The sequence below is a fragment of the Squalius cephalus genome (assembly GCF_949319135.1).
Source record: "Squalius cephalus genome assembly, chromosome: 4".
NCBI classification, from domain to species: Eukaryota; Metazoa; Chordata; class Actinopteri; order Cypriniformes; family Leuciscidae; genus Squalius; species Squalius cephalus.
The window spans coordinates 36,197,028-36,269,116 of record NC_137125.1 but is presented as its reverse complement, the minus strand read 5'-3'; the positions used below and the strand labels follow the sequence as shown (position 1 = coordinate 36,269,116).

Sequence of the window (72,089 nt, the reverse complement as noted above, 5' to 3'; positions counted from 1 at the left end):
ATTCAGCTCTGGGCTCCTCATCCTCAGTGCTCACACCAGTCTGCAGAGATTTCAGATCCTACAAAAATGCACAATGTAATTTAATTTCTGTATTAAAAGTAACATACTGTAAATGACCTTACTTTATATTTTAGTAAAATCCCTAAAACCTTTTTTTCCCAACAAATGCCGCCATCATCTTTCCTTGCAGGTCCTGCTGCACCACAAAATATCTGCAGCAAATGCACAGAAATTAAGAATAAGAAAAGTGTTGTAATATTTCTGTTTGAAATTACAATAATTAAAATAAACTACAACTTAATATTTAATAGATTTTGTTATCCATTTCTGTAGTATACTCACTCAAAGCCTTTGATGTCAGCATTCAGCTTCATGAGCCACTCTCCACTGGATAAACACACACGTGTTCATCTGTCCCTGTAACATCCAGACAAAATTCACGTTACCTCGGTGATTTATGTGCTCAATACTACATTTACATGTTGAGGTTGTCACTTTTTATCCAATTTAAATGTTCCTCAATTTATCAACAGTACTAAGGGACAAATACAATAGATAACTTATGTTTAGTTACTTTATAGATTTGTTTATTTACTTACAGCACATTTGTCTTATTACATAATAGCATAATAGCACACATTCACCACTCAGATATCTATTTCATGTTGTGATGTGCTCATCTGCAATACTTATAGAAGATTTTCCTTTCAGATGTAAATAGACATTTCAAATAAGCGTCTTTAAAATGTAACGTTATATGGTTATGTAAATCCACTTTAGAGACGTACGTGTGTTTACTGGAGCTCCCCTGTTAGCTATCTACATATTAAAACATGTTTTTACAGCAAAATCATAACTATACTATCCAGTCTAACCCCTTTACACCTTCAGCAGTTAAAAAGTTTAGGCTACTCTCAGCATATGCAATTTTAACACAAGGAACCGTGTGTTTACTCACATTTGTAAACACGCGTGTCGCTGATCTCCGCGATGTTCGATTATGACGTATCCTCTCCCGTGGCCTCCTGGGATAGAAAAGTATCCATCGGACGAGCATTCGAAAATCTGTCTGGAAGCAGTAAAATCTTCCAGGAACTTCTCGCCTACTCTTTTATGAATACTGATGTTTCGAACATACTACTCCTTTCACGTACTGTTTTCTCCTACTATATAGTAGGAAAGTATATTCGAACACACTAAGTATACGTATGTCCGAATCTCGCGAGAATTAGTACGTCACCCAGGTAATTCTCGCCTACTCTTTTATGAGTACTAAGGATTTGTACATATGAAACAAATCCTGAACAATGAAACAAGTTGTTAAGCTCCAGTTTTCAAGGCTGAGCTGACCAGCAATGCGTCGCATGGGTAACCCTGAAGCTGACGCTTAAATGGCATTGATTATTTAAATGGCGTGACTCGCTGCTTTTTGATTCCCGCGGCTTCCTCGCGCTGTGGAATGCTGACCAGTGCTGTCGCTGATGCCATTCATGGCAAATCCCCTTAAACGTTAAGAGGATGACACGACAAATATTTCGCTTTCCTTGGACACGGAAAGCTTTTCACGCATATGACTTGACCTCAAAGACAGACGCAGGTAATCGCACGCGCTCAGTCGATCTCTCGCATTCACTGTCTGTTAAGTCTTAAGTGCAAATCAATGAAGCCTCTGTACAAATCACGATGATAAAAACAGTCTTGTTATCATTATTAACTTATTTAACATTCAATACACATGCACAAAGTTCAAAACAAGAAGGGTATAGCCTTATGAAAAAAGAAAACATGGGAATATTGCGGTTGCTGCGGTTAATTGCATTCCTCTGCGGTTGACTTCTCAGTAGCGCGGTTTTACAATTTTGCGGTTATCGCGACAGCCCTACAAAAAAGCACAAGATCCTTCCCTTGCTTTACTGTCATACAGGTCAACTCCTCTTCACAATGGGTACAGCCCACCCCAGCTGCTCATGGGCCGCCGTCTTCATACTACGGTGCCAACCCTCCCTAGACTACTGGACAATTTGTTACTTGATAGTGCCACCATAAGTGTTCGGGAAAGAGAGGAAAGAAGTGCAGACATGAGATATTTCAACAAACGTCATCGAGTGCATGACCTGAACACGCTCTCACTTGGCGATCAGGTGTGGGTCACGGATCAAAAGGTGCCGGGAACTGTGGTGGAGGAACATCCAATGCCAGGTTCTTACCAGGTCCAGGTGGATGTGTCTCATGGAACTGTTCATAGGAACCGCCATTTTCTCATTCCTATGGATGTAAACAGGGTGGTTGTGACACCCAGGCTGGTTCCCATTTGCTTGAGAACATTACAGAGACACAAAATGCACCTCAAACATATTCTGTCAGTCCAAAAGGAGCAGTAACTAGAACCAGATATGCGAGGCCAGTCATGAAGCCTACTGGATTTATAATCACTCTACTGTAACCTTTTCACAGTAGTCAGGCAGTTTATCCCTGGTTGAAAAAAAGGGGAAATGTTGCTGTGATATTGAACAAAATATATACAACTGTGGGTAGACATGTGCCGGTATTCGGTAACGCGATAAATCGTGATAATGAATATGCACGATATTGTTATCATGGGCACTTCTTCAAAATACCGTGAAAAATAATAGATCCAAATTTAGATTTTTAGAACACGTTTAGCTTATTTTCCATAAACCGCTTGAAAAAAAAACTGCGTGTATGCTGCGCAAAACACGCGCGCACTCTGAGGTAAACAATCCCCACATGTATTAGCACTGTGTGCATGCGGCCCAGTGGCACTCTAGTCTATGTAAACAATCCTCACATGGAGAAGCATGGCGGAAGGAGGAATGCTGCCGACGATTTATCCCCCTTCTAAAAGCAGGGTTGCCAACTCTATGCATTCAGCTTGAGACTCATGCAATTGACACTTTTCACACGCTCTCATGCCACACATTCATTTTCTCACACAGAGAAAAATCGCGGAGCAAAGAGGACACTGACACCGACAGACTAGAACAGAGCAGGCTACTTATGATATGAAAAAAATTCTCACCTCTCAGGTTCTGTCCATTTTATTACGAAATTCAGACAATAAATACCGTTTTGGCACTTGTAAATGTGACGTGACAGATCGCTGCCCAGATAGCACACGACTATTTGATGTGAAACTTACATCTGGAAGACGTATTTTAAAGAGTGTTTGCTCATCTGCAATACGTCTATAGGACGTTTCCTGTCAGATGTCAAATAGACGTTTAGAAGATGTCAGTTTAACATACATTCTAAATCATTCTAAATCATTACATCTTCTAAATCAAGACATCTTCTAAACGTCTATTTGACATCTGACAGGAAACGTCCTATAGACGTATTGCAGATGAGCAAACACTCTTTAAAATACGTCTTCCAGATGTAAGTTTCACATCAAATAGTAGTGTGCTATCTGGGTGTACAGCGCCTCAGTTCAAGTAAACGATCATCTGTTACCTCTTATTTAAAGATACAGTACAACTTACCGAAAGTTATATATGCCTCATAAATAATATCGATCAATCAGTGTTTTTCAGCCACGGAAAGAGGTCAATAAAACTGCAGGATAACAATTATGTCACAGAATGTTACATTTACCTCAGGAAAGCCATTTAAAGCTACACTGTGTGATATTTTCCCCCATCTAGCGGTGAAATTGTATATGACTACCCAGTGAATATTAGTTTCTGTTCCTTTCAATTTCGAGGGCATTTTAACTCCTACGGTGGTTGTATTATTCCAAGATTAACATGGCTTCCAGTTCGACTTCGTCCAATTGCGCCTTTAAAACTATCACCTGTGATCCGTCGCAGCACAGATTTATGTTACAAGGTAAACAATACTTTTTCACCATTGACGTGAATAAAAGTAATGCAAGTTATACTAGAAGTCGTTCTGGCGTTATGCACAACCATGCTGTGGTTAGACAAGCAACTATAAAATTTCGAATTTACACAAATAGGCTGAATTACCTGTCGAGAAGAAAGCAGGCAACTTCGGCGTCCGTTTTAAAATCTTTCCTCCTCATGAGCTCTTTCCATCTGGGAAAAGTTACTCCAGTATTAATTATACATTTTATTTCTAACGCGCTTTTCTTAGACTCAAAGCGCTACAATATACAAAGAGTATAGTTAGTTACAGTAAGCAACTCTAAAGTTACATTTAGTTACAGTAAGCAACTCTAAAAAGGTGTGTCTTTAAAGAATTCTTAAAACAATCCAATGTTGGAGAGTCTCTAATTTCCGGTGGTAGAGCATTCCATAGACGTGGTGCTGAGACAGAGAATGCTCGACCACCCATAGACTTTAATTTATATCGAGGCTGCTGGAGGATGCATGACCTGAAAGAGTGCAGAGAGCGAGTTGGAGTATGAGCGGTGACTAAACTGCAGAGATAAGCAGGGGCCGTCCCATGAATAGCTTTATACGTTAAAATCAAAGTTTTAAATTCGATACGTGCTTGTATCGGCAGCCAATGCAAATCAAAGAGTACCGGGGAAATATGTTGACGAGTAGTTGTATGTGTCAATAACCGGGCGGCTGAATTTTGGATATATTGTAATTTTTTTATGGATTTATTTGGGAGACCAGAATAGAGCGCATTGCAGTAATCAAGGCTCGATGTAATAAAGGCGTGAATAAGCCTTTCTGCATCTGGCAGCGATAGAAATGGTCGTAGTCTAGCGATATTTCTAAGATGGAAAAATGCAGTTTTTGAAACCTTTATGTGTGCTGTCGTGGATTTTTCCCCTAAACCTAATTACCTGGCTCTATCTTTTGGGTCTCGTTCCTGACGTCCCCACTTTATAGATCACCTGTAACTGACTACCTGGCTCTATCTTTTGGGTCTCGTTCCTGACGTCCCCACTTTATAGATCACCTGTAACTGACTACCTGGCTCTATCTTTTGGGTCTCGTTCCTGACGTCCCGACTTTATAGATCACCTGCTATTCTGACTCGGTTTCCCTAAAGTAGTTTTCTTCCCTAAACTAGCTTCCTGCGCAGGAATAAATTGACAAACAGACCTGCAAATGTCCCTTAAATGCTTTAATCACGGCCAGGAGATCTTCCCGAGCAGTTCTCAGGGAATCTCTCCCAAGAAGCAAGGCCGGAGGATCTCAGACAAATTCCATTGAGAATCCCACCGAAAAACACATATTCAACAGTTTTTATAGAATCAAGAAAACAAATAAGACTAACATGTCACCTTCAATATGATTGGTTCAATTGGTTCAAAAGCCCAACCTTTTCCCTCTGTCACTGGCATAAGCAAACTCTGATTACTTATCACAAGGTTTTTGCGAACTAGTCATGTCTAGTTTCAGTTCCCCTTTCTGTATTAATACCCATAGACACATACACTCAAAGTCACAAGTTTTTCCCCAAAGAGTTTGGAAACATTAAAAGCATATGAATGTTGTTCCTGCAAGAAAAACAAATGTTAGTTGATTAATTAACGTTGATTAATTAAAATCCACCACAATTCCCCTCTCTGGTCGTAATCATACTCTACGACCAAATAAAATATGAATCTGGATTTTAAATTACTCTAATGAATTATTCCATACCCGCCTGATTTACCTGCAATCTAATTTACCTTTACCATTATAAGTCAGTGACTATAATACCACCTGATATCTCTAATCATACCATGTTCCATCTTCTACTTTATAATACCTGTCAAATATTCCTTCAATCAGCATCCTAAGCTGTAATTAAAATACCACCTGTTTCCAACGTTACTACATACACATACCATCTTCTCCATCTCCGTTATCTTCTTCCCAACATTCTATCTTCAAGCTTCTACCTTGAGCCAAGTTTAAGTATCATCTTTCTCTGAATTTTGAATCTCATTGATCTATTAGGCCTTTAACAGGCTGATACTGCTGATTAACCATTTTTTTTAACCTTATTTTGTTAGCTTTTAATTCAAGCAGGCGATTGTTTTACTTAGTAAGATCTATTTAAGCATCTGTGTAATAAAATCTAACCAAAAAAAGAAATTCTTCTAGAATTTTTCATTTTTATCCTTAACACAAATATCAATAATTGTATTATTTTGTTTCAAACAATGTCATTACTTTAAAATTAACTCTGTTTCACCCAGCTCTTGCCATGATAATAGCCTTAGCTACTGATATGCTATTTAATCATTAATTACCTATCTTCCTACCATCCTATTTTTCCAGAATTAACTGATGGACATAACATGTCCTGCCTCTATTTGTTGGCATTGCGGAATAGCTCATAATGGATCCATTGATCCAGATCATTAAATCTGTAACTTCATTCTGAATTAAGAAAGCTTTTTTTAGAATTTTGCTTTATGAGCAAATATTCTATTTCACTGAAATGTCTTAACTGTTTAGATTCATTTTAGTTTAAATTTAACATGTTTGAGTTACATTGTTCTTGGTCTTGGTTTTAACCTTTCTCAACAAAACAAATCCATATTTCATCTCTGGAAGCCGGGCTAAATAAGCAAGCACTGTTACTGTATTCCTAGATAGACTAGACCCGCAGTCACCTCTCAGATATCAAATACAGACATTAGACAATACATGAAAGGAACATTTCAATAATCACACTGGTAACTTCTCTAACTAATAATAATTCAGAAATTAAATATGTTTCCCAAAATCAATCTCCTTTTGAAAGTTTTTCTTTTGCTATTTTAGCAAATGGAAACACCTAAAACATATTTAATGTAGTCATTAATCGCTATAGAAGTTTACCCAATTATCTATTCGGACCTAGTCCGGCAAAGTAACTTATCCTCTCTTATTAGAGAACAACTATTGCCACTATTAATTCTTTTTAGCATCTATGATATCTGAATTAGGGTTCTAAAACCTTAAAGTTTCTTCAAAAATAGTCCCTAGATTATTTTTATCTTTACAGTAATGTACCTAGTTAGAGTCCCTATACTCTACAGAATTAAGAGATTTTCCTCTTTCCAATTTACGTGTACCTGAAATATTTTCAAATTAATCAGTAATTGTTCAAATCATGAGATCTAAATACTCAGTCCTACAGTTTGATTGAACCAAATACAACATCAATAAACATCACACAAAATTAACTATTATGCTAAGCTTAAACCATTAGTTGGTCCACATCTTCCTCCAGATGTGTTGATCATCTTGTTGCCCCATGAACGTTCCATCTTCACCAGGGTGATTCTTTGCGAACCGTTGTAATGGGCGTTCCCACGTCGGCAAGGGAGGTACGTTAAACTAGCACGTCCTTGATCCCCCACTTGACGCTGTGCGTTGTCGTTGGTGTGTGGGGCTGCTGAGGGCTGGTTGGTGTAGTTTAAGTCGATATGCTTGGACGGAGGTGTCACTGCACCCCAGATGGGACCTTGTTTGTGGAGTGAACCATTTCCTGGCTGCTTTCACCTGTGAATGGAGACCTTAAGTATTTTTGTTAATTACAACATCATGTATCATGTCGCCGGACTCATCTGCTTATCCGGCCGGTCGTCCTTTTTTGATGAGACCTGTAAAATTTCATGTTAAACAGTAACAAGATAATATTTTTATACATTTGGAACAGAATCAGTTCTGTTCGATGAGATCCATCATGACATCCTGTAAAAAGTAAAAAGTTAAATATGGGGTGGACAGGGCAAGCTTGCTTGCTCTCTGCCTTCCAAAAGTTATACGCTGCACAGGTGTGGCATTGTTTATTTCTGCCATAACAATAAACCCAGACCAGGATAGTTAGTCAAAATCATCCATGGTCGTTGTTTTATTGGTCATATTTTCTTCCCTCGGTGGGGATATTTTAACCTGTGTGTCATATTTTATAAATTTAGATACAGCTGTTTTGATTGACAATTTATTTGTCTTTGAACACCATATTTCACACACTCACTTTCACACACTTTCACACACCCCTCTCTGGCCAGAGATTCATACATTCATTCATTCTTGTCTGCCATAGCAGTTTATGAACTGAATGGGGAACATATAGGAGTGGAATACCACCAAATCTGAACGGTAACAAAGTTCGACGACGACAGAAACTACTGAACGTAGACACACTGTGGCATTCCCCTTGCAACAGTGTCTGAACGTTAGGATATCAATTTTCAATTGTCCGATGCAGTCGCCATGTGATTGAGTTTACACAGTGGACGTAAACCTTTGTCAAAATCAAACAGATTAAACACTTTAAAATAATAATCGAATAGACCTTCAGTTGCAGTTGAGAGAGAGTCAGTTTTGATTTCTCAAATGCAATTTGTTATTCATTGCACAATTTCAATTTTTCAAACTTTTTGTTGTTGCTCATAAGCTATTTAAAAGAAGATTTAGAAATCTTCACACAATCTTTGATCCATGGACAAAAAGAAAATAACATTTCCATCTCGTATCCCTGGTGATGACAGCATGTGATTTCAAAAGTTTAGAATTAGAAACATTGTTTCTATTGAATCTAGAAAATTACCTTTAAATAAAATGGAGTGACCAATATTTTTACTTTTCTAGTCATAATTTCTCTTTAGACTCCTTGTGGCCTATATTGTATTTTTCTTTTCCATAGAATTCTGCATAGTCAATAACCTATTAATGCTTTTACATAACTCTTACTGCCATATCCAGCCTCAAATGTTAACTTCCGCTATTGAACTTCCTGCAGAAGGGCTGTTACTGACTGGTACCTATTGGAAGCAGATTCAAAGAGTTAGTTTAAACAGAGAAGAATATGAAGAAATATGAAGAATTGCTGAAACCAGTGGATAATCAAAAACAATCAAGTTAATAATAACTAAATTTGAAACGGTCTCTGTAGTGATCATTGAAAATGCAGCACCTAGCCCACAAGGCTGATTGTCTTTCTGTGTGGATTGTCATTCAGTTGAACTTCAGGCTGATACATTGGATCGTCAGGCTGTGATGGCTCTCTCATCGGTCTGGCTTTTGATCCATCCTGCCACAAAATTTCATAATGCATGGCAAAATTGTCTTTAGGAAAAGTCTCAAGTGAACTGTCACCTTTGCAGGCTGAATCAGTCTCCCCATGCTGACCCCTCTCAGAAGTGTCAACTTCCTCTTTCAGGAGGGCGGCTGCAGGCCCCACTTCCTCTTTTATTTTTTTCTGCAGTCATCACACTTTTCAAGGCAGCTGTCTGAAATTCTTGAACACTCAGAGAACCGCAAAAATTAAACAGCTTAACTTCCAAAAGTCTCTTCTGGTTTACAACACAGCAATTCTTCAATTTATTAAAAAGCTTAGTCCTTCATTGCGGAAAAAAGCAAGCACTTCTTCTTTGCAAAGACGCAGGAAAAAGCAGGAAAACTCCTCTAATTATAATACAAAAGAATTCTTTGTCTTCTCTTTTACCAGAAACTAAAATAAAATGGCTCTAAGATGTCAGTTATGTGCTTGTTCAAATCACAAATTATATTTAAAGCTGGTCACCCAATCTCATTCTCATACTATGCATAATGCACAAAAATTATCTTAGTTAAACATAAACCATTGACTCTCAGAATCTCTGCAATGGATCAGTTTTTTTTTCACACTGTCTCCCACAAGGGATAACGGGATACAAATTCTAAACGCCTTCATATAGAAAGTATAATATTTAGACACGTGCATTTAATATCTTATTATTTATTCACTCACTTTAAGAGCACCTATTGCTCGGTTTTATATATCTTATCTACTTTAATAAATCAAAGTCTAACTCATAAAAGTTCCTTCATGACTCAAAATTTCCTAATTATCACAGAATGCATATTCCTATTATTATGATTGATAATTTTAACAATTTCTTCATTTTAATTATCTATTGATCTTATTTCAACATTTCAACATTTCTCTCTTTATCTTTCTTTATTAACCTTTCTTTAATTCAATCAAAATCAAAGTCTTTTCAAACTAAATTTCAAACAAAAAGCAAGTTTCATTACTACAGCATCTCAGGGTATTTTCCCCTCCTGGATCTGGTTTCCAGCATGACAAGTTGCTATTTGCAGAACAAAATTTCATTAAGAGCTTTCTAGGCGCACTCTCAAAAACAACAAATAAAATACTCAACATATACTAATTTGGTTGAATTTAACCATAATCATTCATTGCCCTTAATAGACAAGGTAAAAACATATCTTTTTTAATCACTTAAATCTTTTAGATGTGATTACCAGTTTTCTTCAAAATTTTACTTAACAGAAAAGCCAAAATTTAATTAAACCTTTTAATTAATTTAGAAACATTTTAAAGGAAAAATGTCAAGTCTGTTTGTCCTACCTTAATACTTTAGGTCCTTTTAGCCCGACTGGAATGGTCCCTCTGTCGAACAGGGTTCTGCAGTCTGGCAGAGTGAAGACAACGTGGTTCCTCGCTCCCATCGATCCAACAGAGGGAGATTCCGAGGACTCCTGGATTTCTGGCTCGCCAAAATGTCGTGGATTTTTTCCCTAAACCTAATTACCTGGCTCTATCTTTTGGGTCTCGTTCCTGACGTCCCCACTTTATAGATCACCTGTAACTGACTACCTGGCTCTATCTTTTGGGTCTCGTTCCTGACGTCCCCACTTTATAGATCACCTGCTATTCTGACTCGGTTTCCCTAAAGTAGTTTTCTTCCCTAAACTAGCTTCCTGCGCAGGAATAAATTGACAAACAGACCTGCAAATGTCCCTTAAATGCTTTAATCACGGCCAGGAGATCTTCCCGAGCAGTTCTCAGGGAATCTCTCCCAAGAAGCAAGGCCGGAGGATCTCAGACAAATTCCATTGAGAATCCCACCGAAAAACACATATACAACAGTTTTTATAGAATCAAGAAAACAAATAAGACTAACATGTCACCTTCAATATGATTGGTTCAATTGGTTCAAAAGCCCAACCTTTTCCCTCTGTCACTGGCATAAGCAAACTCTGATTACTTATCACAAGGTTTTTGCGAACTAGTCATGTCTAGTTTCAGTTCCCCTTTCTGTATTAATACCCATAGACACATACACTCAAAGTCACAAGTTTTTCCCCAAAGAGTTTGGAAACATTAAAAGCATATGAATGTTGTTCCTGCAAGAAAAACAAATGTTAGTTGATTAATTAACGTTGATTAATTAAAATCCACCACAGTGCATCGAACATAAGTTCAGGGTCGAAAATAACGCCAAGATTGCGCACTTGAGGGGACGGAGTAACAAGGTCATTGACAGTAATCAGCTCTGAAATGTTAAGTTTAAGTAAAGATGTTGGTGTACCGACGAAAAGAAGTTCTGTTTTTGCCTGATTAAGCTTAAGAAAATTGTCATGCATCCAGGCTTTTATCTCATCCAAACAGGTGCTAAGGGCTGTAACCGGAAGGTTAGGATTAGGGTGCATGCTGATATAGATCTGCGTATCATCAGCGTAACAATGAAAACCTAACCCAAACTTACGAATGATGCTAAAGATGGGACCAAGTACAGAGCCTTGTGGGACACCCTGCTGAACTAATGTTGGTAAAGATTTGTTTTCCCCCAAAGACACAAACTGGAAACGATTAGTGAGATAAGATGTAAACCATTCAAAAGCAGTACCAGATATTCCTAGCCATACAGACAATCTTTCAAGAAGGACAGCATGAGATATTGTATCAAAAGCATGTCTAACAATACTAAAATACTACAGGCGCCCATATCAGCAGAAATGAGAAGATCATTTGTGACCCGGACGAGAGCAGTCTCAGTACTATGGCCTGATCTAAATCCGGACTGAAATGGTTCTAGGAGATTGTTGATAGACAGGTATTGCTGTAGCTGGCCAACTACAACTCGTTCCAAGACCTTAGCTAGAAAAGGTAGATGGGCAATAGACCTATAGTTAGACAAATCCTCTACATCACAACCAGTCTTTTTAGGGACTGGTGTGATGGCAGCTAACTTAAGGGCCGAAGGGACCTGACCAGTTAATAAAGAGTGATTAATAATACCAGTAATAGAGGGGCACAATAGTGTTAGACACTTTTTTTAAATTTCAGTGGGTATGGGATCAAGAGAGCATGTAGATGAATTCATAGATATGACCAGTTTTGAAATATCATCTGTGGTAACAGTGACAAAATGTATGAAAGTAGAAGATAAATGTATAGGATGGGGCTTGTTAGATAGACGAGAGGGACCAGTACCCATGGAGCTGTAGATATCTTGAACTTTTTCTATAAAGTATTTATGAAATTTGTTACACATCCCAACAGAGGAACAAATGTTTTGGTTATGAGGTTTGAGAAGTTTGTTAATTGTTTTAAACATCAATCTTGGATTACCTTCATTAATCATATGCGAGTAGTATTCCTCTCTGGTGGATTTAAGGGCAAGATGATATTTCAATTGCTGTTCTTCAAACATTAATTTGTGTACAGTAAGACCAGTTTTTCTATACAAGCGCTCAATCTTTCTTTGCATGGTTTTAAGTGCCCGTAACTCATCAGTAAACCAGGGAGATGATCTAGTGAAAGAAACGACTCGCTGTTTCAGTGGTGCTACAATATCGAGAATAGACGATAGCGCAGAGTTGTAACTGTCCACAGAATCAGTCACAGGAAGCTCAGCAGTAGAGCTATTGACTTTGGTCTTGCTGATTTGCCTGTCGCGTTGACGTTTTAATTCTCTCTTTCGCTTCCTTGGCGACTCTGCTACATGTCCTCGAAAATAGGCGTGATCCTCCATCAGCAATCTTTCAAATCTGCCGGCAGTCGCGAGTACTCTCCCCCTCGCATTCGTCTCTGTTTCACTAAGTGTAAAGCACAAAAGGCGAAGCTTGAATTTACAGGTATGTCCCTCTTTGGCTAATGTAGTTTCAAGATGGAGGGGCAAAATGGCGACCGGCATTCGAACCCCTCACCCGTATGTACTTTCAATGGCAGATTATAAACTTACGAGAATACTTTATTACTTGAAAGAAGTAAATATACATTATGAGCACATATATTTTTGAAAGAACTAAGTGTTTTTTGCTAAGAATCAGCTAAAAAAATTACACAGTGTAGCTTTAATGACCATAGCACGTTAGTTGACTAGAAAAATAGCTATAGAGAGGAGTATTTTGCTAAATATGTGCACTATATTACATATTTATTATATTTTTACATAATTGTTATTATAATGAAAACCGCATTATATTTAGGCCTAATTTAATTTGTTATTTTTAACCTTTAATAATACCAGCTGATAGGGCTCTCTGTATGTTTACAGCATTATGTGAGATATTTTTTTCTTGAGAAAAATTAACATGTAGTGTAGCCTACCTAATATTTATCCAAAGAGTCAATATTGAATCAAGATTGAAATCAAATCCCAAGAACTGAATTGAAATCGTGAAAATTGTGTTAAGCAATAATACAAAGAGTAGCCTACCAGTCATTGTACCATGTAAACATTGTAACATGTTGTCACTAAACTTAATACAATTCTACAATTACACCTATTGTGATGCAAGTTTTTTTTTTTTACATCCCCCCCCCCCCAATCCATCCGTTTCTCTTGTGCAATTAAAATATCGTGATAATACCGTATACCATGATAAAAGCTCAAACAATTAATCGCAACATGACAATTTGATACCGGCACATGCCTAAGTGGGTAATGTGCTTTTCATAACTTTTTGCAGTCTGAAGTGAACAGTTTTCAGGTAATGTTCATCGGTACAAAAGATATTGTTTATTGCTCATTGTTGTTTTGCTCAAATTTTGTTTATTGCTCAAATTTGTGTTCTATTAAGTACATTTACCAATGTCTATTAAGAATAAGATTTCAATGACGCTATGTTTTTCATTGTTTTCTCTTTGTTAAAAGGGGAGATGTGGGATAATCTTTGTGATAAAACTACATAATGATTTACATGGTTTGAACCCTGAATACTGTTTCTGCCCATGAGGGGGCGTTGTTGGGGTGTGGAATAAATGAAAGGCTAGATTAAGAGTCCAAAGGTGTGTGTGTGTGTGTGTGTGTGTGTGTGTGCTATTTACTCAAGTAATACACTAGAGAATACGACAGTTGTGATATATGTCAAGCGCTGAGCACATCCGTCTCTGGCTCTGCGCCAGCCAAACCTCAAACCCACATGAATTTAGCAGTTGATCATGTGATGCACTGAACATTCTAATAATACTGGTGTGATCGCACGCGTCAAATCTGGTTAATCTAATACATGTAGCCGGGCATTCAGTTACTTTTAAAAAAGCTATAAAAACCTTGCATTTCCTCACGTTTTACCCCTGATTTTATAATGAGAGTCGGCATGGGCCACTGACAGATGACAGTATCTCGCTCCCCTCTTCCTCTCCTGCCTTGCCCTACCACACCCTTCTTCACACAGCCATCCACACCCATATTTTTGAGGTAGACTTGAGCTGAAAACTTCAACATTGTCAAAAGCTACAGAATTAGAACTGAAAATTAAAGCTAAATTAAATAAATCTATTACATTTATTGTCGAATCAATTTAAGGACTCCTTAAAGGGATAGTTCACCCCCAAAAAAAAAAAGAAAAAAAAAGAAAAGAAAAATCAGCCCATAATTGACTCACCCTGACGCCATCCTAGGTGTATATGACATTATTCTTTTAGAGGAATACAATCAGAATTATATAAAAAAAATGTCCTGGCTCTTCCAAGCTTTATAATGGGAGTGAATGGGTGTATGTCTTTGGAAGTCCATCAAAGCGCATCCATTCATGATTAAAGTGATCTATGCGTCTCCGGGGGGTTAATAAAGGCATTCTGAAGTGAAGCATTGTTTTTGTGTAAGAAAAATATCCATATTTAAAACTTTATCGACTACAATAATTAGCTTCCGGCAGACGGCCGTACACATCGATTTACGCCAATGGGGTAACCCTTGAACTTGACGCATAACATAATGATGAACACGGTTGCCCAGCCCTGTTTGTTTGAACCGCGAGAGGCGTCAAAGCGTACAAAGCTACACCTGCATCATACATCGTCAAGTGTTACTCTTATAAGATTGATAATATCAGGGACAAAATTATAACTATGCAACCGTCTACTACAGTATCGCATCAGGCAGTGCATTGTAGTGTCCCCGAGGAAAAATTTGATTCATTCGTTGCTATAGGAGAGGAAGAATTTACTAAACTCGTTAAATCATCTAAATCTACAACATGTATGTTAGACCCTATACCGACTAAGCTACTGAAAAAGATGCTTCCAGAGGTCATAGATCCTCTTCTTACTATCATTAATTCGTCTTTGTCTCTAGGATACGTACCAAAAAATCTTTAAGCTGGCTATGATTAAACCGCTTGTTAAAAAAACGCAACTTGATCCTACAGAATTAGCCAATTACAGGCCGAGCTCATACAGTATGACCATATTAGCCCAGTTCTGTCAAAACTGCATTGGCTCCCTATTAAACATCGCATCAATTTTAAAATATTGCTGATTACTTACAAAGCACTGACTTGAGCGAGCTCTTAACGCATTATAGTCCTTCACGTCTATTGCGATCTCAAAATTCTGGCCAGTTGATAATACTTAGAATATCAAAATCGACTGCTGGCGGTAGATCCTTTTCCTATTTAGCACCAAAACTCTGGAACAATCTTCCTACCATTGTCCGGGAAGCAGACACACTCTGTCAGTTCAAAGCCAGATTAAAGACACATCTCTTTGACCTAGCATTCACATAATACATTATAGACTTCTATAATTCAATGTTAGGCTGCATAGATTAGATCAGCTGGAACTGGGAACACTTCCCATAAATCCTGATGTACTCGTTACATCATGAGAAGAATGGCATCTACGCTAATTTTAGTGTCTTTGTTTATCCCGAGTTTTTCCCGCAGCCTGCCGGATCCAGGCCGTATCCGGACCTTCGCCTGGACCCGATGTCAATGCAGTGCTGAAGTGCCAACTAGTCTCTCCCTATGGAGGATCCCTTTGCCATTCTACAGATAAAGCATCGTCGGGAAAACTCAATTTGCGTATCTACCCCGAATTGATAAAATAAAATAAAATTCTGTATCAAAACTATAAGGAAACACCAGTAATTTGTTTAGGCTTGGTTTGTAGGGAATTCCAAACCTGCGCACATATATTCAAACGCACATAACTATAGAACCAATTCTTAATGCGCACGTGAACGCCATCAGTGTTTCTCACAGGTTCGCGTTTAAAGTTTGTGTAGAGAATGGTGTCGTCTTAGCGGCCCCAAATTTAATAACAAATGATCGTTGCGATGGAAGCTAATCAATCAAAACTAACTTTAAAATAACTTTATTAAAGAACCGCTATAAAGCCAAAACAATCTTACCTTAAATTATACGTTTATCTCTGTAAAGCTGCTTTGAAACAATCTACATTGTTAAAAGCGCTATATAAATGAAGATGACTTGACTTGACTCTTTTGGCGTAAGCCGACTTGCGTAGGTCATCTACTAGTTATTTTCTACATGATTCATTTAAATGCTTGCCTCCCATCAATTTTGCGTCTGAAAGCGAAACTCCAAATGCATATGCAAAGTCAGTCGCAAAAATACTCAGCGCTATTTTTCACTGTGTGTATTTAGTAAACCCTGACAGCAGCTTTTTAACGCCAAAAGAAGGTTTACGCTGGGGCAAGGTGTTAGAAAATCTGGTCCTTATATATTGATCTATATACTGCAGGGAAACCCAATGTTCTATTCAATGAATATTACAGGTTAAATAAGTCAAGCTGATCTCTATTGAAAGTTACTGTTAACAGCATCAATTCAAACAAACAAACAAACAAGCAAAAAAAAAAAAAAAAAAAAAAAAAACCCAAAAAAACTATAGTGACAGAAATGCAGCTATAATGGGGTTTAAATATGTATCTGTCAATGTGTTTTCTTAGGCATAAAATAACTTGTGGGATAGATTTCACACCCATATGATTTTATATACACTGACATTATAAACTTATATATATACCTATATAATACATGATTTTTATGTTTTTATTTTGGTTATTTCCCAAGTGAAATCCTAATATTTAAAGGAGTGAACCTCCTCGGGTAAACATATGCATCTTTGTCATTAGTAGCACATCACAGTGCATTGGAATCACTGGTCTAGACAAGAAAGAAAATAAATAAATAAATAAACAGATATAATTGCACATGAATCAAATTAAAAATTATCTGAAATACATTTGGAATTTTTTTTTATAAATATGAATATTGGATATTCCTTTTATACAACAGTTCTATAAATAAGTAATGAACCTGGATTTCTTTGAGAAGAAGAAAAAACAATTTAATTTAGCATAGAAGATTTTATTTTTTCATTTTAAATTACCATATCCAAAACTGCTTGAATAGCCATAAATCCTTCAAATATTTGTGTGAGAGGTGTTTAAAGGCAGTGATGCATTGAGCCATCACTGGTTGCTGAGACGGATACTATAATAATGGTGGTGAGCAAGTTCTCCATAACTGTGTTGGGATCATGTTTCAGAATAAATAGCTAAGGCACCTGCTCTGGAACAATAGCTGCATGTCAGCAAGGTCATTAGTTTGCTTCTCATTGTTTTCCTTCCTTTGTGCTATTGCCATTGCGAACTAGTGTGTTTGAAATGTCACAATAAAGCTTACAGAGCTTTCCAGTCTCATAAATGGTTCTCTATAATGGTTTCTCGCATTCACTGTGAAGAACAGTCATGTGTTTGTTGGTAGAGAAGACGGAATTCTTGCTTATTACAAATGCAGACATCTGACCTCTAAGTTGATCACTTCCTGCACAGGCAACTTTAGAAACATGCAATCCGTGCATATAGAGTGCCGCTGGGTCTGATAATTTAGCAAGTGAAAACAGACAAAAGGTCACCTTTCTTTAATTCTGAATACATTTTATGTACTGTTGTTTTGATTGACATTAGTCCGGAATTTAATGAAACATCAACTATTCACTGCACGTAAATACCATTATGGCATGTTCTATTTATTTTAATCAAAATTATGACAATGTTTACCTCAGCACCACCTCTTTAATAACTCAGTATGTCATTATGATTCAAATATAGGTAACACTTCATTTCTATAGTCCACTTTAGACATTCTACTAACTATAAAGTAACTTTTCAACTCTGTCAACTACCAGTCATTAAAGCATTAGTAGACTGTCATCTTAATGTCTGTTAACACTAACTGTCTACTAATACTCTAAGGCGAGTTAGTTGACACGTAGTTGCAAATAAAGTGTAAACCACTTTATTATGTCCTGACTGACATAAGTATTAATATTAATTAGTATTTCTTATAATTGTAAAAAAAAAAAAAAAATTATTATATTCCTTTATAATATAATCCTAAATTTCCATTTGCTAGCAGCACCAGAAAAACTAAAATAGCGACCGCATGTAATAGCAATAATAATAGTCACCATTGTGTTCAATTTTCATAGACTTGGTACGTTTACACAACAACGATATGCTTAAAACGGAGAAGTTTTTCCTTTGAGTTTTCCACATACAGACGACACCATTGTCAAAATGATCTCCATTCACATGGATCCGCGAAAACGTCTAAAAACTTTGTATTCTGCTGCCAGGCCAGAAGATGGCGATGAAACACTATAGACTGAATACTGACTGTAGACTGAACATCGCATTTTTGCTGTTTACACCATAGACGGGGTTTACACGGAGACCGTTTTCAAAAACTTGCACTTGCGTTTTCAGGCACCCAAAACAGATGTTGTGTAAATGAACAGCCAAAATGCATAAAAAGTCTTACGAGTTCTTTTGTTTTAGCTGTGTTAGATTAATTACCAAGTTTGAGTCACTATTTAAGCTGCAACCTTGTCCGGTCTCAATTACATTCATTCAGTTTAGTGTGTTTTGCTTCTGCCTGTTAGCCTGCCTAGTAGTATATTATTATTCAATTTTGTGTTTTGGAATTTAATTCATCTTCCTCTGCCTTCCTGCAAACACCAGAGACAATAATTCAGTAGATGGTACCGACCATAAGAAACCATTTTCAGTTTATTCATTCACTGATTTTCAATAAGAATTTGCAACTTGACCTCATGAGAACTTGTAAGTATTCATAAGTATTGTACTCATGTTTTAACTACTAACCTATGATTATCCATCTCTGTCCTCATGTGGAGATGAGGGAATCACAGACCAAGGCGGACGGAGGAACCACTGGACAAGCCGAGGGGTTCAAGGTAGACAGCAGAGGCGAGGGAGGCTTTGCAGGAGACGAATGAAGGAGACTTAGAGTTGGGTTTGACCAGTGACAACTTTCTAGAGCACACATGCTAGTTTCCTTTTTGCACTCAGTACTCAAGAACCAACATGAGTTGCTATGAGGTTATTTTGGAAACCAAAGAATTTGATTACTGCCATCAAAAATTTCCATAGTGCCGTAGGACATGGAACATACAAAGTAGTGGAACATACAAAGTCTTTAATTCATCCACGAGGAAATACGCCAAAGCACACACTCATTGATGTGAACTGACAAACTAACAGACAGAAACTCAATGATAAACACCTGAACTAAATTAATCAAACAATGTGTAACCATGGTTACGGAACAGACCGAACAGAACCAATTAGCAATGACAATCAAACCAGAACAAGAAGACAAAACCAAAAACATGAATACTAAATAAGAGAAAACCAACTAAGGCACCGTTTACACTTACATGGTTATTTTGAAAAACGGAGACATTGCCCCTCGTTTACACGCAAACGGAGAATTCGCCTCTGAAAACGATTCTTTCTAAAAACTCCGGCCAGAGTGGAGATTTTGGAAAACTCTGTTTGCACATTTGCATGTAAACTAAGAAAAACAGAGTTTTAGGCAGTCGACGTCACAGTATGCGACAGAACTTGCACTGCGTCAAAGGTGCGACCTATATTTTCGGGATTCTGATTGGCTAACATGGGCTAACATTACACTGCCACCTACAAGTTTGGCATGCTCTTGACGGCATATACACAGGTTTGTGTAAATTAACACTTTTCTGGAAACGGAGAGGGTGAAATGTCCGTTTATGACAATAACCGGCCACGTGTAAACGTAGCCTTAGAATGTGACATTCACACGGTATCAAAACTGCTCTATTATTTTACAAAAGGAAAATATTACCATAAATGCATAGGCAATAACAATTTTCAACACAAAAGACAGTAAATAAGCAGATACCAAAAACACTGCACTACATACTGATTTACTATTAGGCACATTAACAAATGACAGATGGATCTGAGTTTGATTGAACTCACTGTCTTTTTATAACAGCAATTTTATATGGGAAGGCATCAAATTATATAGAAAACTATATTTGACTAAAGTCAAAAATAAACATATAGTGTTACAGTTTATCATTTGCATTTAACATTGCTTGCCCTGCTGTTCACAGAGAACAGACTTGCGATCCATTTTTGGGTCACGACCCATCAGGAACTATTTTAAGAGGGTATATCAGCGTCTGGATGAAAATTTCAATGGAGTCAATATTGTGTTTGATTGTGTGAGGGTTTATGAACTCAACTCCAGTCCAAAGAAAAGTCATCATGTATTCTTATGTATTGCTGTATTGTTACAGCTTTGCAGTTGGTGATATTTCATTTCTAGAGCACTGCCAAGGCATTCCTGGCGACAGAAACTATATCTGCCAGCCAGTGGCGGCTGGGCTATAAAATCCCTTTGTCTCAACACCCTGTTGTTCTGCCTTCTGTCCGTGGCCATCAACCAGATAGATACCAGGGTACAGCATCCACGCTTACTTTAAAGAGTTGACTTTGTCTTGAGAACATTTTCAGTTTATTGTTTTCCTTATTTTGTAAGTTTCATCTGAAATCTCTTGAATTTCTTTTTTAGTTGTTCAGCAAGACGTCACAATGGGCGAGTAAGTACAAGTCCTTTTTTTACCCAAAGGTTATTCATAATTTAGCATTTTAATGTAAAGAATTTCATTCTTTTCCATGTAAAGTATGTGATACTGGTGCTACCAGTCACATTTATTTTTCATTTTAGTGAATATTTCAGAGTTCCTATCAAAAATGTCCTCACACAAAATTATGCAAGAAAAAAAAAAAAGTTATGATAAGCTTCATTTGTCAGTACACATGTGCTTGAGAAATTGAACAAGCCACTCAAAGTGCATTATTTAGTGATCAATAAATGTTTTGAATTACTTCAGTCAAACAGTTTGATTACTTAAAATGCTTTAATAAATGCATACTGATGATTGTTTCCCTTTTTTGTTTCTTAACAAACGATACGGAACGGCAGGCAGGTAAGCATTTGTTTTCCATACTGTTTTCCATATTTACATAAATGTTATATATTGCTTTTAGTATTTACATAAATTTCAAATCAATATGCTTGCTTTCAAATGTGAACTATGTTGCTTAATTTATATTGTCATATAGCAGATACGAAGGCCTGGAAATCCAAAAATGGACATCAAAGTACGTCTTGATTATTTTAAAAATCATGCCATGCCAATAAATATTTTATCAATGTTCTACCAATACCTCATTTCCCTTACCTTTTTTAACAGCCTAAGTCAAAGATTTCAGCATCTAGGAAACTTTCTCTAAAGGTTAGATTTATTTTCATAACTTATTTCCTACTTTGTTGTGAAATTGTTATTAAAGCTCCTCTTCCATCTTCAATCAGATAATGCTTCTTAACAGAGCAATGGAGGATTTGGAAAATGAGAAACAGGACAGGGATGAAGAGAAAAATCGCTACCTCACAGAAAAACATCCTCCTTTGCAGTTATCTGGACTCTCTCTGGAGGAGTTACAGGTGATACATTCAGTCTGTTGAAGACAAAACATGCTGTTTAGCTTCATTCAATATTTCTTAAACCAGTTGTATTTACTAATGCTTTATATTCATCTTCAGAATCTGTGTAAGCAGCTCTACAAAAAAATCGATGTAGTAGATGAGGAGAGGTACGGCTATGAGGATAAAGTTATCAAGCACAACAAAGATGTAAGTCTAAACCAACAAATAAGGTATATTTGGAATATACCCGGGGTGGGCAACTCCCAGTCTACATTTCATGGTGAGGCCAATGTAGGCACGATATTAGTTTTAAGTATTGGCCCCAAATGGATTTGTCCATGGGTTCCATGCCAGCCTGATTCAAATCTGATTTTATCTGATTCAAATCTCCATATGAATCTCATGTAGAATCTAACTTGGGCAAATGCAGATAGGACCAACACAGAATCACAAACACATTTGAGGCCCAAACCTCAAGCCCATATTGTGCCTACATTGGCCCCAACATGAGATGTTGGCTGGACTCTGGTCTTCAAGGTCTTCTGTAATGCAGAGTTTAACTTCAATCCAGATCGAACTCACCAGAACCAGTTTATCAAGGTCTTGAGGATTACTAAAATCAGGGGAACTTACAAAGATAGTGGACCCTGAGGGCCAGAGTTACCCACCCCTGACTATTCTCTAGAGACCAGAGGTCTCCAAGGAGGTCCGCAGACCTGCACAGTTTCTCTCTAATTAAACAAACCTGAACCAGCTAATCAAAGTCTCTGAGATCTATAAACTTTCAGGACTGTGAATTAAAGCAGTATTTCCAAACTCTGTTCCTGGAGGCACATTTACTTTACACATTTTCAAACTCAAACACCTGAATCAACTCAACAGTTCATTAGCAGAAACTCTAAGACCTAAAATGGATGTGTCAGATAAGGGAAACAAAGTGTACTTTTGGGATATCTCCAGGAATAGGGTTGGGAAACTCTGTGTTAGAGTGCTATAAGTGGGTGCTAAATACTTCTGTGGTCCTCCAGGAAAAATGGATTATAGACAACTGGTATAGACATATCAGTATCCTAGACAAAACTTTTTTTATTTTATGTAAGGCTGGTCATCTCCTCATGATTGCTGCTATTTTTAGATTAGAAGAATAATAATCATTTATTTAGCTGACCCACCTTACATATAAATCACTTTCGTTTGCATGTTTCTGCATCCACACCAAGTGGTGTCAGTATATAGTCATAGAAGAGGTTAATAAGCGATTACTTGGGGTGCTTCTCAATATCCCTCCTCGTTTCCTCGCTCCTCCGTCCTCCATCCTATGACCCGGAAACCGATCGAGCTCAGCCATCTTGAAGGACATCTCAATTCTCTAATTGCACCGCGAGGAGTCGAGGATCGAGCAGTGAGGAAGCTTCCAGAGGAGTCATGAGCGAGGATACACAGTTTTTCGAAGAGTTTTATCGACTAAACGTGACGCACATATAAATTCTCCTCCCCCGTCACATCTGTCACAATAATTTGAATTTATACTTCACCTTTGCAGTTTAAATAAACCACACATCTCACATATTTCAACAGGGTATCTTGCTTTATTATTATTTATTATGAATTTCTTAAATAACCAAACTAAAACAACATAAAGGCAGAACGGGGGTGTCCATCCTGCTCCTGGAAGGCCACTTTCCTGCAGTTTAGCTCCAACCCTAATTAGAAACACCAGAAACAGCTAATCAATGTATTCAGGACCTCGACAAGAAATTTTCAGGCAGGTTTATTTGAGCAGGTTGGAGCTAAACTTTGCATGATGTCAATCCTCCAGGAGCAGGATTGGCTACCCCTAAGTCTGGAAGCTTTACTAGCATTCTTGGATATTCAGTACAGCAGGAGTCTCAGGCAAGCTCCAACACACTTACTTGGAATTTTCTAGTGAGATGAAGACCTTGATTAGCTGGTTCAGGTATGTTTACTTAGGGTGTGTCTTCTCCTGGAGCCAAGAGCTGAGTGATGTTGAATGGAAACTAATCAACAGAAAACAATTAACAGTCCTGGAACAAACAGCAGAAAGTGAATTCGAGGGTGAATCAGGATCAAAGTCAGTGACAGGCAGGGGTCAATAACCAGGAAACAGCCAGAAACAGGAAGGGGTGCATTTCTCATTTATAGTTTCCAAACCTGCAGAATCTTTGTTTGCACATATGTTGTACAAACCACGTTGGTTCAACAATATAGAACTGTCATTAATGCCATCACGCAAGTGAACATGGCATCTGAGGACTACCTTTTTTGTCCTCTGTTGTTTTGCTCTATTTATAGATGTTTGATTCTTTTGCTTGTTCCCTCTTATTTCATACTCCACATACTCCAGGTTTCCCTTAGAGTAACTAGTCTAGAGCATATTCACACATGCATAGTGTTCAAAAATGCCGTTTTCATTCTCTTGACAAGATGTAAGGTAGAATGAAATTTGTATATGGAATGAAAGATATAAGCTGTGTCCCAATTCAGAGGCTGCGTCCTTCGAAAGGCTGCATTCAAAGACTGATTGCGTCATACCGGCATGACGAAGGCTGTACCAATTCAAAGGCTCCTTCAAATTCGGCCTCGAAATGCGTCTGTAACACTTTACAATAAGGTTCATTAGTTAACATTAGTAACATGAACTAAGAATGAACAATACTTCTTCAGCATTTATTCATTTAAGTTAATATTAATTTCACCATTTACTAATACGTTATTAAAATCAAAGACTGTATTTGTTAACATTAGTTAATGCACTGTGAACTAACGTGAACAATGAACAGCTGTATTTTTATTAACCAACATGAACAAAGATTAATAAATACTGTAACAAATGTATTGCTCATTGTTAGTTCATGTTAGTTTATACATTAACTAATGTTAACTAATGAACCTTATTGTAAAGTGTTACCAATGCGTCCTTCTTTTCGTTGGCTATGAAAGATACAACAGATGGATCATTCATGGCCCATCCACTGTGTACTGGTGATGATAGGATTTTTAAATGTTGGCATATCTTACTAAGATGGACTATTACAAATAGTTTATACTTTTTATTATGTACATAAATTGACCAAGGGGAACATATTTAGAAAAGTTGTGAACTCAGTTTTGCTTTCAGACAGTTGAATATAACTTTTTAAAAAGTCCAGTACAAACGTTACTGTTGCCCGTCAATGGCAGCTGTCACAGAGGCTAGACAAGAGCAGCCCTCTGTAGGCTAGACCGTCCTATTTAACAATGCTCGGTCTGAAATATGTTGATTACAATGGAACTTGCTACAGTAATTGGCTGACAATGCTTTTGAGAAACGCACACTTGAACAAAGCAGAGGATCAAACCAGACTGACCAGAGACACACAGAATTGACAGGACTGTCAAGACCATCAGGACAGAAGCGAGACTGACAGTGAAGGTCAATAAACACTTTGGATCCAAGGAAATGCAGAGTGAGAGCAGATATAGTGTGACTACCAATTGCTGATGCCGTACAATCACCATATAGAGCAAGAAAACAAAAAAACAAAAAAACCAGGACAAAAATGAACCAAAGTCCAGACAGTGGGTTGCATACTTCTGAGGGTGTACCAACTAACGAACTTCCACTGAGATGAATCAGAGTTCTAAGGGATAGCATTATGCCTCCTTGGTAATGGAAATTTTGTATTCCCTTGATTAGATCAATGAACTTAAGCTGAAAGTTCAGGATCTAGGGGGGAAGTTCAAGAAACCCGCCCTGAGGAAGGTGCGTGTGTCTGCTGATGAGATGATGAGGGCTTTGCTGGGCTCCAAACACAAAGGCTCCATGGACCTCCGTGCAAATCTGAAGTCGGTCAAGAAGGAGGATATAAAGCAAGAAAAGGTAAGGCGATAAACATAAAACGTATACCGAAATTAGCTAATACGAATAACTTTAGATTTTAAGCAAACGTCATGTTGTTTACCTGTTGTTTTTTGATGTTGTGTTTTCTAGAGTCCAAATTATTGTATTTTTATTTCAATCTTTTTTATTGTTGTTGTAAAAAGTCTCAGTCGCAACAGATACTTAAATTCATCTCCACATTATGGAAATATTGAATGCCATGAATTTAACCATTTCAAATGTTACCATTAAAATCCAATTCTTCTTTCTGTCAAATAGGTCTTGACCAGTGAAGTAGGTGACTGGCGTAAGAATGTGGAAGCCATGTCTGGCATGGAGGGAAGAAAGAAGATGTTTGATGCTTAAAAGACGTCTAATAGCCGTCCAAACACAGCCCTAGAGTCTAGGCTAAAACAAGGCAGAATTTGGGATGTCAGTGAAAATGTAATAGAGGTCTAACCATAGCACAAGAATAGATACACAGGCTACACATTAAACATGTCAAAGAAATTAAACCGCACACCTTGTAATCACTGTTGACTTTGCTTATATGATGGAATATCATACATATCGCAAGTTATTTTGGCCAAATACCAAATTCAAGGTTATTTTGGCTAGAAGTGGGTTACTCATAGCTGGACTATATCGGGTCTATAGTTGGTCTATACTGAGATGGTGAAATGTCGGCTATTGCTTGCTATGTTATGTTGATCCAAACCCGAATTATGGTCTTATTTGTGTGTAACAGAAAAGTAGAATTTAGAAGACTGCTTACATGGCTATATTCAATTCAATGACATGGGGCAAGCTTTAAAAATATGATTTTCCTTTAAAAATATGATTGACATCCCTTCTCTAAAGAGTTGATAGAGACATGAAATATGCCTTTGTATATTCTGGTGTTTTTGAGACCTATAGTCTGCATCCTATATTCTTTATAGTCTGCCATAATTTCATTCATTATGAATGCATGCATGATGAATATAAATAAATATATATATATATATATATATATATATATATATATATATATATATATATATATATATATATATAAAAACCAACTCAGTATAAGTTACACTGGGATATATGTGTGTTTCTGTGTGCTACATTGAAGTCTTAAATTGGCAATAAAAGTTGCAGAATTGGCTTAAACTTGTTTCCCCCCCTATTAATTTAGTATTCACAGTATTCAACTCATTTTGCTAAAGGTTCAAGATTTTTTAATAGCATTAAAATGTGTGGAAATGCAGACACAATGGAATATGTAATGTAACTAATATTTGAACAGTAAAACATCTTTCTTTACGCTTTTTAGATGTACTCTTCAATGTATTTCTCCATGATTAATGATACACAACTGATGCTTAAAGATGACAAATGATTATGTGTTTTGTTCAGTCAGTTACAATATGATATGATTCATTATCCATTCTTATTTTCTGACTTAAATATGATATTTCACTATTGTGAAGCTGATAAGACCAGCTAAGCTAGCAGGTTAGGCGACGGGCCATCTTCCATGGTGACAGCATAAAGAGGTCAAGCTGGCCATTGTTTCCGGACAGCACAGTTCATGCTGTATTTTTAGTTCTGTTGTACCCCATATCTAATCTGACTCAACCTTGAAGAGATGAACATTAAAAAGTGCACACGTCATTGGGAACCTAAAGCATGCAGGACAAGAAAGCTTTCCTGTTGTCACCTACATGGGTCGTTGACACCATAGCAACACTCGAATTTCAGACGTGGTTTATGCTAAAAACAAACAATGACAAAAAAAAAATGTGTTGACAACAGACACTTCTTAGGGTCTTTAACCCAACCCATGTATCAAATAGTGATGAACATTTCAAGTATGTTTGCTGACAAACTGGATCAATGAAAGATTCAGTTTAAAGGGTTAGTTCACCCAAACATTCTGTCAGTAATTACTCACCCTCATGTTGTTCCAAACCCGTAAGACTTTCGTTCATATTCAGAAGTTTTATTTTTGCTATTGACACAATGCCACAATTGTCAGATTTGAATTCGATTCGCATCATTGATCATTATTGTCCCGTTTTTCACTGTAAAGCTGCTTTGAAACAATCTGTATTGTATAAAGCGCTAAATGTGACTTGACTTCTTGTTTTTCTTTACAGGTGTGCATTGTCCATATTTGCATGTTACACATTGCCACTGAGATAAGAATATAATGCAGTTTGTCTTTTGCATAACACATGGAAATAAAATACTTGTTATTGGCTGATTGACTAATGCTAGATCTAAAGTAACTAAATTGCGACTGGATACTAAAATTCTTCGGTAGTAAGTTGAGAGGGTAGCGACTAAAGTTGGCATCATCTAAAGTGGTTCACACTATATTTTTAGACTATTTGTTCATTGCAACTAATCTCACTTACCCTTGAAGAACATTGAAGCACACGGTGAACTCAAAGGCACAAGAGACAAAGACTGTGGGTCTTCATACATTAAAATTTGGGGTCATTGCAGTAAGGATGCATTAAAGTGACAGTAAAGACATATTTATTGAAGAATCATGTGACACTCATTCAGTTTATTTTCACGTCACATGCCTTTGTTTGTATTCCCGCCATTTCTTAAGTTACCATGATCACCTCATTATGAGTTAATTGTGTTCAGCTGTGTTGCTCGTTACCCAGTTTGTATTACCCAGTTTAATATTACTGTTTTTATTGTATTTTTAATCAAATAAATGCAGCCATTGTGAGCAGAAGACTTCCTTTAAAAACTTGGCCAGTAGCTAAACATAAAAAAAAAAAAAAAAAAAAAACACTTTCGTGCAGACCAAGCTGAATAAATAATAGATAATGACTAGCCTTCAGATATTTGTATATGATTTCTTTTCCCCGGGTTTGAGTAGGACTTTCTTTTATTTGACTTTGTGTGTGAGTGTTTGTTGTACAGAAAGTTAGGGCTGGTTCCGACAGAACCTGTTTTTGCTGTTAAAAACAATACACAGTTAAGTGGAATGAAAAAAAGTGAGAACTAGAGAGCTGCATTTTTAGAATAATTTGCCATGCAGGAGACGCTGCAAAAGAGACTAATCAGTCTGTCTAGCGTGTTTCCATTGAAGAACCATGGCACAAAAGCGCAGTGGACTGGAAAAACTTGTTCTGTGTAAATGTTAGTAAACTTAATCATGTCTAACTTATAGCCTTCACTTTAAATATCTTTAGTTCAGTAAACTTATTCATGTCTATCCATATCAAACTTATATGTTAAACAATTGATCAAATAAAAAAAACTTAAACCTACACATGTAAATATATCCACAAACCAAAACATTGTATCCAAAAATGTGCAAAAAATTGTATTATATTAAATCAATAGATTATAAAACAGTATAAAACATTCAAACTCAAAGTAAACTTACAACTTCATTTAAAAGGCCCATTCTGCTTGTAAATCATGCCATCAGAGGTATACTGTAGGCATGTGTGCATTTCCCCTCCAAAATCAGCACAAATCCCACCCAAAACCAGTTCTAAAGATTTCCTTGTCATGTCAATCACATTGCTCACTGCCTACATAATGCGGAAACAAATACTAACCTCTGATCTACACTTCTAGTATAACATTGGTTGCACATCCTGATATAGCACTATACTTTTGGTCTTGATCGATAAATCCATGATTTTTCTGAGTTCTGAGTTGAATCCATGAAGTCTGAGCATTTATTGACAGGTGACTGCATGATTGAGTTTACCAATGATACCGGCTGTGGGACGAGGTTTGTGCTTAACTGGTTTTGGAAAAAAAGAATCATTCGTATTTATCCTGGATTGTTGTTTACCCACATCCCACGTTTGGAGTGGAAATGGTGGAAAAAATTTCTCAGGTGGAGTCGTTCCACCTCTAACCCATTGCTTAAGATTCTAAAAGAGAAAAATAAGAGGTTTAAAGATATATTTTAGGATAATATTTATTTATTTTTAAATGAAAGGTGCACTCAGTAATTTTAAACAAAAATTTTTTTTGTCGCAGTAACACCAATGGCATGGATGGATGCTTATTGCCTGTTTAGTTTATTAGCCACTTCTTTTTTTTCCACTTTTTTGTTATACACTTGTTTGCTTGTTTCAGTACTTTTGTTTGTGCTTTTTAAAGTGCCTTAAATCTGTATATATAAAGTAAACATAGTAGTAATACTAGTAACAAGCAATTGTATGACATGGTTAGTCATGTGATTTCAAAATGGTGGAGCAAACTCCTTGTAGAATAAAACAGCTTTTCCTGGAAGACTGATTATTCATCTCATGTGGTTGTTCATCACTGAAATAATATATATCAAAAGTTCTATAATTTCTTTAACTGACAAAACTTGTTCAATTAGCGAAAAATTACTGAGTGCACAGGTGTAATCAACGAAACACTAGGAATGTTTTGATCATTTCAAAGACAATAGGCTTTCATTACCTGTCTAATAACTCCCAGTCTTCACCCCCCCATTTGTCTGTGAATTCTCTGGTGTTCATGCCACCAATACGGTCCATGTCTGACTTGTAGATTCCCACCAAACCATAACCAGCAATCTCCCAAAGACCTATGGAAGAGCAGAGATATTTGAGCTTACTCAAACAATATCATATTGAAAAACAAATAAAAAGTACAGTAGCATTTTTAGAAGATTTGTCAGCAAAGCAGGAAAAGTATAGTGTTAATGTTTTAGATAATCTTAGGTTTTGGTTTGGCATAAGAGCCACTTTAAAGAGTACCGGTACCATTTGGGACTCTTGGTGAAGCACCACAATCCAACCTCAACACCACTGGAGCATAAACCATCTTTCCCTCAATACAGTGTTTTCGAATACTGTTTATTATATTCACAGGATAGTAGAGGTGCAGGTCACACAGGAACAAAATACTGTGCTCATCCTAAGGAGGAAGGACCAAAATTAACTTTCCATTCATTCATCCAATAAAAGTAGCTTGACATCGGAAACATGAAGAGCTTTGATTGTTAAAATGAGGTTACCTACTTCAACAAGATCTATTCCAGCTTGAAGGCCACCTGTTCTTTGAAAATTACCCTCCATCCTCTTAAACTTGTAACTGTATATTTGAAGTGTGAATGTTGACACAGTTAGCCTTTGATATGGGCACTGAAAAAACACACTCATGTACAAAAAAAGTTTAAAACAAAGTGTTTTACCTAGGTAATTTTGCCTTTTTGAGTCTTTTCTCAATATCCATGTCAGAGCTGTTGTAGTCTATAATTATTACATTAAAGTTTTTGTCCCCAGTTGCTCTGTACACTTTTTCCATTTCCCTGATAAACTGTATGATCCATCTGGCCTGATTTTTCACTGTTTGGAGACAAATGAAGCTTAAAAACACAGTATTTGAACACATGGACAATATCTGATGATGGAAATCAAAGTATTGTTGTATTCAGTTTATTTCAATAGTCCACTTTAGACATTCTACTAACTATATGTAACTTCATAAGTATATATATATATATATATATATGTATATATATATATATATATATATATATATATATATATATATATATATATATAGTATATATAAGTAGACTATCTGCTTAATATTTCGTCCCCTTGGAATTATAAGGTTCTATCTGTGTTCTGAGCAGTTTTGAGATATTGAGCTTTAAAGATTTTGCATTCCATTCGACTGTGTAGAAAGAACCTTTTTATTTTCTAAATAAAAAATTTCCAAAATGTACACAACTTTAAAAAAAAAACCATCACATAATGTAAAGAAGTGGTCACAGAATAAGAATATGTGAATAACTCAATTTTGACAAAAATGTCAGATAGAACCTTATAATTCCAAGGGGACGATTTGCTAACACTTTATTTTGATGCTCGCCTAACAGACATTCTACTGACTATAAGCAACTTTTTAACTACGTCAACTTATTCTACTAATCCAAACCCTAACACCTGACTCTAACCTAACAGTCTACTAACAATCTACTCATCCTCTGAGAGTTAGTTGACATGTAGTTGCAAAGGTACTTATGGTAAGTAGAATGTCTAAGGTGGACCATCGGGAAAAAAAATTGTAACAAGAATTTTTGACTAGGAAGAAACTTTCACATTGTTGTCATTATTGTAGTTACAAGGTAATTACACAGTAAGTTCATTACATGACTTATTTCAGAGAGGTGTTTTTGGAAACGAAATTTCACATAGAATAAACAGAATTCACTGTTTATTAGTACCTTAAGTAATATGCACCCTTCGAGGGTAGATAAGGTATACAGCAATTTTTTCCTTTTTTATTGTTTTTCATTCAGTTATTGAATTTCCACTTATTTTACTGCTTGATATAGCTTAATCTTAATGCATTATTGTAATCGTGTATTTGGCTTTTAAGAGGATCTATTTTGGTGTGTTGAGCATTTGGAGTTTAAAGACATGAATTACTCCTAGTTGAATATCGAATTTGTAATTTTGTAAGTACTGTAATTCCAACAAGACTTGCAATACAGTTAAAAGACAGATATTGATACATCTGATTAGTTTCACCTGCCACAATTATATGAACAGTAGCAGATGGGTTCCAGTTGAATGATTTTGGACTGCAGAGAAACATTTGTTTCGATGAATCCTCAGCTTGTGCATAAACGTAACGTGAAACAAGAACTTTCTGACTATGTGGGCCCACAAGTTCCAGTTCCACCAGATAACGACTGCCCACGTCCTTATCTTCACGCCTTACAACATTTACCACACGCAACAGGGAGTAACCACTGTGAAAATATAAAAACATAAAAAAATAGCATAACTCCAAAAGTATGTGGACTGGACACACCTACTTTGTGGTCAAGTTTGAAGAACAAAAAGGGCCATTCTGGGTGTGGCTGAAAAGGCCAAAGTGCTAATTAGTGCATACCAGGGGTAAACTGTCACTTAAATTATGCTTTAGTTGTCTATAACAGGGACTAGACAGAATCCCCAGCCCCCCCTCCATGCCCCGCCCCAACACTACACGTTCTGCATACTCCAGGACCTGAAATGGGTGTCAGACAAAGGAGACATGAAAAACGTGCAGTGCAGTGCTGCTCCAGGAATGTGATTGGGAACCCCTGGTCTAGAACATATAGCCGTACAAAAATAAGAATTAAAAAAACTTGCCACACTTTGGGGGTAAGATGTGTCTTGTCAAGTTAAGGCATTGAGAAATGTGATTTACATTTCAAATGTTGATATTCAAAACAAATGAATGTTCTAAATAAAGAAAAGTTAAATTCTTGATTGAAAACTGAAATATCCCTCCCCCCACCTCCACCCCTTTCAGGCTTTTCTTGAATGAGGAAGGTTGAAAGAGGTAAGAACTGGACAAACTTACTGTGTCTCTTCTCTTGAATGCAGTGCTTTCAAAAAGGCTCTAACGATGTGCATGGCATGATCTTGGGACATCACAATGTTTCCAGCTGTTCTGCAGGAATTTGCCACAACGGTAGTTTGCTTTGAAGCAAGATTGAGGGGTTTCACGTCATAGACACGCTGCCAAAAAGGACCTTCACCTGATTTTGTAGAATGTTTTAGACAGGGTTTCTGCAGGTATCTTCAAATTAAATGTAATGCTTTTAATGCCATTTTTGTACATTTTTAATGCCTTACACGACCCATGACTAACCACGGGTATTATACAGTATATATATATATATATGTGTGCTGTCAATCGATAAAAAAATTAACTCGATTAATCACACATTTTTTCTGTGATTAATCGCAATTAAATTTGTATAGGTTTATATATAGTTTATATATATTTAATAATGTAATAATTTCACAGTTAATCTACAAATGAGACAACATAAAAGCCATTATCACTGATACTAATACAGCTATTGATGTTCGACTCTCACAACTCTTTGCGTTCATTTAAGACTTTATTTAACTAATTTAAGACTGATCTTATGTTATGAGGAAACTCAACAAAACAGACATTTTGGCATAATTGTTGTGTGTGTTATTGTTCGTTCAAGCGCGAAGGCATAGGCAGCGCGTTAAAAAGCATTTGCATGAATAAGAGCAGGATCATATAACGCTACCCAAAGGATGACAAAAATTAGCGGATGCTGCATTTTGCGTTAAATAATTTAATGCGTTAAACTGGACAAAAATGTATATATATATATTAGGGCTGTCAACATTAACGCTTTAACGCATACGATTCATGTTTGTAGGCTATATATAATATATATGAAGAGTTCAGATGCAAAAGCCTCTAAGTGCCATCTGAAATTTTCTTCTAGAATGATCATTTTTATCAAGCTCGTATATTTAAGTTCAATAATTTCACTTAAATGGCAATGCAAATTACCTATTAATTGTCATTTAAGTGAAATTACTGAACTTAAATTAACAAGCTTTATAAAAAAATTTCAGATGGCACTTAGAGGCTTTTGCATCTGAACTCTTCATATATATATATATATATATATATATATATATATATATATATATATATATATATATATATATATATATATACTGTACACACAAAATTGTACATTTTGTATATATACATAATATATATATATATATATATATATATATATATATATATATATATATATATATATATATAATTGTTTTTTAAGCCTTAAACACAGACAGTAATCAACAATTATACCACTCAAGTCAGTCAAAAGAGACAGCGCTGTGTCAAAACATTGCATGTCAACAAATCATCTGCACAAAAACGCAAAGTGAGCTTTAACAGCGGATGTCAAGCTGATGAGGGAAAGTAACTACACATGCCTTTTACCGTCGATTTGTGGCTGTCAGACTGCATTATGAGATTTTACGCCATTGATTGTAGCTACCCAACTTAAAAATACCTTTTTACAAATGCAGCTAAATCCTTCTTCATTTTGACAACCAACTGGCTGCAACCATGTCCTAAATTGGTTGTCTTCAGGACATTTTTGCTGGAATTTACCAATTACCATTTTTCTGGTCTAGTTTTATTCCTGTTGTTCCTGTTGTTTCTGCTTTACAAAATGTATTAAGTATATAATTGGAGCCTACAATTGTAAAAATAATAATTGTTCTTCAAGTGTTCTTTGAATCACACTAGGTTCAGAATAAGTACTGTCTATTTCACAAAGAATGGTCTTCATAATAAGAACCATTTTTTGCTGTACTGTAGCTGTACTGTAGGGTAGCATTAATGGTAAGGACTCAAACCGAATGTCTCAAATGCCAGCTGTGCTTATAATGTGTTTTGTGAATAAAAAACGGTTTAAATGTATTCCCTTATATCGGAATAATAGTTTTACCTGTATCTATCTTTTGTACATCAGGGTCTTCAACCTCAGTCAGGTAAGCAGCAAGTCCTTTACTAAAAAAGTAGTACAAGTTGCATACAGTTAGTTACAAACAAGAAATGCAGGTAAAACTGGTGAACTAATGTGAAGACTACAGAACAAGACAATATCAAGCAATACTGTATGCTTCATACTCTGCCTGAAATGATGGATCTTGCGTGTAAAAGCACATCTCATCATTGAGATCATGAGTTTGCCTTGTGTAGTCATTTGGGTACACTGAAGAAAAATGAATCTATAAGAACAAGAAACAGGGCCAAATATATGAATTATCCTGACTATTTACAGGATCTGTCTCTTTAGAGTGGCAAGTTGTCACAATGTATACAATTTATCAATTTAATTACAACATTAAATACACAGGGCTAGATGATTAATGAGACAAGAAACAGTCGTGTATCTAATCCATGGAAACGAACGTATCAGTGATCCTCTTTGCTACTCCGCGCGTAGCTAGGACTCCTCTCGCTAGGGAGAGTCATCTCACTGAGACCTCCGCTTCCCATAGCTCTGCTAGGACAGTGTTTTCTGCTAGGACAATGTCCTGAGCATGGGCCGTAGTTAGGTCTCCCCTCGATTTAGAGAGTTGAGTCCTTCTAGAGCTAAGTTGTTATGCTCTCTGTGAGCCTCCTTGGCTACTGGAAGCGTTGTAAGGTATCCTCTTGCTCGAGAGAGTTATCTTAGGCCTCCACTCCCCAGAGCTCCGCTAGGATAGCTTTTGTGAGTTGTAGGCTCTCTGTGAACCTCCTTACAAGTCGTCATACAGAGGCTTCTACTCCTAGAGCTCGGCTAGACGGTGGGGTAGTATGCTAAGTTGTTAGGCACTCATATTTACATATAGAGGCCTGGTTGTACTCTAGAACCCCCCGACATCACCCACAGATAAATAACAAAACAAAAAACTTACCGTTAAATTTTAGATGTCTGATACAGTTGTTATCGGTGCCAAATAATCAGCGAAAATCAGTTATAAAATCAGTTATAAAAGAAACTGAGAAGTTTTTGTTAGAATAAGAGCTTAGTTTATGCAGAGATTGAAAATGTTTAACTCACCAAATATACACCTTGATATCGTTCAATCTGTTTAGTGAATACATAACTTGGTTCGTAATGGCATTCGGGAAACAAGTCTTTCAGGTTGGATTCATCTAGAATTTTGTCTGGTTAACAGAATGAGAACAGTTAAAATGTCATTCAGGCAATTGTAATCTTTAAATTTCCATGTAAATTGGAGATAATGCTGACATTTATAGATGTGATCCCGTGGGTCTTCTCTGATCTTTTCTCCTACAGGATGAGGTGACAAGGGAATCGACTCGAGGAGTCTATCGTAACTTGCTTTTGTTTGAGGTATGTGTTCAATATCTCCCATTTGTAGGGAAGATTCATCTGACAAAGAAATGAGTGTACATGTTTTCATGATTTTTATAAGGAAAAAATATATTAAAGCTTAGTTCACCCAAAAAAAAAAAAAAAATTCTGTTATTAATTACTCACCCTCATGTCGTTCCAAACCCATAATACATTCATTTATCTTCGGAACACAAATAAAATAATGAAATCTGAGTGCTTTCTGTCCCTCCATTGACAGCTACGTAACTACCACTTTCAAGCCCCAGAAAGGTAGTGAAGACATAATGAAAGTAACCTATTGTGTCGCTCCATAAAATTTAGGTTAAACCACTGGCGTCACATGGATTACTTTAATGATGTCTTTACTACCTGGAGCTTGAAAGTGGTAGTTGCGTAGACTATCAATGTAAGGACAGAAAGCTCTCAGATTTCATTAAAAATATCTTCATTTGTGTTCTGAAGCACATAACATCACATCAACAACATTTTGCAAAACTCTGAACATTTCTGTCATCGGGCTCATAATTTTGTAATTTTGCGACAAACATACCTTCATATAATGATAAAAACTCAGAGGTTATCACAGAAAAAGTGCCATTGTCATGGTTTAACCTCCACTGCAGAAGAAAAACAGAAACTGAGATCAACAAAATGTGCCATGTTAAGGTGATTGTACAAGCTAAACTTTTTTGTAACACATACAAACAGTACATACCGCAATTTCCAGATGATCAATTCCGGCATTCTGTTTTAAAACAACTTCAAAAAAATATTTCATGTCTTTCACTAACCTGGGGAAGAAAGATAGACTGGCATCAGTTGGGTTCTATAAAGTCTTTTTTGATAATTGTTTTGAAATATCAAAAAATGCAACAATAAATATGCCGTACAAGATAGGTTTGGATATCTGGGATGCAAATTTCCAATACTCGCCTGGAGCAGTCCATTCATTTCCTGTCTGATTCGTGAACAGAAACATGCCACAATCATAATTAGACACTCAAGTCACATTTTATGTCTGTATATAATAGTATATACCAACATTTTAAACCAATTTGCATCTGCAAATACATTATGCAATAGCTTTTTTTCTATATATTTTATGATATATAGCATATTTAAATATGTTTATATAACAGTATCATTAATAGAAATGGTGCTTGGATTTATATATGGTACAACCAGTTATTAAACAATGAAATTAATCTTCTGAATTTGTAGTATTCATAAAACAGTACTTCAGGCGAAAAGTACCCTGAAGTGCGCATCTGATTGACACTTTACTATCCCATGAGGGCATTGGAAAGGATTTATAAATGGCAGTGAGAGGTTGAGAGGTTGGTCTCACCAACCTCTCAACCGAGGTTGGTGAGACCATTCTCCACTCCAGAGCACCATCCACAAGGAAACTGTATGCCTTTTCACTTTCTGGTGTGGAGAGCACCAGCTGGACCCAGTGGGTGCAGTGCTAGAGTTCCTGCAGGAGCGCTTTTTCCGCAGGGTTATCCCCCTTCACACTGAAGGTGTACGTGGTGGCACTAGCTGCTTACCGCATCCCTTTGAGTGGAGTATATTTGAGGAGACACCTACTAATAACTTGTTTCCTTTGTGGCACTTTGAGGTTGAGGCCAGCAGTCCGCAGGAGGGTGCCGAGATGGGACTTGGATGTTGTACTAGAAGGCCTCTCCCTAGCTCCATTTGAGCCCATTGAGGACGTTTCTGAGAATATTTCTAAAGACTGTCTTTCTCCTCGCTATTTCGTCTCTCAAGAGAATTGGAGATTCAAGCACTTTCGGTATTTCCCTCGTGTATGGAATTTGCTCCTGGTATGGTAAAGTGGTTTCTTCACCCTAAGACCAGGTTATGTTCCTAAGGTTCCTACTAATACTGTAAGACCTAGAGTACTGCAGGCCTTCTGTCCTCCTCCGGACATCAGACCTAGAGAAACTTTATCTATCTCGAGTTGATTTGGTACAGCAGAGCAGAAGTGGACCTGTTCACCCCAGCAGAGTCGACCCACTATTCACTCTGGTTCACTCTCACATCTCCAGCTCCAACTGAGCTGGATGCCATGGTACAGCCATGGCCGAGGCTGCATCTGTATGTATTTTTCCCCAATTGCTCTGCTCCATGGAGTCCTGGTGAGGCTTTGTCTCCTCGAAAGCTCTCCTTTGGAGATTTCCGACCTGGAGGGAACACGGGGTTTGATTCTTTGATTGGGGTCCTAGTCACAGGGGTTGATTCTCCACCCCCGTCACGAGATTTGGGAATTGTGGGTCTGGCCCCTGAGAAATACCAGCTCATAGGTTCCAGTCTATCAACTGAGGTTGTGGATACCAACCTAAAAGCTAGAGCTCCACCCATGAGGAAACTTTATGCCCTCTTGCATCATGGTGTACTCAGCACTACACTGACCCAGTTGGTTCAGTGCTGGAGTTCTTGCAGGAGCGTCTTCTGGCAGGACTATCACCTGGTACTCTTAAAGTTTACTTGGCCATCATTCAGCTTGCCAAGTTCACTTTTGAACCTTTTTGGGGAGGTATCCTCCTGTGTCTCATCCTTCCTGGAATCTTTCCATAGTCCTGGAAGGCTTATCAGAGGCTCCGTCTGAACCCTTGTAGTCAGCCTCTGAGAAGTTTCTGACTCAAGGTAGCTCTGTTACTAGTGTTAACTTTGCTTAAGAGAGTAGGAGACTTGCAGGCTCATTCAGCTCCTCCTGCTTAGTTTTTGCCCCTGGACTAGTCAAAGTTCTATTGCACCCCAGGCCAGGTTACGTTCCAAAGGTGCTTTTTTTAACCATTCATTCAGTCATCCTTCAAGCCTTTTCTCTTCTGCCATTTGACTTGCCAGAGTAAGAAAGGTTTCATCTCTTGTCCACAGTCAGGGCCTTGAGGATTTACATTGTTAGGCTTGTGGTATAAATCAGATCAGTTACTGGTCTGCTTTGGAGGCTGTGGCAGAGGTTTCCCTGTCTCCAAGCAGCTTCTATCCCATTGGATTTTTGATGCATTTTCTTTTTCTACTAGGCATCAGGGCTCACTAGGAGTGTGCGACATTACAAGATGTTTGTGCTGTGGCAGGCTGGCCCTGTCCGCACGCATTCATAAGGTTCTGGTGTTGTTTTGATATGAATTCAACCTCAGGACCTCAGGCCATAAGGTTAATAGAATAGAAAACTTTAAATTACAACCTTTTTGGTTGACTTTTTCTCACTTGTTTATGAGGTGCACGCCATGCTATGCCTGTAGGCATTAATACTATACTCAAACTGTTGTTTTGTTTTTTTGGCATTAAAGGGGTGGTATAATGCCCTTTTCACAAGACGTAAAATAAGTCCCTGATGTCCCCTGAGTGTGTATGTAAGGTTTTAGCTCAAAATACTCAACAGATAATTTATATAGCATGTTAAAATTGTCACTTTTTGAGGGTGAGCAAAAATGCACAGTTTTTGTGTTTGTCCCTTTAAATGCAAATAAGCTGCTGCTCCAGCATTGGGGGGCGGAGCTACAACAGCTTGTGTCCTGAAAATTAAAAAAACTTTTTTGTTTGTTTAAATTTATGTAGCTGATGTGGAGTTAACTATCTTCTTGTCATTGATTAGCATATTCTGTCATGATAATCTATAAATCGCATTCCTGTGGTTTACGTAAATTTTAGGGTTAGTGATGTCACCAACCCAGGAGGAATGTCGTGTAGTCCCTACCAGCTGTTTGTTGTAGTCCTTACAAGCAATTTCTTTAAAAGGAAATATCTCCCTTTGCTTTGAACTTTGAGCCTCGTAACTTTGCAGATGTTGTTTATGCTCAAACAACAACATTACACACTAACTAAAGTTAAAAAAGTGAAATCATAATCAACCACCCGTTTAACCTAAGGGTGAGCCCTTTTGGGATGTTGTGTTGTGGTGGATTATTCCTTCCGCACACATTCATATAGTTCTTCAGTTGGATGGTTTATACCCCAGGATTCAGGTATTTTTGGGTTTATAAAATGGAAGTTATAACTTTATTGGTTTGTTATTTCTCTTCGCTTATGAGGCGTACATCATGTTTTTCCTTTAAGCATTAAGCATACCATACTAAGGGTGTGGTTTCTTCTTAGGCATTTAAGGTATGCCATTATGGAGTGCTTTGTGCTGCAGTGGGCTGTCCCTTTTTGTGCACATTCATGGATTTTATTCTAAATGGAACTTGCAAAGGGAGGATTCTAAGGAATCTTCTGGAGGCTAACAGGTCTGTCCATATTCGTACTTCACAACCTAATTGCCTGCGTATCTTCCAGGCCTTCCAGGCTTTGTGGATAAGTTTAGAATTTAGCCTTTATGTTAGGTTAAGTTCCATTTCCGGCCTACGAGGTGCGCAGTATGCTTCACCACCAGGCACTGGGGGGACTACCTTTATGGAGAAGTATTCTAAGATTGTGCCCATTCAGTTTAGACAATTTCAGTTACCTGTGAGACACGTAAGCTTAGTCCTTGGGTAATGGGCTCCACTCCATTTGGAGTGTACGTCTCTTGGCTTTGTCTAATTAATATGCTTTTATATGTTTGTGTTGCGGCAGGCTGGTGCTTTCCACATGCATTCATGGATGTTTTTTTGAATTGGACTAACACCTGGCCTTGACTCTTTTGGTTTAATCCGTACCTTAGACCTAAAGGTTTGTGCTTGTGCATACTTCAAAACCTTGTTGGTTAGGCATTTTTTCAGTATGGCAATGTGGTTATTAACGTTCCCATAGCGTCAACGTAATGACAGTGTTGAGTTCAGCATGCTGACGCTATGTCACCTAACCACACTGTTGGCCAATCAAGTTTGACGTTTTCCACACGTGCTTCAGACCATAGTGTCAATGTCTTGACGCAGCATCTCTTTCCCTATCAAGTAACTGGGTTACATATGTAATTATTGTGCTTTTTGTCCTGTTTCGAACTAGACAACACATGGTCACTACAAACTGTCACTTTATAGAAAACAGCTGTGTGAAGATTCATCAAAAAGTCTCATATTCTGTTCCACAGGTTTGGAATGACATCAGGGTGAGTAAAAACAAAATCTTCTTCCACTAGTGTGATACATTGCATAATTTTATATTCAGTTCCATAGTAAATCTCACCCACTCATGCACTTGAATCTCTCACCCACTTGAATCATTCACACCAGAAATTACCTCACCAACATAAGCGAGAAGTTGAATGTTTTCTGGACTTTCATTTAAACTGAGCCAGAACTCCGAGTTATCATCAGAGGCGACAGCAAAAATAAATTCTTCTATAAACAGAAAAAAATCAGTGTATTTGTTTATTCCCTCTATATGTGTATAATTACATTCAATATAAAAAATACATAAAATGAAAACTTTTATTTTCATGCTGGACCTACCAGTTTCTGAAGGATGAAGGTAGCCAAAGATTCTCAGACCATAATTGCTCCATTGAGGGGACACAGCAAGTCTGCTCACCGTAGTACGCACCTTTACAAAACGCAATGATATTATATTATACACTGAGACTATCATTGTTAATAGGATACAACTAAATGTGTGTAGAACTAACATTGGGAAATAGGGGATAGAGCAGGTTATTCCTAAGTTGATCAAGGGATCCGCCGCAACAGTCTTCAAAAACGTGCATATTCACTCGACCCTGAGGGGAAGATAAAAATGCACCATAAAAAAGCAATCAAACTATTGTCGTGAATAGGCACCAATATAATGCAATTGTTGCAATTTATGAATATATGTATCACTCTTAAAAATAAAGGATCTAAGTGGTTCTCAATCTTTTTGACTCAATTATCTTCATAGTCCAACACAATGTAAGAGAGGTTTCCTCCAGTATTTCTGCTGTAATTATGACAAAGATGCTTGTTTTCTACATTTTTATTTAACAGAAATTGGGAGTGTTGACATATTTACATGTTGATTGTTTTTAGCATTTCAACAAAGCTATATTATTTTAATATATTAATGATAATATGAATAAATTAATAATACTATATGAATCTTATTTTAATTTTAATTTTGGGGAACTTTTTATATATTGTTTAATGCTTAAACATTTTCTCTAGAGTCTAGTACCTATAGTGGGTCAGTGAACCAATTTAAATGCATCTTTTCACCCCCCACCAATTGCAAACATCATATTTTGCTGCAGACTTGTATTGTAAATTACATTTGTTTTTTGCAATATGAGATATTTCTGCAACTATATAATCTTTAAGTCTGAGTTAGTTTTTCCTTTTATTTAACTTTTTTTTGGACATGCTTATTTAGTTTATTTACAATGTACAATTACAACAGAGCACTTTTTACACCCCATACCCATAATTAACTTTCAAAATAAACTAGAAAAATGCATTTCCGGAGGAACTGCAAATTGTGCTTGCTCGGGTGCGGTTTACTAACCTGGGCTGCGTTTCCCAAAAGCATCGTAAGCCTAAGTTGAACGTAAAAACGATCGTACGACTGATCTTAATATTACGGTCTGTTTCCCAAAAGCATCGTAGCTTAAGTAGCACTTGAAAATCTTCGTAGATCTACGAGTGCTCTGGAGTAATCGTACATCCCCAAGTGCATCGTAAGAAGACAGATTTATGAGGACACCTGCAGGACAACCGGCAGATAACACCCTTAACTTTATTCAAATGCAATGTGATTATAATATAGGTTTTGATTGTACTTTATTTTACACTTTATTACTCTTTTTTGTTGTTGGTTAAATTAATGTATAAATTAAATAATTAAAAAGGTCAGAAAACAAAACAAACAAAAATAGAAACAATTTAATCTAATCATTTTAATAAAAATGAAACGAATTAACACAAAATAAATAAAATAAATCCTTTTTATCTGTTAAAAATTACATCTTTGTTTTGCTCTCCTCTGAAAGGACATTCATTTAATCTTTTTGAAAGGTATCTTTTCTTTTTGTTTTTTTTTGTTTTGTTTTTTTTGTTGTTTTTTTTCAGCCATTTTGTCAGTGCCTCCGCCTATAGGTGCTTTATATAGACTTGTCTTGATTGCTAATCCACAACATATGACAATTATTAGGTTAAACGTTCGTTAATACGATTCCATATAAGGTTATGTTTCAGCACTTCACGAATGGACAGCGACTCTTAAGTAGCACGTAGAGCGTGCGTTCATGTTAAGTGCAATTTTGGGAAACGCTCGTGGAATTGCTGCGAGCGTTCGTAATCTTGCACGTAGAAAGCGCTCTTAAGAGCTAAGATACATCATTATCGGGAAACCCGGCCCTGAGCAGGTAGTGGATAAGGGATAACTTTATATGACATATGCGCCATATGCTAGAGTTACACATCCCGCTCCCGCTGCCATTTCAGGGCTTGAATTTCAGTGCGGGAATGTGGGTATTGCGCATAATTTAAACCATTCCCGCAAGGGTAGCTTTTATAGTGCGAGAAATTCCCGCACAAATATATTCGCTTCATCTCAGAACAAATAATACAAAAATAAATTCACAGATGCGAGAAAAAAGATGTCAAACTGTCTTTTATTTTCGAATTTACTTCCTCAATCAGCGCTGGACCGGCATTTTCTGTCTTCCGCTGAGCCCTGGCCGTAGACAGATCATATGTTTCACACTGTCAATGCAGTGGTCTGCGTTGCGCTGATCTTATTCACACTATCGAGTGTAGGTGCAGCATTCTAACATTGAGTCATAATGAGCTGTTTGTGAAGAAATTATCTGCTTCCAAATTATGTAATTTTAATCACAAAATTGAAACATTAAAAAACAATTTGCTCTTTATGGTGTGCGAGTGATAGAGCGCGGCAGCAACGAACCAACTGATCAGCTTGCAGCATAACAACATTGAATGTTCGGCCGAACAGCTGATCATAGCTGTACAGGGCGCCTTATTATTTTTCATCTCCATAAATATATCTAGTAGTAAAGCTAATGCAAGGGCTAGAAATCAGTTAATCTTTTGCTGATACTTCCTTGTCATCATGGAGAGTGCAGTTCATGGTTGCATAGCAATGACAGACGCCACGGGAGAGCAAGCACTTGTGGAAAGAGACAGCGGCGCGCCAGCGCTTTCCACTTGTTTTTACACTAAGGTGCGTTCCATTCGACAGGGTCCATATGCAGTGTTCACTGCTCCCCTACTCCCTGAGCACGGTATATCCAGAGCCATAGAGAGAAAGAGTTGCGACACTCCCATAGACCTCCGTTGTAAAAAACGGCGGTGCTTTTAACCGCCTACTTCCGGGATTTGAAGATCGGATTAGTTCCAAACACTGTCATTTGGGCGTTGGACACCATTCACTTACATTGCTGCGCGTCGAGTTGTTCCAGAGGTAAGTTGCTGAAATATCGACCTCTTTTGAATTGTCAACTGTCTATATTGTATCAGTGGCCCTTTGCTGTGCTTATACTGGTCTTCATTTGTATATGCACTTTTACTTCCTGTAAAGCACTTTTACTTCCTGCTCAGCTACTGTTCGGACGCTCTTGCTTACTGCTCCGCGCTTTGCTCTATCGCTTTTACATTTTATCTACTGTTCGGACACTCTTGCTTACTGCTCCGCGCTTTGCTCTATCGTTTTACATTTTATCTCCTATATTTTTATATTTTATTTCCTTTTATCACCTAATTTTAACTTCAGCAAATCAGCACAGTGCACGACAAAGTTAGGATTACTACAAAAAAGCAGAATTCTTTTACCCGACCAGCTTACATTCCAGGGAAAGGAAAACACAAGGATAAGAGAGAAAATGTCTCTTCTGGTTTAAGAATCTACTTGCTGCACTAACTGCCACAGACTTTTACAAAGGATTGCAGTTCTTGAAACAAAGTTACTTACGGGACCACCAAACCTGACGGAACACACAACAGAGCTTCGTCATGGACACCCTCAGCATATAGCCGGTGAGTCCCATGAAACTAGTGCTCCTCGACAGGTAGATAAACAAGCCGATCGACTTACTAATCGATGGCACAAACAGGGAGCGAGACCCAAAGGCACTCGAGACATCAGATTGTCACGAGCCTCACATATTACCGCAGTAGCATCCTCTACCCCAGATACAGCTCTGACAAGGATTGCAAACAATGGTCTCCTACCACCGCCTATACATCTTGAGAACAGATTTGAAGTACTAATGAATGTAAATGAGGAATCCCCAAATGTGCCCAGGACTCTGATAGTGGGGGACTCCATAATCAGAAACATTAGCAGCAGGGATACAACTACGTGCTGCCTTCCACAAGCAACAACTTCTGATGTAAACAGGGAACTTCAGAACATTCTGATGAAACATAAGACTGCAAATCGACTCATCATTCATGTGGGGAAGAATGATATTCATAAAGAGCAATCAGAACTCCTTAAGAAGGATTTCAATGAACTTTTTGAAACACTTAAAAGACTGAAAGTTCAAACATTCATCAGTGGACCACTCCCAGCAAGAGGAACAAACAGGTTTTCACGGTTGCTTGGGCTTAATACATGGCTGCAAAAAAACTGCAATATAAAAGGAGTAAACTTCATTGACAATTTCAATCTTTTCTGGAGTCAACGACAACTGTTTCATCGAGATGGCCGTCACCCAAACAAACTTGGTTCAAGAGTGTTAAAGGACAATATCTACTTCTCCCTCAATCATCCTTCTGCAGTGTGTGCCAATCCACTCAATCTGAACGGCACACACACACCTGGACACAGTATGAATGACCACGGGACTTCACTTCAGCAGCAAAATGGACATGCGGTTGACATATCACACAAGGACAATGATAACACCACTCCGCCACAACAACCTCTGCTCACGGACACAATCCCAGCTGATCCCTGCCCACAGAGCTCACCACAGACACACATATTAGAAATACTCCAAGATTCAGCACCCAAGGACGACTTCCTGGAAAACAGCCAGGGAAGCCAGGACAGCATATCACAGTCTCCAATAACACCAGAGCAACAGCCTCTTTCACTAGACACGTTATCACTCTCTCCAGCATCCGCACTTCTGTGTTTCTCACAGAAAATGGAAGAACTGGTGCATGCTGGAACCAAACTATCCCACTCTTTTGCTGCAAGCCCCCAGATACCAACCAAAAAAACGGCAGGCACCGCAACCACCGAGGCCTGCGGGCCCAGCTCGCCCTCTCCCTCCTGTGAGAGCTCTTCGGCCTCTGCCACAACGCCAGGGCTCACACCCTCCTCCATCTGCTCAAGGTGAACCAAAAACAACTGATACCAGCTCTCAGTGATATGTGTCGGGTCCCAGCTCTGATAACAGTAACTTTCTCAAATGTTTACAGAACAAGCGGGAACCCAGTGTGCCTGTATCTTTCTCTATTGCTGTTCTATCACAAGAAAGAAAGTTTAAGGCCTTCAATAGCCGTACAGCAAACCCAACTAATCTGGTGCCTATTGCATGTCAAACTAAGATTGCTGTGACAAAAAGTAAGACTGTCAAGTTAGCTCTTTTAAACATTCGTTCACTTAAAAATAAATCACTTCTAGTCAACGACTTAATAACCACAAACAACCTGGACTTTATGCTTCTAAATGAAACCTGGCTAGAAGGCAACTGCAGTGCTACAATCCTCAATGAAACAGCCCCTCCTAACTTTACTTTTATGAGTGTCTGCAGAGCTGTTAAGAGAGGTGGGGGTCTAGCTGCTCTTTTTAAAGATATTTATCATTGTAAGCAAATATCATTTGGGAATTACCTGTCTTTTGAATATCTGGGTATTGGGTTAAAAGGTGCTCCACGCATTTTACTTATCATTATTAACAGGCCTCCAAAATACTCTCCAGCCTTTGCTGAGGACTTTACAGAACTGTTATCAACCATTACCTCAGAGTTTGACTGTTTTGCCATTGGTGGAGATTTTAACATTCACATAGATAATGCAGAAAACAATATGGCAAAAGAAATCAAAACAGTTTTAAAAACTTTTGATCTGACTCAGCATGTACATGGACCCACACACAATCGTGGACACACTCTAGATTTACTCATCAGTAAGGGTCTAAACATTTCATCGATTGTTATTAAGGATGTAGCACTGTCTGATCATTTCTGTATTTTCTTTGATATATTGATCTCTCCTGCCACTGAAGCTAGATCTGTGTCTGTCAAGAAGAGATGCTTAAATGAGAACACTAGTGTACTATTTATGAAGGCTATATCCTTAACACCAAGCATATCTGCTGACTCTGTTGATTTTCTCCTTGATTCTTTTAACTCAAAAGTTAAAAGTGTAGTTGATGATATTGCTCCTGTTAAAGTCAGGAAGAAGAGTGGCAGACAAAAAGCACCTTGGAGAAACTCAACAGCAGTGCAAAATATGAAAAGACAAAGCAGAAAAGCAGAGCGCATGTGGCGGAAGACAAAACTTGTAGTCCATTATAACATCTACAAAGACAACCTTCATGTTTTCAATATGGAACTAGGCAAAGCTAGGCAAGGCAAGGCAAGGCAAGTTTATTTATATAGCACATTTCATACACAATGGCAATTCAAAGTGCTTTACATAGAAGAAATTAAAATAATAAAAGAAATAAGAATAATTAAAACAGTTTAGAAAAATAAAAAATAATAAAATACAGTACAGTACAAACAGTCGGACGAACATTGGCACAGTGCTCATTCAGTAAATGCATAGTTAAACAGATGTGTTTTGAGTCTGGATTTGAATGTGATTACAGTAGGAGCACGTCTGATCTCCTCTGGAAGCTGGTTCCAGCTGCGGCTGGCATAATAGCTAAAAGTGGACTCGCCATGCTTAGAGTGAACCCTTGGTATTTCTAGCTGATATGATCCTAATGATCTGAGTGATCTGTTGGGTTTATATTCAGTGAGCATATCTGCAATGTATTGAGGTCCTAGGCCATTGAATGATTTATATACCAGTAATAATACTTTAAAATCAATCCTAAATCTAACTGGGAGCCAGTGTAAAGACCTGAGGACCGGTGTGATATGTTCATATTTTCTAGTTCTGCTCAGAATCCTGGCGGCAGCGTTCTGTATGAGCTGCAACTGTCTTATGGTCTTTTTGGGAAGGCCAGTGAGGAGTCCGTTACAATAATCCACCCTGCTGGTGATGAAAGCATGAACAAGTTTCTCTAAGTCTTGTCTGGAAACAAAGCATCTAATTCTTGCAATATTTTTCAGATGATAGTATGCTGATTTAGTTATTGCTTTGACATGACTACTGAAACTAAGGTCTGACTCCAGTGTCACACCAATATTCCTGACTTGATTTTTAGTTGTTTGACCCCTAGAGTGAAGGTATGCGTTCACCTTGAGAACTTCATCTTTGTTTCCAAATACAATGACTTCAGTTTTGTCTTTGTTTAACTGAAGAAAGTTTTGACACATCCAACTGTTGACTTCATCAATGCATTGGCACAGGGAGTCAATGGGGCTGTAATCGTTAGGCGATAGGGCTAAGTAGAGCTGTGTGTCGTCTGCATAGCTGTGGTAAGCAATTTGGTTCTCTCTCATTATTTGGCTCATTGGGAGCATATACAGGTTGAACAGGAGTGGCGCAAGAACTGAGCCTTGAGGGACTCCGCATGTCATGGATGTCCACTCAGACTTATGGTCTCCTATACTCACATAATAACCTCTCCCATCTAAGTATGACCTGAACCATTTTAGGACTATCCCAGAAAGCCCCACCCAGTTTTCCAGCCTGTCAAGAAGTATGTTATGATCGACAGTGTCAAATGCAGCACTGAGGTCGAGTAGTACCAGCACCGATAATTTGCCTGAATCAGTATTTAAGCAAATATCGTTTATTATCTTTATGAGCTCTGTGCTGTGGTGCGGTCGGAAACCAGATTGAAAATTGTCAAAGTATCCATTCGAGCATAAGAATTTGTTCAGCTGATTGAAGACAACTTTTTCAATGATCTTGCCTATGAAAGGAAGATTTGAGATCGGCCTATAGTTGCTTAATATGGTCTTATCCAGATTGTTCTTTTTCAGGAGGGGCTTGACAACTGCAGTTTTCAGGGAGTTTGGAAAACTCCCAGAGAGAAGTGAGGCATTTACCACTTCTAGAAGATCTGCTTCTAAACTGTTTAACACACTTTTGAAAAATGATGTGTGAAGTGTGTCAAGAGCGCAAGTTGATGTTTTAAGGTGCTGTACGGTTTCTTCCAAAATTTTGCCATCAATTTCTTTGAAGTCAGACATAGTAACTACTTTCTCAGGTGGTCTGATCTGTCTGACCCCAGCGCAACTCAAGGATGTGCTGATCACCTTTCTGATATTATTGATTTTCTCAGAGAAGAAAGAAGCAAACTCACTGCACTTGCTGTCTGAGAGCATTTCACTGGGAATCTGGCTTGGGGGGTTTGTCAGTCTCTCTACAGTAGCAAAAAGCCAATCGGCCGAACAGCTGATCATAGCTGTACAGGGCGCCTTATTATTTTCCATCTCCATAAATATATCTAGTAGTAAAGCTAATGCAAGGGCTAGAAATCTATTAATCTTTTGCTGATACTTCCTTAGCTGTGTCTGAAACCGCTCACTCGTTTACTAATCCCGTATAGTGAATGGCAGTTGAGTGCACTACATCAGCAAAGAATTCGGACGCTGACATAATTATCACGCGCCAGAGAGCTCAGACAATTTGTCATAAACATTACCTACCCATCTTTAATATTTCCTTTTTTTGGCTGTATGAATTGTATGTAACGATTGTATGTATTTTTCACGTTTATTGCGTTATTTGATTAAAAAAAAGATAATAAAAACACTTGCTTGTCATATTTATTTACTTTTTACATTTATATGTGAAAATAAAAGAGAACAAAACACTACACAACACATTTGATTTTTCAAATATAGATATAACGGTATATATAAATAAATAACCAGGCGTCTGGTCTTATAAATGATTGTTTTCTAACTCGCTTGCACCGTTGCCATGGTGACATTTTTGTTTATTTTTCATTCGCGCTCTATCGCCTTATTGTGTTGGATTGTGGGAAATAGTGTCTCAGCAAGTGTACATCGTATGTACACTCGAATTCAGAGAGGATTGGGTAAAAGTAGTGAAGAATGGAGGGAATGATGTCGTTCACTCAGAATTCGGACACCTCTACAAAATGGCCGACACCCTAAATAGTGCACTATATAGTGGATAGGGAGCGATTTCAGACACAGCTCTTGTCATCACGGAGAGTGCAGTTCATGGTTGCATAGCAACGACAGACGCTACAGGAGAACAAGCGCTTGTGGAAAGGAGACAGCGGCGCTCGCGCTTTCCACTTGTTTTTACACATCTAATGTGCGTTCCATTCGACAGGGTCCATATGCAGTGTTCACTGCTCCTCTGCTCCCTGAGCACGGTATATCAGTTGAAGTGGACTTCACTGACTATAACCGCTCTTTTGAAACGCCCTGCAAATGTCATCAAAGAAAGTTAACGACGGAGTCGCGCAGATTATGATATAACATAAATATATATAGGACTACATTCATATTTTAATTTTTATTATTATATTATATATTTACAATTATATTGCACTATTTTACAACTGCCTAAAATAAAATCACTTTACTTCACAAACTAGCTAAGCTGGCTGCATTCACTGAGGTAAATTATAATCATCAAAAATAGTATATGTAATATTCACAACAATAACCGTTAAAAATACTGTCATTTGTATAACAATGGCGAAATGTATGAATACTTACACACATTTTTCAAAAACATTTGACATTATTTTACTTCCATAAGATTCTTTCGGAAACCTACTGTTTCGGCGCAGTACAAAGGTGAGCGATTAAAGCGACTTCTTGAGCAGAGATGGACAGGACATTTATCAACAGTATCTGCGATCATTAAGTCTTACAAGGAGATAATTTCTTTGCTTTCGGAGATCGACGCAGAGCGCACATATGGTGCTGAGGTGAGGATGGATGCCATTGGGCTTTTGAGGGAAATTTCTCAGCCTGCATTTATGTTCATCGCACACTTTGTAAAGACAGTGTTGATGTTGCTGGATGGCCCTAACAAGCTTTTGCAAAGTGAGGACATGGACCTGTTGACTGGGTTGGAACTGGTCGCGAGTGCCACTAAGTGTGTGAGTGAACTCCGCTGTGAGGCCAAGTTCACAGAGCTGTGGGATGCGGTCACCAATTTGGATGTTACTTCCGCACCTTCAAAACGGCAGCGCACAGTAAATAAGAATTTACACCAGTATTTTGTTGAAGAGACAACAGGACAAAAGGACAATGACAAACCAGAGCTACGAAGGCTTTATTACAGCTTTATTACACTTGACACACTTCTTGGAGAAATCAACCATCGCTTCGGTGAGCGCAACACACAGCTTGCGCAATCGCTGATTGCTTTGAACCCAGAGAGCGATCAATTTTTGAATCCGAAGTTACTACAGCACATCATGTCATTAACAAAATCAACCATCGTTGAGACAGAATGCATTGTTGCTAAACAGTTTATTTCTACACAAATAAACAAAGAAGGAAACGCGAAATTGACAACACAAAATCTCCTTTCAAAGTACCACAAAACATTAGAAGCAATGCCAAGTGTACTGACAGCTTTGAAGACCGGATTGACGCTTGGTGCTTCAACCGCAATGTGTGAAAATTCATTTTCAGTTTTGAGGAATGTATTCACCGACCACAGACGTTCTATGCGCCACACACGCAAGGCCCAGCTCATTCAGCTGGCATTTGAGAAGGATCTCACACGCAAGTGTCAACATGAATGGAAAGATAAAGTTCTTTGAAGATTTCACTCGGAGACCCGCCGCCTTCAACTATTTTAATCAATTGTGAATACACTGCTTGCCTGCTACATTGCTAAATTTTTATTGCAGTATGGCATGCATTGATTTTATTATTGTTGTTGTGTTGTTGGTGGAAACCAGGAGCTTTTGTGACTCATGTTTATGAAGTGTAGAGTCATAAATCAAATTGGTTTTGGTGTAGTTTTAGGTTGGACTTGTAATGATACGTTACGTTAATTGTGCCTGTTACTCAAGAAAGCAACTAGATGGCACTGTGTTCTGTATGTGAGGAACAATGCAGATTAACAAAAAATATAGGCTACTAGCTAAATGTGGAAATGTTAAGAGAAAATAAACAGAGACGTTGAGATCATACGGTGAAGTATTTTATTTGAATAATTGAACAAAACAATACTATTGTGGTCTATTTTAGTTATAGCCTAATATGGGTTGTTGTTTTGGTCTGTCTCAGATCATTAAAAAAAGTGTGCCCCCCTATGAAAATTAAATGCCCCCCCAATTGGTTTGTTCTGGTGACGGCCCTGTCGTATTATTTTATGTCATCATAATTAATGAACTGCAAGGAACGTGAAATGTTATGCTATATTATCCCGTTACAACTTACAGCTATTTGTCATTAATTTATATCTATTAAAATCATCTTTACTGTAACTATTACGTTACTTGTACAATACAAATTTTTTTATTTGCTTACCTGTCTATCAATACACTCGCGAGAGCAGAGTCTCTGTCAAGTCCAAGATTGTCGCGCAGCTCTCTCCATCTCGAAAACGCCTGGCCGATATTTATCCGGGTTTTATTCCTCCGTTTGTCACACAGTCTGCGTGTATCCGAATATGGACGCTTTCGTTTTGTTGGCACTTACTCGCCAAAGAGTAATCGTGATCCATAACAGCTATAACCATACAGTCTATGGCTATAACGCTATAACCACCACTTCCGCATTTGACCATGTGATATTCCGGTGTGGTGGAATATCACATGGTCCACACCGGAAAAAAAGGATAGTGCGGACATTGCGTCACTGAGAGGCGACATTTCTTTTCCGGGACGGACAGTTATTTAAAATCGGAATTTCTCTGAAATAAAAAATCTTTGGAGACTTTTGAGATATTGTAAGTACACAACTGGAGGAAATATATCACACTGTGCAAGTTATTTTCGGAAATTTTATTACAAAATTGTTACATATTGGAGCTTTAAATCACAATTAACTTAATAAAAGTAATCTTATACACACCTGATGTGTTTTGATTGGCTGTTGGTCATCAGCAATCTTTTTTTAAAAAGAAAATATTTATTTTAAATCAGGGAAATGGGACAAAAATGGTCTTGACTCTTGTTCAGATATTGTACATAAATCGTGATGATGACAAATCTCAACATGCTAATGACAATGTTAACAATCTTACCGGCATCCCCTTTGCCTCAGGAGGTTTATTTTCTAGAGATGATTTGCTTTTGTAGATATCTTGGTTCACAATTGTTTTTGCAGGCCCTTGAGGATTCAAAAATATACAAAGCAAAAGTATGCAAATGCATCAACATTTGAATGGTTTGCACACTGGATTCACAATTGATGGTGGCATTTTACTCCCTAACCCTAACCCTTGCAGGAGTGAACCCCCGGGAGCAGTGCCGTAGCTAGCGGATCCGGGGCCCCCTGAAAAAATATTGATGTGGGCCCCCCACCACCCTCCACCAATATATTGTATGCGTACTCATATATTGTATGTGTAGATTATGCACTGTGCAATATATGAGCATGGAGGCCCACATGTAACTTTATAGGGTTTTATTACAAAATAACATAGCAGATAACAAATAAATGTAAATAAATTTTTTTAATGAACATCAGCAAAAGCAAAATACACAAATGTAACATTAAATAAAAAAGCAAATAAATAGCAAACACTAAAACAAATTTTCCTTCAGTAATGAACATTGAAATAACTACAAAAATTATACGAATCATTATTATCGGTTTGCTTGATCTTTAACCTTTGATGACCTACACGTCACTTCACCTAGGATAAACCAAAATCCCATTGTCGGACCTTTTTGTTGGCAAAGTCACTGATGATGTCTTTGAAGTCCAGCTGTCTGCTTAGCTGGCTTTCAATTGAAAGTCGGGCAAGGCTATTAAACCTCTCTTGAGTTTGGGTAGACCTGAGATAGTTTTTGACAAGTTTCAACTTGCTGAAAGCCCTTTCTGCACCAGAAACAGAGACAGGTAGAGTGCAGAAGATGCGCACTGCAACGCACACTTCTCCAAAAATGCTCTGGAGCTGCATCCTGTAGACTGAATTCAGCAGGTCGAGAGGAGACTGACAATCTGCAAACGTGGCATTATACACAGACTGCCCCCCCCCCCCCATCTGTTATAATTAATAATCAAAAAGTAAACATTTAGAAATTGACAAGAATGTAGTCAAATTTAAAAAAATAAAATTATTTATTGTCTTATTATTTATTTTAATAAAGATAATATGGAACTGCGGTAATATAATATTAAAATAAAGCTAATAAATGTATTCATTCAAGTTTAGTGTGTTGTATTCCTGTTTCTTGATGTAATAAATACATCATCAGCCGGCAGGTCAGATGCATAATGCAATGCGTCGTTTTTGAAGTATTTGAAAAAGACAGGGATTTTGACCGCGTAATCATTCAGTCGATTGTTGTGCGCAGCGATAATGAAAAGTGACAGAACCCGGCAGGCTGTAGACGGTAGTTTTCTTATTCCCAGCGAAATAACAATACACTAACCTGTTTTAAAGAACGCCTTTATCGACTGGGACCCAATAACTCTCCTGGCCTCTCTCTCCTTCTTTTTGTGGCGTTTTTGATAACCTAATTTATAATTCCTTTTTCCCGACATTTTTCAGTCAGTCAGATCTCAGGTTAACTTCTTCAGGCATTGCCGCCTCAACTCTGATTGGTTCTCTTCACGAGCTGGGGTGGGACTTACAATTTTATTGGGTCCATCTGTTGTTTGTCGACTGAATAATAAATAAATAGATCGGACTAAACCATTTTTAGGGAGGTAAGAGAAGCAGATATTTGGAAAAATTATTTAACCAAATTGCAGGTTTTTGTGGTTTTCATTTAAATCTCAGGCATACAACTAATATAAACATTAGAATTATTCATACAATAGTGGCCTATAGTATAACTGCTGGATTTTGTGGAGCCCCCTGGGCAGCGGGGGCCCCTATAATTGTCACCACCTTTCACAACACTAGCGACGGCCCTGCCCAGGAGTGAACAATAAATGGTTTTATTATTATTTTATAATTTCTTGCTTTTTGTTAGTTTTTATTAGTTGTTTTTAAAATTATGTTGTGTTAACTTTTAAAATAAAGGTTTTACAACAACATCACCATCTTCTGTTATATGTTGGCCTGCATGCTCATGTACTGTACAGTATATGATATTGGTGAAGGGTGATGGGGGCCCACATCAATATTTTTTCAGGGGGCCCCGAATCCTCTAGCTACGGCCCTGGCCATCACATAAAGGTTTAAATCATTAAATAGACTGTACTGAAAGTACAGTCCATCAGTTTGTGCATTCCTTGAGATTTTACACATGTGAGATCAGAGAGTGCTACTCTCTACCAGAACAACAGGAACATCAACAAAATATTTTGTTCTATTTTTTTACTTTGTCTGTTCTTTTCCATAGGCTACTTTTGCACTATATTCCATATGCAGGGCCAGACTGGGACACAATTTCAGGCCGGGAAATCCCACACCCATCCAGGCCATCCCATGAACCCAAATAAAATTTAGAAACACGGACAACAATATTTTTTCCTAAATTACATTTAATGGTCTAAATCCTTAGGCTGGGGCTGTGTAAAATAATTAAAGGCTTTCTCTTGAACAGTATCCTCACTTCCCTTTTCCTTCTCTTCATTTACCCTAATATCTCTATGTCTCTCACTTCCACCAGTATCATCAGCCTCATACACTAATTAAAGTGGAATACTAGTGTTTTATATATATTATATATATATAAAATATATATATATATATTATGGCAAGCCGTTCAGGAAATAATTATATTTATAATATGAAGTCTGAATATATAGAATGAAAGTCTGAATATATAAAACGAATGTCTGAATATATATGGAATGAAAGTCTGAATATATATATAGAATGAAAGTCTGAATATATATAGAATGAAAGATATAGAATGAAAGTCTGAATATATATAGAATGAAAGTCTGAATATATAGAATGAATGTCTGAATATATAAAATGAAAGTCTGAATATATATAGAATGAATGTCTGAATATATAGAATGAAAGTCTAAATATATATAGAATGAATGTCTGAATATATAAAATGAAAGGCTGAATATATAGAATGAATGTCTGAATATATAGAATGAAAGTCTGAATATAGAATGAAAGTCTGACTATATAGAATGAAAGTCTGAATATATATAGAATGAATGTCTGAATATATAGAATGAAAGTCTGAATATATATAGAATGAAAGTCTGAATATATATATAGAATGAAAGTCTGAATATATATATAGAATGAAACTCTCAATATATAGAATGAAAGTCTGAATATATATGAAAGTCTAAATGTATGTGAAAGTGTGAATATGTGAAAAGAAAGTGTACATTTGACAATTCTCACTGAATAATGTGTAGCTTTTTTAGCCTTTTGAATTGTGATTCATTTAAAAATGTCATTCCCCGAAATTTTCCAATACTTTGGTGAGCTACAAGACTTTTTTGCAACAGTTGGTCATACTCCAAACAACATAAACAATTTGGAGTCTACATCACGTCATCTCGAGGATCATATTTCCATTCTTGCGACATTCTTAGCGCTTATGGGCAGTCATGTTCAACAAAATGTTGCTGAAAGAACATTATGCATCATTCTCGAAGGAATTTATGAATCTTATGAATTCACCGCATTCGCTTTTCCGCGATGAAATAGCGAATTAATTTCTTCATCAGCAGAACGATGTTGAGTACGGTTGCCAGTATTTTGGCCCGTACACGAATTCGCCAGGGTGTTAATTAGACGATCGTTACTTAAAATTGCTGCTACTAAATTTCGTGCGGACTCGCTCATTGTTCAAAATGTGTATAAAAAATAGTAGATGAATAACACAAGATGGCGCTGATAACATCAGATTTTCATTCCATATATTCAGACATTCGTTTTATATATTCAGACTTTCATTCTATATATATTCAGACTTTCATTCTATATATATATATATATATATTCATTCAGACTTTCATTCTATATATATTCAGACTTTCATTCCATATATTCAGACATTCGTTTTATATATTCAGACTTTCATTTTATAAATTCAGACATTCATTATATATATATATATATATATATATATATATATATATATATATATATATATATATATATATATATATATTCAGACTTTCATTCAATATATATATATATATATATTCAGACTTTCATTCTATATATATTCAGACTTTCATTTTATATATTCAGACATTCATTCTATATATATTCAGACTTCCATTCTATATATTTAGATTTTCATTCTATATATTCAGACTTTCATTCTATATATATTCAGACTTTCATTCCATATACATTCAGACATTCGTTTTATATATATTCAGACTTTCATTCTATATATTCAGACTTCATATTATAAATATAATTATTTCCTGAACGGCTTTCCATAATATGTATATGTATATATATATATATATATATATATATATATATATATATATATGCATGTATGAAGTGTGCATATTTTTCTTGTACCTGTCTCTTCTTCACCTGTCTCTTCTTCACCTGTCACTTCTTCACCTGTCACTTGTTCTGGCCTCATGTTACAAACAGAACTGTCTCCACCTTGGTGCAAAACAATCACCTTATTATAATTTGTTTGCCCAGAATCTACATTTATTTTAGTAAAAAATCAAAGTATTATATTTATGACAAAATGTTGTTGTTTTCATCTTAAAATTACTTAAATATCCAACATTTAGCAACACTATATTTCATACAATATGTTAAAAAAAAAAAAAAATCTTATTTTTGCTTCTACATGTCATCTCACTCCCTGGCTGAATGTGTGATCATTGCACCACAGCTAGTGCTAGGTTGACTGTCTCCACCTTCATTTGATTAAAAAAAAAAAAAAAAAAAAATTGGACAAAAGATTGGAACAAAGATTTAAACCTCTCAAATGGGCAGACATAATTTTCTAAATTGTCTAATAAAATGTTATTGCATTCTTTTTTGTTGATGTCTGCACTATCACTCCTGTCTCCCTGCTCCCAGCACCACATAATTGTTAATATTTGTCTGCTAAATTACTAATGTATGTTTACACTAAATAAAATTAATCTCCTTAAGCATACAGTATTTTGAATGACGATAGTAATAGGGGCGCTACCGCTTACATTTGCTACCATTTCAATACTAAGTTAACGAAGAAAAAAGTACAGTATTTACAGATGAAACTGACCTGTAGGCTCCTTGAAGCCCTGAACAGGTCATTCATTTAGCAACATTTTGCTGCTTGTTCTTGGAGTGCTTTCTTTTTCGTTGTCCTTTCCCTCTCTGCTCCACCTGGCTGTTTTCTCTCCATCATCGGGTGCTGCTCACATTTTCTGTTTAACCGTTTGGCTGAGGCTTAAAGTGGAATCGTAGCCTTGCCAGTCAAGATTCATGATTTTATTTTATAATAATAATTTTATTGAATGACGAATTCGAAAATGACCACTGGACACTGGTAAAGGTAGTAGTATAAAAAAATTATAATAATAAATAAAAAAAAATAAAATAAAAAAAACCCCGCTGGCTGGCAGCAGGCCAAATTAGTCGGCAGGCCACCGGGAATTCTCCCGGTGCTCCCGATGGCCAGCTGATTAAATTAAAACCTGCAACCTTCCCTCTAATATTTTTTTCAAAAGTCAAGTCGCAACTTTTTTCACTTGGAATCTCTGAAACCGGATAGACAACTAAATAGGCTTTATAGATAAATAAAGAGTGGAGTAGCTGAACATGGCAAACCTAATAAAACATTACACCTTACTTACATAGCCTCGTACAGTAATTCATGTATGGATCTGACATTTTATGATTAGCTGTTGGAACAAATCAATTATATTCCTCCTAGTTTCTTGCTTTCAAACTGATCTTAGGACTTGAACTCCATTACATAAATAAATCACTTAGACTTAGAGAAAATTAATGTTTAAGAAAAACTAAAAAGCATAAAAAATCAGCCAAAAATTACATAAATTAATCCAGCCAAAATAATAAAATAAAGGTGACTCACCAGAAGACACATTTTTTTCTCTTGCATCCACATGATTTGCTCCCAAGGATATGAAAACATAAAATACAATACATATAATGAGTAGATAAAATGAATATAACATAGACTTGCGGTGGTTAAAAGCTCTCACAGCAAACATTTTGCTAGACACTGATCCTGGTATGATGCACAGCATGTATTATGCTATACTTCCACTGTCAGTCACACACAAAAAACCAGCTTAACAAGATAGGTGTAATGTTTTGTCAGGAAGTTTAGTTAACCCTCTGGGCTTCTTCGTATTATAGTCACACTTAGCTTCCTCCCGCCCGAAAACGGGCGAAGCCTTAAAATCTTACTTTACTTTGTCCCAGGATAACCAATCAAATATATTTTTGTTCTATAATGTTTTCTGATTATTATTTAGAATTTTTGGAATTTTTTATGATATTCTGCATTAATTATATAATTTTTATGAGCTATTTTTTCCATTAGAATTAATATATATTATTACTGAATGGAACAACACAAATTATATATCATTTTAAAGCTTAGGATCTCAGCTTTTTAATGCATCTAATTACATTTATTAACTCCAAACGAGTGCTGAGTAATCCCTCTAAAACCGAGTGTACCGCCAGCAGGCGCCACCTAGCTGCGAAAATATTCTTTACCATATTTTTAAAAAATCTTGCCTTGATTAACACAAAGTTGATGTCATTTGAAAGCTTAGAGTCTGCACTTTACAGTGAATGTATCCACTTTGAAAAACTCTTAAGTATTGCTGAGTTATTTGCTGATAAATAGAATTTCTTTTTTTTCATAATCTATAAAATAATGTACTGCAATGTGTCAAAAACATCATACAGCTCATGAAACATTCTCAGATAATTGAAAATGGCACTTCATTTTTTACAGCATATTATTACAATTAAAATGAGCCCAAAATTAACATAATCTATTGCTTTTATGACAAGATATTCTTCATGAAGAAAAAATTGCCCATGAGGGGGAGTCAAAGACTGTACAAAAAGGCTATCTCTTTTCCAAATGCTGTAACTTTTGATTCCTTTGTCCAAAAATTATTATTTTTTTATCCAGATGCAGCTAACATGTAGGGGGACTTCACTAAAAAAGAATTTTCCTCCTACCTTATTTCCTTCCTGAGTTATTCCATGACAAATAAGAAAGATATGCAAAATCATAATAAAAATTATATATATATATTGTCTTTTATCCGCTTTTTCTTGGCAGGACAATGTCCAAATGTAATGTCATTTATATTTTCAAAAAATTTAAAAAGAGTTCTTTCAAACGATACCTACCTTTTGACTCTCCTTGCTATAGTTTTGGAGTTATTATGATTATATCATTTTTATATAGTTTGGGGCAAAATTTGCTGTTTCAGTCTTACCAGTTCATTTCTCTCTGTGTGTGTGTGTGTTTGTGTGTGTAGGTGTGTGTGTGTGTGGGGGGGGGTGTCTTATTTGCACTCTTGATGTTCTAGAGTGTCACCCCTTCATTGCTGTACACTTTTTTTAAGCACAGTGGCTGATCTGTAGCTTGTACCACCAAAAGTTTCTCTGAGTTTTCCTATTTTTTCGTATTTCCCATTCATTTCCTATGTCGCCCGTTTTCGGGCGGGAGGAAGCTAAGTGTGACTTTTTTTTTTTACGACCCTTTAACATATCAGAATCATCTCCTTGATTTTTTTGTGTGTTCATATAGGTAATAAAACAAAAGTCACCAAGTTTCACCCCCATCCGATGAAGCAAAAAAATTAAACAATTCGAAACGTTCAAGTTTTCGCCCGTTTTCGGGCGAAGAAGCCCAGAGGGTTAAATGCCCTGTTGTCATGGAAATATAAAATTTCATACAGTAGCTGAATGAAAATCACATGATATGCTGATCTCTTGTCCTTTGAGAATTTCCATTTCTTGTTCTCATCTTTAAAAGCTTGTCACTGAATAAATATATTAGATGCTAGTAAAATAAATATAGTTTATATAAAATAACACATATACACGTTATTGTAGTTATTAGCGTGTCGATGTTTGCGCAGAGGTTGTCGAGATTTTTGAAGCCAAATCTTTAAAACGCAGTGCAGCTGTACAGCATACACAGATGAGCGGCGTGCGCAGTCATTGGCTGTGCTGCGGCAACTGCACAAACCTATGGCGAGGCGGCTCAGACACGTGAACCAATCAGGACGCTTCGCACCCTGGCACGTCAGAGCCCGCCAAAATGGGCGTGGCTTATGACACCCATTCTTTGCCAAGGACCTCAGATTTTGTCTCCTTCAGCGAAATCAACACTTCGCTGATCTCCGGATAGAAGCCTTCTCGCCGCCGTTGAAGAGCCTTCAGCGGAATAAGCAGCTGCATCGTAGATCTGAGGACGCCGGCTTCCTGTCGCCGCTTTCAGCCTGCTGTTCTGCTGTGCCATATCCTTTTTCGCCGCTGCGTCACACTTTTCTAAAAGAGAATTCCAGGCATTGTTTCAAATGTCTCGCTCCAAATGCGCCTCGTGCAGAGGCCCTCTCGTAAGTGGAGACCGTCACATCCTCTGCGCTTCCTGTCTGGGCTGTGACCACGAGGAAGTTGCACTCGCCAAGGACGACTGCCCTAAGTGCAGCGTGATCGATCCCTCCACCCTGCGGGCTCAACTGGCCGTTTTCGCCGCCGCCGACCCCGTGCTTCCCGCTCTCTCTCTCCCTTTGCATTCACAAAGGATGCCAGAGCAGATGGAGACGAGCAAGCACACACCGGCCCAGTCCCCGCGTGCCTCGCTCTCTCCTGAGGAAACCCCCTCGCCGGTCCTGTTTACGCAGGCGGATCAGCGCCCCTCTCTGCGAGTGGCAGGTCTCGTCTCTTCTGGGGCATCGGACGAGGATGAAGAGAAGGATGCATCCCCGCACCGTCAACACAAGCCAGCGCAAGAACGGGCTTTGATGCACAGTTTCTCCACGTGCTGACCAGGGCCGTCGAAGACCTCAGACTTGAGTGGTCTTCGCCCGAGGAGCCCACGCGCGGCAGGCTGGATGAGTGGTTCCTGCAGGGGCGCCAGCAGGCCCCTCAGCAGAGACCCGCCCCCTTCTTCCCAGAAGTGCACGACAAGCTGACTAAGTCGTGGAAAGCACCGCACTCAGCTCCTCTGTGAATGGCGCGACGGAAAAAGGCTACGAGGCTATTCCTCCCCTCGAGGAGGCGGTGGCTGCTCACCTCTGCCCACCCACCGCTACAGGATGGAATGCCAAAGCGTCACATCCATCCACCGCCGCACCACTTCCGCCACTGGCCAAGCTGCTTCGGCGCTTCACACCATGGCTGTCCCTCCAGGTGTTTCAGGCCAAACTTCTCCGCTCAATGGACAAGACTGGACCTGAACCGGAGGCTTTCAGGGACCTGCGCAGCGCCACAGACCTGGCCCTGTGAGCCACAAAATCGTCAGCCCAGTCGATCGGTTGAAGCATGGCAAACCTGACGGTGCTTGAGCGCCACCTCTGGCTGAATTTGACGGACATGGAGGCAGACAGGGCAGCTTTCCTTGACTTGGAACCCGCAGTGCTCTGTGCTTTGATCAGGGGATTGCTTCAGTCGATTAAACCTGAGGTCCTTGGCAAAGAATGGGTGCTTATAAAGCCATAAGCCATGCCCATTCTGGTGGGCTCTGATGCACCAGGGCGCGAAGCGTCCTGATTTGTTTGCGCGCCTGAGCAGCCTCGCCATAGCTTTGTGCAGTTGCTGCAGCACAGCCAATGACGGCGCTCGCCGCTCATCTGTGTATGCTGTACAGCTACACTGCGTTTGAAAGATTTGTTTTCCCATAGCGTAAGCTAGCCTTAGTAACTGAGACATTCTCCGCCACCAGGCACTGTTTTGTGTGGATGGGTGGCCGGAGCGTGTTGAGGGTTTTCTGTTAGAACGGTGTCGTGTTAGCGGCCCCTAAGTTAATAACTAATGATCTTCGCAACGGAAGTGAATCAATCAATCAATCAAAACTAACTTTAGCTGGACAATAACTTTATCCTAGAGCTGCTGTAAAGCCAAAACCTGTGTGTAATTTCCTATTATCAATGTGAAGCTGCTTTGAAACAATTCATATTGTTAAAAGCGGTATATAAATGAAGGTGACTTGACTTGACTATTGTTATTAAAAATAACTAGCGGCTGAACATATCCTCGATAATAATCGGAATGCTTTAATATCGTCTCTGGAAGTCGTAACCTGAGACATTCCCTTTCGAAAGGGAACTAGCACTGTGTCCTGAGATGCTTATGGGGAACGAAATACCAGCGCCGCCATGCTGAGGTAAGTGCATGCCAAAACTATGGCTGAGAATATAGCACAATAATGGCAGTTTCAAGCAGAAATGCCAAAACGACTCACCCCTTCTAGTCACACACTAGGCTGTCAGTGACAGTACTCCCTATGGCCACTGCCCGAGGTATCATGCCTCAATGATGAAGTACCTTCGTATAGTCACAGAAGGTTTGACTGGAGCTCAATAGAACCGGGGCTTCAGCAGAGAGACTGTATAGAGGGAGGAAGCCAACTCACCCAACAAGATTATCAAGACCGCTCCCAGAGGGCCGAATGCTTGAAATATCACTATCTGACTCAGATAATCGGAGGCCTTATCAGAAAACTTCAAAGGCCGCTCAAGGGCTTGGAACTAGGGCTGCACAATGTATCATTTTAGCATCGATATTGCGATGTGCGCATCCACGATAGTCACATCGCAGGATGTGCGATGTCAAGAATAGGTATCGTAGTTGATCCGTGATTCATGATCCGTACGGGCCAGCTGCTCCCCAGCCCGTAACACTTGTGATTCGCGGATAAACTGCAAAGTTTAACCATCATAGAGTCCATCGGCCGCCAAAGCCTTATTTGATCGGTGAGTGATGTAGAATAGAATGACTGCTGTGCTTGACAGGGCACATATAAGAATGAGCAGAGAGAGCGCCCTGGCGCGCGCACACTCTCACCGTCTTCAAACAACAGTTAATCAAAATCAATTGACACGATAATAAAATTATTTCTATATATTAATCACACAAATAATACATACAAACGTACGTCCGATTCACAAACTAATGACTCCTTTGAACCGATTCACTTTAATGAATGGTTAAAACAATTGATCTGTCCAACACTGAACTCACGAGACGTCTGAATCGGTGTAGCCTATAACAAATCGGTAACACTTTACAATAATGTTCCATTTATTAAACTCTAGTTAACTACATTAGTTAACATTTACTATTAATAAACTGCACTTCTACAGCATTGTTAATGTTAATTTCAACATGTAGGCTACTAATAGCCTACATTATTGAAATCAAAAGTTGTATTTGTTAACCTAGTTAATGTACTGTGAAGTAACATGAACAAACAATGAACAGCTGTATTTGTATTAACTAAGATTAACAAAGATTAATAAATACAGTAACAAATGTATTGCTCATGGTTAGTTCATAATACATTAACTAATATTAACAAATCAGAATGATTTTTAGTAAGAGTGGTTAGCTTAACCTTAATGAACTACAGTATTTTTAGGTTATTTATATGACAATGTGTAGAAACATTATCTAAAAAAATCATTTAGCCTATAGTTTAGACTGGAGTGAGGTGAAAACAGAAAAAAGAGCAAAGCAAGTTGTTAGCTAGCTGTTAATTTTATTCAATTGTATATGGTAGAAAATGAGTCAAAATAAACTTTTTAATGCTACTTTTCTATTCTACTTTTTGATATTGATATGATTATATACCAAAATAATTATCAGGTCTAGCAAAGAAGGATTTTATCTTACAAAGCTATGAAATTCAGTGGTAAAATCAAGAGCAAAAATCAAGCAAAAAAAAGAGGGCAAAAAAAGGATGACAGTGTCTGAATAGCCTGAATACAGTTAGATTTACCTAAAAAAAAGAAAACAGTTTATTTCTCTTTAGAGTCTTCTATATTCCCCTAGAGACAGGGCGTAATAGAGCTACGATCATATAACGCTACCCAAAGGATGACAAAAATGAATGGATGCTGCGTTTTGCGTTAAATATTTTAACGTGTTAAACTGGTCAAAAATTAAATCGCATATATAAATATACATATAAATGCATATATAAATATATTAGGACTGTCAACATTAACGCGTTAACGCATGCGATTATTTTTTGTTTATATATGAAGAGTTCAGATGCAAAAGCCTCTAAGTGCCATCTGAAATTTTCTTACAGAATGATCTTTATCAAGCTTGTATATTTAAATTCAGTAATTTCACTTAAATGGCAATGAAAATAGGCAATTTTCATTGCCATTTAAGTGAAATTACTGAATTTAAATATACAAGCTTGATAAAAATGATCATTCTAGAAGAAAATTTCAGATGGCACTTAGAGGCTTTTGCATCTGAACTCTTCATATATATATATATATATATATATATATATGTGGCAGCACAGACGGAGAGACTTGGAGGTGATCAGCTAGCGACTACGCCACCCTGGAATCTTGCCAGGGACAATACAATGGAATTTCTGATTAAAGGCAACACAGGTTTGTTCACAGTAAAGTGGCAGGAGACGTGGATACAAAAATATATAACATTTATTAAAGATAAATACTTTATATAAAAAAAACACAAAACACAATCAACAACAATTAATACAGACACAACAATGTCACTATTCAACAAGACACATATAGAGCGACCTGAGAAGTCAGCGAAAAAGGAGCCGAGGCAGAGCAGGGGATAAAGGGCACATAAGGCCTCCACGGCAAGTCACCTTTCCCGTACACCTGTGCACACACACTCACACACAAGTACACACGCCACTCATGACACAGCACTCGTGAGAAAGACCACCACCAGCAATCCGCCCCTGCTTTACGCACTCAGCTCCTGTAACGACAGAATGAAGTTACACTCAGAATTGTCAGTTGAAACACACTCAGAATTGTCACAGTTGAAGCACACTCAGAATTGTCAGTTGAAACACACTCAGAATTGTCACAGTTGAAACACACTCAGAATGGTCACAGTTGAAACACACTCAGAATGGTCACAGTTGAAACACACTCAGAATTGTCACTTCACGGAGACAACACATGGAATCGAGGTGTTCACACTTTTCAATTTAAACCTTACAAATTCTAAATCAAAATACAAAAATAACTAATACAAAAGAAAAAGATATAAACCACAAACACACACGCGCAGACACACACACACACACACGTAATACACAAAACACGAAAGACAACGATGTCAGTCCAATTGTTAACAGCAAAGCAACAGCGCCTTCGGACAGTAGTTCCACGCAGTCCAACCGCAAGAAAGCTAATCGGCCATGCAGACGCCACCAATCCGTACTTGATGCATCTATAAAATTACAAGTTAACAATCAGACGAATTAACTACGAACAATTACTAAAATCTGTTTCTCTCGACAAAAGATTGCCCAAATCTCAAATCTCTTGACCCAGGCGAGAATGACTTAAATCACATACCTTATGGGTGCGATCCCTGGGAACCAAACCAGTCAGGCAGATAAACGCATACATGCAGACTGAGGGCTCATCCAGTCGATCGGGAGGACAGCGTGTGCCAGCGGAAACTAAGCACTTCCGTATTGAAGTGTAAACACTCATACTGGCCGTACTTCTCACTCCAACCTTTGACTGTACACAACAAAAATGTCGCTACAATACAAGTGGATACAAAGTGTAAAACCAATACGACTTCACCTACCAGAGGAGGGACAACCTCAAATCAACTGCCAGCCGCAGGAAACTTGCACGCCACTCTGAAAACAGGCTAACGTTAGCTACATTATACCATAGACAACCCAGCCAACGTCACACAACATACCTGGATGGCGACCGAATGATGACCCGGGAAGGGGCGGTGACTCATGACACCATAGCCGGCCCGTTTATATATGCTGCTACAGCCCACTGATAAGACGAAACTCAACGAGTGGACTAACCAACCACATGCAGGCAGGAAGAATTTCATTGGCCCTGCCACAATCTACCCCTCACTTCTGTATCGTCACCCCGACGATAAGCAAACCCTTGCCACTCAATTCCAGGGCCTACACAACGCCGAAACTGCCCTAGATATCACTGCATATGACTGAGAAACACGAGAGACACTTGTTACAAGTGCTCTGCCATGACGGCTACACAACGAGAAACGAGTGATACACAAGTTCTCTGCCTTGACGGCTACACAATGAGAAACACTGGTTACAAGTGCTCTGCCATGACGGCTATACAACGAGAAACAAGTGATACACGAGTTCTCTGCCTTGACGGCTACACAATGAGAAACACTGGTTACAATTGCTCTTGCCATGACGGCTATACAACGAGAAACAAGTGATACACAAGTTCTCGAAGTTCCTGGAGTTGTTCCTCCATTCTAAATCAACACTTACCACCACAGACAGGAGATCCTAGATACACGGGAGAGAGAAAAAGACAAACTACTCTTCCATATATATATATATATATATATATATATATATATATATATATATATATATATATATATATATATATATATATATAAAGTAGGCTATATATATATAACAGCAAATTAAAATGATTAATTAAGAAGGCTATATTATGAAAATGGGAATAGTTAGTCCATAGTCAGTTGTGTTCTTCATTTAAAAGAAAACGTACTCTAGAAGAGGGAACGAGTACTGCGTAAGATATCTTACGCTAGGGGAAAATCCTTTTTCCGCGAGATATTGAAGCCAAAAATTATCCTTAATTTTTCAATAATGCAAAACGCGTTGCGGCAGCATACAGACATAGGCGAGGCAGCTCGCGTGCCTATTGGCTGTTCTGCGGCAACTGCAGCAGCCTATCGAGCGAGGCCTGGCGTGACGCCAGACCCAATGAGGGTGCTTTGTGCCCGCTGCGTCACATCCCGCCGAAACAGGCGTGGTCTAGGCCTATAAATACAGCTCGCAGGCAGCTAATATCTGGTTTTTCATCATCAAAGCAACCAGAGCGTGTGCATGCACGGCAAGATACGCAGTACTCGTTCCCTCTTCTAGAGAGAACCGAGGTTACGTTAGTAACTGAGTACGTTCTCTTACGAGAGGTCTCTCGTACTGCGTAAGATATCTCCCATTATGAGAGGTGTTGATGTAATGACTTAAAAAACGCTGATTGTATTTTATTTGTGGATGAACCTTAACTTGCATCAATTTAAAGAATATATTTTTTTTGCCTTTCATTATGATAGGAAAGTATAGTATCTAGAAAGTTTGACGACCCGGGACTTGAACTCGGGTCGCCCAAAGCTAAAAAAAAATGTATCAGGGAACTGACCACTAGGCTATTGAGGTTAGCAGTTTAAAGAAATTTGATAAATATTAGAGCCTTACTGTGTAAGAAACATAGGGGGAACAGAATCCGACGGCAAATAGTTCAGCTGTCGAAATCCGTTCCCCCACCCCAATGATGAGAGATGTTGATGTATCGACTTAAAATATGCTTATTCTATTCTGTGTGTGGATGGAGCTTAACTTGCATCAGTTTAAAGAATATATTTTTTTGCCTTTTATTATGATAGGAAAGTATAGTATCAAGAAAGTTCGACGACCCGGGACTTGAACTCGGGTTGCCCAAAGCTAAAAAAAAAAATTATGAGGGAACTGACCACTAGGCTATTGAGGATAGCAAGTTAAAGCAATTTGATAAATATTAGAGCCTTACTGTGTAAGAAACATAGGGGGAACAGAATCCGACGGCAATAGTTCAGCTGTCGAAATCCGTTCCCCCACCCCAATGATGAGAGATGTTGATGTATCGGCTTAAAAAATGCTTATTCTATTCTGTGTGTGGATGGAGCTTAAACAACATAAATTTGATAAATATTAGAACCTCAGTGTGTCAGAAATATGGGGGGAACAGAATCCGACGGAAAAAAAAGCTGTCGGAATCCGTTCCCCCACTCCCATTATGAGAGGTGTTGATGTAATGACTTAAAAAATGCTTATTCTATTTTGTGTGTGGATGGAACTTAACTTGCATCAGTTTAAAGAATATATTTTTTTGCCTTTTATTATGATAGGAAAGTATAGTATCAAGAAAGTTCGACGACCCGGGACTTGAACTCGGGTCGCCCAAAGCTAAAAAAAAAATTATCAGGGAACTGACCACTAGGCTATTGAGCTTAGCAATTTAAAGCAATTTGATAAATATTAGAGCCTTACTGTGTAAGAAACATAGGAGGAACAGAATCCGACGGCAAATAGTTCAGATGTCGAAATCCGTTCCCCCACCCCAATGATGAGAGATGTTGATGTATCGGCTTAAAATATGCTTATTCTATTCTCTGTGTGTATGGAGCTTAAACAGCATCAATTTGATAAATATTAGATCCTCAGTTTGTCAGAAATATGGGGGGAACAGAATCCGACGGCAAAAAACAGCTGTCGGAATCCGTTCCCCCACTCCCATTATGAGAGGTGTTGATGTAATGACTTAAAAAACGCTGATTGTATTTTGTTTGTGGATGGAGCTTAACTTGCATCAGTTTAAAGGATATATTATATTTTTTTGCCTTTTATTATGATAGGAAAGTATAGTATCTAGAAAGTTCGACGAAACGGTACTTGAACTCGGGTCGCCCAAAGCTAAAAAAAAAATTATCAGGGAACTGACCACTAGGCTATTGAGCTTAGCAATTTAAAGCAATTTGATAAATATTAGAGCCTTACTGTGTAAGAAACATAGGAGGAACAGAATCCGACGGCAAATAGTTCAGATGTCGAAATCCGTTCGCCCACCCCAATGATGAGAGTTGTTGATGTATCGGCTTAAAATGTGCTTATTCTATTCTGTGTGTGGATGGAGCTTAACTTGCATCAGTTTAAATAATATATTTTTTTGCCTTTTATTATGATAGGAAAGTATAGTATCAAGAAAGTTCGACGACCCGGGACTTGAACTCGGGTTGCCCAAAGCTAAAATAAAAAATTATGAGGGAACTGACTACTAGGCTATTGAGGATAGCATTTTAAAGCAATTTGATAAATATTAGAGCCTTACTGTGTAAGAAACATAGGGGGAACAGAATCCGATGGCAAATAGTTCAGCTGTCGAAATCCGTTCCCCCACCCCAATGATGAGAGATGTTGATGTATCGGCTTAAAATATGCTTATTCTATTCTGTGTGTGGATGGAGCTTAACTTGCATCAGTTTAAAGAATATATTTTTTTGCCTTTTATTATGATAGGAAAGTATAGTATCAAGAAAGTTCGACAACCCGGGACTTGAACTCGGGTTGCCCAAAGCTAAAATAAAAAATTATGAAGGAAATGACTACTAGGCTATTGAGGATAGCATTTTAAAGCAATTTGATAAATGTTAGAGCCTTACTGTGTAAGAAACATAGGGGGAACAGAATCCGACGGCAAATAGTTCAGCTGTCGAAATCCGTTCCCCCACCCCAATGATGAGAGATGTTGATGTATCGGCTTAAAATATGCTTATTCTATTCTGTGTGTGGATGGAGCTTAACTTGCATCAGTTTAAAGAATATATTTTTTTGCCTTTTATTATGATAGGAAAGTATAGTATCAAGAAAGTTCGACGACCCGGGACTTGAACTCGGGTCGCCCAAAGCTAAAAAAAAACATTATCAGGGAACTGACCACTAGGCTATTGAGGATAGCAAGTTAAAGCAATTTGATAAATATAAGAGCCTTACTGTGTAAGAAACATAGGGGGAACAGAATCCGACGGCAAATAGTTCAGCTGTCGAAATCCGTTCCCCCACCCCAATGATGAGAGATGTTGATGTATCGGCTTAAAATATGCTTATTCTATTCTGTGTGTGGATGGAGCTTAAACAGCATCAATTTGATAAATATTAGATCCTCAGTTTGTCAGAAATATGGGGGGAACAGAATCCGACGGCAAAAAACAGCTGTCGGAATCCGTTCCCCCACTCCCATTATGAGAGGTGTTGATGTAATGACTTAAAAAATGCTTATTCTATTTTGTGTGTGGATGGAGCTTAAACAGCATCAATTTGATAAATATTAGAGCCTTACTGTGTAAGAAACATAAGGGGAACAGAATCCGACGGCAAATAGTTCATCTGTCGAAATCCGTTCCCCCACCCCAGTGATGAGAGATGTTGATGTATCGGCTTAAGATATGCTTATTCTATTCTGTGTGTGTATGGAGCTTAAACAGCATCAATTTGATAAATATTAGATCCTCAGATTGTCAGAAATATGGGGGGAACAGAATCCGACGGCAAAAAACAGCTGTCGGAATCCGTTCCCCCACTCCCATTATGAGAGGTGTTGATGTAATGACTTAAAAAATGCTTATTCTATTTTGTGTGTGGATGGAACTTAACTTGCATCAGTTTAAAGAATATATTTTTTTGCCTTTTATTATGATAGGAAAGTATAGTATCAAGAAAGTTCGACGACCCGGGACTTGAACTAGGGTTGCAAAAAGCTAAAAAAAAAAAATTATGAGGGAACTGACCACTAGGCTATTGAGGATACCAAGTTAAAGCAATTTGATAAATATTAGAGCCTTACTGTGTAAGAAACATAGGGGGAACAGAATCCGACAGCAATAGTTCAGCTGTCGAAATCCGTTCCCCCACCCCAATGATGAGAGATGTTGATGTA

The 72,089-nt window shown here is 37.8% G+C and overlaps 2 protein-coding genes across 4 annotated transcripts; one reads left to right on the top strand and one right to left on the bottom strand.

The window, feature by feature from the left end:
* The first annotated feature begins 20,672 nt into the window (after positions 1 to 20,672).
* Positions 20,673 to 26,645, top strand: tnni1d (troponin I, skeletal, slow d). Of its 2 annotated transcripts, none has more exons than XM_079868267.1 (8): positions 20,673 to 20,724; positions 20,838 to 20,866; positions 21,392 to 21,430; positions 21,523 to 21,564; positions 21,642 to 21,773; positions 21,873 to 21,962; positions 25,453 to 25,635; positions 25,915 to 26,645. In XM_079868267.1, exons 2-8 carry the CDS (start codon positions 20,858 to 20,860, stop codon positions 25,999 to 26,001), a joined length of 582 nt encoding a protein of 193 aa, XP_079724393.1. In that variant the 5' UTR covers positions 20,673 to 20,724; positions 20,838 to 20,857; the 3' UTR covers positions 26,002 to 26,645. The 2 variants fall into 2 exon arrangements, with proteins under 2 accessions (XP_079724393.1, XP_079724394.1); XM_079868268.1 differs by having other exon boundaries at positions 20,677 to 20,723; positions 20,838 to 20,869; positions 25,915 to 26,644.
* Positions 26,646 to 29,055: 2,410 nt separating this feature from the next.
* b4galnt3a (beta-1,4-N-acetyl-galactosaminyl transferase 3a) lies at positions 29,056 to 59,621 on the bottom strand. 2 transcript variants are annotated; one of them, XM_079868265.1, is made up of 20 exons: positions 59,429 to 59,621; positions 53,512 to 53,597; positions 53,340 to 53,375; positions 41,880 to 41,969; positions 41,707 to 41,797; positions 41,495 to 41,595; positions 37,219 to 37,286; positions 37,044 to 37,119; positions 36,879 to 36,945; positions 36,221 to 36,364; positions 36,029 to 36,135; positions 35,110 to 35,210; positions 34,928 to 34,989; positions 32,986 to 33,163; positions 32,163 to 32,386; positions 30,815 to 30,968; positions 30,642 to 30,714; positions 30,384 to 30,537; positions 30,079 to 30,205; positions 29,056 to 29,537 (listed from the first exon to the last, which is right to left on the bottom strand). In XM_079868265.1, exons 1-20 carry the CDS (start codon positions 59,601 to 59,603, stop codon positions 29,435 to 29,437), a joined length of 2,217 nt encoding a protein of 738 aa, XP_079724391.1. In that variant the 5' UTR covers positions 59,604 to 59,621; the 3' UTR covers positions 29,056 to 29,434. The 2 variants fall into 2 exon arrangements, with proteins under 2 accessions (XP_079724391.1, XP_079724392.1); XM_079868266.1 differs by lacking the exon at positions 53,340 to 53,375.
* Between the last annotated feature and the right edge of the window lie 12,468 nt (positions 59,622 to 72,089).

What these genes read in the sequence shown, in the direction of transcription:
- tnni1d (XM_079868267.1), top strand. An exon ending in CTAGGAAACTTTCTCTAAAG is followed by an intron (nt 21,565 to 21,641) that starts GTTAGATTTATT and finishes ATCTTCAATCAG; the next exon opens with ATAATGCTTCTTAACAGAGC. An exon ending in TCTCTCTGGAGGAGTTACAG is followed by an intron (nt 21,774 to 21,872) that starts GTGATACATTCA and finishes ATTCATCTTCAG; the next exon opens with AATCTGTGTAAGCAGCTCTA.
- b4galnt3a (XM_079868265.1), bottom strand. Translation starts at nt 59,603, where the DNA reads ATGCTGTGCATCATACCAGGATCAGTGTCTAGCAAAATGTTTGCTGTG. An exon ending in GATCCATCATTTCAGGCAGA is followed by an intron (nt 34,990 to 35,109) that starts GTATGAAGCATA and finishes CTACTTTTTTAG; the next exon opens with TAAAGGACTTGCTGCTTACC. An exon ending in TGTACAAAAGATAGATACAG is followed by an intron (nt 33,164 to 34,927) that starts GTAAAACTATTA and finishes CTACAAAATCAG; the next exon opens with GTGAAGGTCCTTTTTGGCAG.